Raw genomic sequence first — 72,089 nt, 5'->3', positions numbered from 1 at the left:
CTCTCTCTCTCTCTCTCTCTCTCTCTCTCTCTCTCTCTCTCTCTCTGGGTGCACCTGCATGTACAATAGGTACATTAAAGTTGCACTTTGCAAGCCCAGAAAGAGTTAAAGAAAGCTAGCTGCTCATCCAGATGGCTCCCTCAATGTTGACTATTGTCGCCAGCCTGCAAGAAAAACCACTTGGCTTATAAGTAAAAAAGAACATGTCCATTAGCCTTAAAAAAGTATAGGATAGGTTTGTATGAAGTATCATATGCAGATATGGCTTTACTTGCATTGCAAAGTGTGAGGTACAATGTGTACTTAAAAGGAACTCACACATGCACTTGACCAATTGTGGTAGATTTGGCTGCAAAGTTTATGAGCGAGTGGGTAGTAGGTCGCTTGGGAAAGAAGCTTATAACGTTGAACACTATTCTTTGCATGAGATGCGTATGCCAAGTCCAGAAATGAACAGAGAATCTATGAGGGAGAAAAGTGTTCAAAGATCTAGAATAATACTAGTGGAAACTGGGGAAATATTGGAGGAGGACAACCACATGCTTGAGTATACTACAATCCCAAGAGAGGTTGATGTATTTAGGAGTGGTTAGCATGAAGCTTGCACTTTGCATCATATGTGACTTGAGTTACTTGTGCCCCAAACAATGTGGGCAATTAGACATATAGAGCCTGGAAGGAAAATGACATGCTTTGGTGTTCTTGTAGAGGAAAATGTTTGTTGTGGTAGGTTCATAAATGAGATGGAAGCAACTGTGAGACATGGAATCCTTGCATCATGCTTTTGGGGTAGGCAAAACTATCCCGCTAAGAGATCCAATCCAAGAGGTTTGGTTGACGGTTTTGTATGGTTCTTCAATAGTAGTAATACTGATAGTCGGAATATGGATGCCAAGATTTCCTGGAACTTGGGTAGCGGTAGAGGGCACTAATGTGTAGCCATCCAAGGTTGAAATGTTAGAGCACAATGGGTTTGTTCTTAAATACATTGATGCAAGCATAAAGTGCAGCCGCAATGTCAGAGTCGGTGGATCTGTACCGAGGTGTGTTTCGCCCCAAGTTCAGGGACAATAAGATTGCTAGATGGAGATCAAAGCTAGCAAGAGATTTTCAAGGTAAAATTGCATAGCAAAAAAGCATGCATGCCACATTGATGTAGGAGGTAATATTGGTCCCCATCACATCACATGTGCTCCATGTGAGTACAATTGGGTCATTGGAGAAAGGAGTTACTTATGTTGTCACCCTTGCAAAATTCCCTCGTTGCACGTGTGAGGATTTACAAAGGTGGTACAACAAACATGCTACATTTGTTCCTTATAAAAACATCCTGCTTTGTATTGTTTTGCATCCTTGGTTTGAACTCTATTGCCCATGAGTTTGGGCATCATGTTACACTCACAAAGGTGGAGTTGTTTCAAGCCTTGGTAGGTATCCAAGTGGCCTCATAGACTTGTTGGTGGAATTTTGTTAGCTCTAACCTTTTTTGGTGTTTTGGATGCATCCACAATTAAGTGTGTGTTGGACGGGAGAGACTCACACACCCATGAAGTGCATGCAAACACTACCTAGATCAACATAATGTCAATCGAGGACACAGATGACACGATAGGCACACGGAGGAAATCTCTTAAGCTTGTCAGGCTGAGACCATCCTACACATACAACACTCTGGAAGGCCAACTAAACCACAATCAAGAACCTCACTGCTCTCAACTACACCACCTAGCCACATACACACATACTAAAGGTAACTTGCCTAATCATGCCAGATTCGTACGGAACTTAAGGAACACCATCCCCTCACTAGGATACACCTGTCCCTAAGCTTCTACACTCAAAACCCATCTGCGAAAAACGCGTAGGATGACAGAATAGAATTTTGAAAGTGCCCGAAACTGAAATTTATGAGTACCTATGCGTAGCTTATGTCGCCACAATTCTATAGACTACTAGCACGCAGAAAACAAACATCGTTTAGTACACTTACGGCCACAAATAGCTCGTAGATGCGTCGACGTGTGCGCTTCGTCTCGCGTGGAATGCTTGGCGTTGTCGCATAGCTCTCCTCAAGCCTACAGCAATGGTGCAGTCGGATCTCCAATGTGTTGAGCGAGTCGGGCGTAGCGAGAGGATGAAGCTCACGCTCACTCTCTTTATCTCTCACACACAGTAGACGGCAGCGCTAAGTTTGATTATGATAAAAAGTCTTCTTACAAAATGACCTAGGTACCTTATATACTAAGGCTACCTTAGGTTTAACCAAAAATGGGGTTGAAAGGGTCAAATAGCTTTGTATTTACAATCTGGAAGTGCCATTGCACCCCGGCTTCTGAAACTTGAATAACTACTCATTACAAATGATGTTTATAGCCATAATCCGTAGCATTTCATAACTCGCAAAAGATAAGACTTTGGTACGAAACTTGACTATGTCGTGTTGTTGACCCAACGGTCAACATTCCCCCCTTCCGCGTTCATGTCGTCCCCGACATGACCTGATTGTCGATGGCGAGGTGGTCTTTGTTGTCGTTTTGTTGTTGTAAAGAAAGTATAGACTATAGCCTTTGCAGTAGCTTGTCTTGTTCGTCCAATCTGATGTACATAGTCTTCACATGATTCAGGAAAATCATAATTGATGACGAACTTTATGTCTTTCACATCCACGCTCCGAGCTGCAGCATCTGTTTCTGTCATTATAGGTCTATTGCCAGATCTAAATTCAAAAAGAACCCAATGTCGTTGAACTTGTCTCTTATCATCATGGATAGAGAAAGCTCCATCCATCACTTGCTCCAGCAAATCTGTCAATTCGGAGTATTTGTGATTCTCAAAAACAACTTCTACAATCTATAGAATTGAGTGATTAGCTTTCTGATCTTGTGAGCCAATGACAACTTTGTAAGGATTTTGTAGAAATTGTATGGCTAAACCCTTAACTTCTTTAGGCCAAGTTGCACTCCAATGCAAAGTCTGTCTGTCAGGCCGAAGCCAGGACTTAAGTATGCTAATTTGAGGTTCAAAACCCTGCCAAGCATTCGATGCGCATTATCAAGGACAAGATTTTGAGATCCTATGATTACCCTTATGTCTGCTCTTTGTCATTGAGGACTTCTTTGTTCTTGAGTTATGTTGTGTTGTTGACCCAGCGGTCAACACTTTGCTATTGTTTTGGCTTCATCTGTTGCACTGCTTGTATCTTTGTCGAACCACAACATGAACTATGATCCATTAGAGCGGACATCTATCATCGTAACCATTCATCTTTTGAGATCCTCTGATTACTTTTATGTCTGCTCTTCTTCATTGGGGACTTCTTTGATCCTGTGCAATCATGTTGTTAGTGTTGTCTGCAGCTTTGTCATTGTAGGCCATTCTTCGACTCGCCATTGAGGAGAAGTATGCTACGATCTGAAATTGGTGCTCCAATTCATTTGTCAATTGATTTGAGTAGCATTTCCTTATTGTTGATGTAGAATGAATATGTACAAGTGGATGGTGATTGGTGTCTTTAGATTAGGGTCTAAAACCTGGATGACCAAAGGGAAAAAACCCGGTGGGAAAAAAAATGTCTTTGGTATACGCTCTTATTGGAGTTTAGCAGTTGAACGTGAAGTACATGTTCATGAAAGGTGAGTGCTTGGGTGAAACACGGAAAGAGTGCATGATGCAAGTGCCAATTATGAGACACTCTATATGCATATGAGAAATTTGTCAACAAAAGCATGCAATGTGAAAGAAGGAGATGATGGGTGTTTCGAGGAATAAATGTAGCACGTGTGACATCAAAAGATGTCTCAATAGCTTCCACCTTTCCAAGAAGGGTTTTCGATGTAGAAGTTTCTCCTCTCGTATCTCACTGTGCTCAGTACGTGAGTGTCTTTTGGACCTTCTCCTTCACTTCACCAGACTTAAGTACTTAGACTTCGACTCTTTTGCTCACCTATACTAGCATGAGCGACACAACGCAAATATGCTCAACTCTTCCAGCTTGAGCAGTACCTATAATAGCTAAGATGCTTAGACCACAGAGAATATTACTTGAAGCTTTGGGACTAACACCTCACTCATTTTGTGGCTTAGCTACTCGACTCTGACTTGTATGACTTGTCGGTTGCATGTTGACACTACTTTGTGACAAGTTCTTCGGCTGTTGTAGTGGCTGCTAAGACATACTTCGTGAAGTTTCATCGTTTTCCTGTACCTTCTTCTCTTTGTAGTGCTCAGGCCTCTCGTCAGTCTTTTCTTCTTGTGAATTATGGATTTTTTTTATTTTTTCTTAATAATAAACAAAGAAAATCTTAGAAAACTTAACAAAAGAAAAATCATTCAAATAGAAATCTAAATGCTATGTACACTATACACATGTCCCTAGGGGCTCATATATGGATTCCATCCCCATACTCCTCTGTAACACTACTATGAGGGCATATACTCTAAATTTCATCAAAAAATTATCACAATAAAACGCAAAAATTCAATGCATCTCACAAAACATTGCCCTCTAATAGTCATAATGTTAGGTCCGCATTCAGAAGCCTCCCCCCTTCCTATTTGGAGTCATCCTTTACGACAGGGTATCGCAAAGGGTATGTGTTGTGCTTGGGCAATTAAAAGTTGTGCCTATGCAGGCCTTGTAATGTAGCCCTATTATGCATACACAGTCAATGCATGGAAAAGATTTATGTTGTGCAAGATGTGGGTATAAGCAATTTGTTTATTGGCATTTGTTGGCGAGGCTTCCTATTCTAAGCAATGTAATGGTCTTTGAAGCTCCTGTATCGTTGCTTGATTGAAGCGACTTGCTCTCTTCTAACTGTACTGTAATCGTAGGAAGAATTGTAAGAATTCAAGCGTTGATGCACTGATAGCAGTTTTGTTGTTCTTCTTTGGGACCCATTTCTTTGCGATTATTGGCTGTTTTGTTGCTGACGCTCGTTTGGGAACCCATACTTGCCCGTGCTTCATTTGTGTTTGAAGAGACTTCTTTTGGATCCACCTTTTTGTTGTGTGAGTCGACAGTGGTCTTTGCTTCAGCCCTTGTACGCTTGGTTGGGGACGGGATTCAGGCTTTGAAAGTTGATACTGTGGTTGTTTTGGAATCCAAATGAATTCCTGACTTTTTTGTGCTTGAATCAACTTCTTTGGAACCCAAACCTGAGTTGTGAAAGCTTATGACTTTGTGATATTCTTACCCGTTCGTGCACGCTTTCCTTGTTTTTGTTTTGGTGTTGGATCTTGTGATTTGTCATTAGAGATCTTTGTCTTCTTGATCCATATGTGTTTTTGGCCGATCTGGCTTTTTGGTATCCAGATTTGTCGAGCTTTTTGGCTTTGACTTGTTGTCCTGTTCTTTTGACCTGTCATGGTTGTTGCTGAAGGGGTTGGTGATCATGATGGCCTGAGTTGATGATAGGGGATGTCGTAAGATTCATCACTATCGCTACTATCCTCAGCAAGGTTGACTTCTTGTACTTTCCCTTGATTTTTTGGCTGATAGTGGAAAGTTACTGTCTGTTTGCTTGTGGGTGGTAGTTTCTTGGAGGACTTTTCTAGCCCATTGATTAGAGCATTGTTAGCTCGTTGCTCTGGTCGTCTTCCTCCCAGCTGAGTCTTTGCCTCCTTATTAGGAGCCATGTATGAGGATGCTTGTGGTGGCTGTGTCTTCACCGAGGACTTTGGAATCCACTTTTGATGCACTTTATTCGTGTAGCGATGACATTGATTCCAGGGTCGTTGATCTTCTGGAAGCTCGAATTGTTCTACAGAGTCATAGAACTCGTCATCTTCTTCATCTTTTGATTCTCCACATTTCTTTGTTTCCTCCTTATTTCGAGAGCTTGTTGATGTCTGGTGCTCTTCGTTTTCCTGGATTACACTCACTGCAAAATAAGGAATGACATCATAGCCATTTTCATCACAAAACTTTGTTGTGGGAGCATCCTCCACGGCGCACACGTCCAGAGTAGACAAGATGTGTTCCCATCCAAAAGGCTCTAACTCTTCTTCAGGAAATGGTTCTGGGATATAGTCCATATCCTCTATAACCCATTCTAGGATACAGTCCTCATGTTTCAAGCTACCACATTGTGAAGCTCCACACATCCACAGGTCTTTAGGCTTACCTAACCAAGCTGGAAGTTCTGATCTTGCTACTGTGGCGGAATCAAACTCCTCAACCAGTGTTCTTGTCACATAGCTATGGTCCCTCAAGTTTACCTTTGTTATGGTTTCCCTATAGCTATGGTCTCTCAAGTTTATCTTTGTTATGGTTTCCATATGTCTCAGGTATATATGGTCATAACCCCAATCTTGGACCATTTTCAATTGTCGCATGAATGGTCTTCCCAGAATGATGTCATAGTTGTTCTTCTTGCCAAAGTCAACGACAACAAAAGTGTGTTTATATTCAATGCCACAACAAGTAATAAGTACTTTTTCTAGCAGTCCTAGGGGCTTTTCCTTGTGTCCGTCTGCAAGTTGCAGGGTCATTCGTGTGGATATCAAGGCAGGTTTTTCCCATTTCTTCCAAGCCTCTTTGGTTGCAATGGCCACACCAGCTCCACTGTCAAGGATTGCCATGGTTTTTACATTATTGAATTCCATAGGAAGGGTGGTGTTTCCATCTTCTCCCTCGTAATACTCGCCTACCTTGTTTAATGGCACTGGCTTAGTATTTAGTTGAGGCATTTCAAGCTCTTTGATGCCTTCCTCGATTTGAGTCATTGGGGTTTTTACACCAAATTTCTCTAGACATTTACCCACATTAGCCCACATGTTTGGTCTAATTCTGAGCAACTCGGCTAACATTATTGTACAGGTGAATGGGGTAGATAGAATATCTACTAGCCCCTTTGAATCGATGGCCTTGTTGGGGGATAGTCTCTGTGATGGGACTACAACCACATCTGACTTGGTCTCGTACTCTCCCATGTAGGATGGTAGTGTTCTTAGCGAATGGGGTTGACTATCCATAGATTGTACAGATCCTTTGTCGCCCCAATACGATTGCACGTCTAGATTCATTTGAGATCCAGTCTCAAATTCTTCTATTGGTGGTAGAAACACTCATCGTTCATCACCAGTCTTGTCTAATAGTCTTCTTAAGTCATCGGCTTCATTGGCCTCTCTGACTTGTTTCCACAATTCGTCAAGACCATCTATCTCTTTACAATCCTCAGGTATAGCTTGGTGAAATCCCTCGGAAGAGTTATCCATGGTATTCAGTACTATCCTTGGTTCTAATGCTGGGTCTTTGAGTTTTGGTATGTGCTCATGACTAGAATCTGGCTCTTTTAGTTCCTGGGTTGGTGGGATTACTTGTGTAGGCATGACACGGATCACATCCTCAGGTTTTGCAACTGGTGGTTCTAGTAAAGCTTGGGCTGTTTGAATCATTTTCTTGCACATTTCAAACCTTTGCTTTTCTAGTTCCACATAGGGATATGTCATCCACCTATGTTCTTGGGTTTGGTTGTTTTTGAGCCTCACATCATAGGCTTTCAAGAGGGCATCTAATGTCTCATTAACCTTCTCTACCAACACAGATCCTCCTGAACTAGCACTTCTCGGTTTCTCATATGTGGATGGTTCTTCTAGAGGTTTAACCATCTGTGTAAGAGAAGGTGCCTCCTTTTCCTCATGTTGTTTTATCTTCTCCTCAGCTTCGGTAAGCTTCTCAGCTAGGGATTTTTGCTCTCGTTCCCTGCGTGCTTTCATCCTAGTCTTTCTAGCTTTCCAACTATTTCGTTTGCTCTTGGTTTTCTGACTAGGTGCGTCTGTCTTTGGTCCATCATCTGTCTTTGGACTCATGTCCCTTTCCATGTTCTTTGTCTCTAGATTCTCATCAGCTTTCTTTTGAGCTTGTGCTCTCGTAACCACTTGCACTGGTACAACATTTTCATTTTCTGAGCTACTAGGGAGCTGAACAATCCCTGATACATTTGTCGTGATTTTCCTGATTTGGTTTGGTGTTTTCAGGCAATCGGGGATCAAGTGAGTGATGCCACACTCAAGACAATAGGCATTTACTTCAGTGATCTCCGTATGAGGACATTGTTTGACCAAGTGGTTGTCATGACTTTTGTGACAATCTGTCTCTGGTTGAGGAGATTCTTTTAGCATTTCCTCTTGGCTATAAGCAATCTTTGACCTAGATAAGCCGCTATTTGCAATGAATCACAAGTCCTTTCGTCCATTTCATACCTTCTTTCCTTCGACTGAAACCCAAGAGGTGGAGGTTGTACCGGCCTCACCACTTCATGTGTTTCTCTCACATTTTGTTGCTCCGAAGGGTAGTACTCACTTTGGTTGCTATACCACATTGTAGTTGGTACTGGCGTTGGTTTATTTGATGCTTCCATCATTGGCATGTATCTCATGTCTGCCGGCATTCTAGCACCTGGCAGCGGAGGTTGTTGTCCTAAGACAAGCTGTGGCCTTAAAACTCCTACTGGTCTTGGCGCATTCCCCGTAATGTATCTAGGTGGAGTAGGTGCTTCTAGAACAGGTTGTACATACCTTTCCCTAGCGTTGTCCATGCTATAATAGCACTCTTTCCCCGTATGGTTCGTCCATTTTCTCTCAATTTCACACCACTTCGGCTCTCCCGAATCAGACCTTACAAGAGGAATCAACCTCTTGACCAAGTCGTCGATAAGCTTTTCTTGATCAATAGGTGTCGTTGGCTTGGCAATGAACTCACTTATCTGTGAAACACTGTGCTGAGAGGATGTGTCATCTCCTTGACTCTTTAAGTCCGTTTCTTTGTATGCTTCACAGTTATCCACTAGATAAAGAGCTTCTTTGATCAACTCGTTTAGCGTCATCCTCCTTATCATATGTAGATCCTTCTGAAGGCCCGCATGTCTCATTCCCTGGATAAAGATCAGCATCAGTCGTGCTTGCGTAGGTAATTCTGCTCTCGAACAGAGCTTAACATATCTCTTGAGCCGTAATGATGCTTTGTGTACTGATTCATTCTCTTTCTGTTTGAATCTATGGATTTGCGAGGCTGTGTTGTGAGCAATGCCTTTTGGCGAGAATTCTTCAATAAACTCCTCAAACAGCTCATCTAGGGTCTCAAAATCCCATTTTTCCACCGAGTCGAACCATGTAGCTGCATCATCTTCTAGAGTCAATCCAAATCCCGCAAACTGTGTCGCAAAATCTGAAACTTCCTCTGCTCTAATCACTCTTCTAAAAGCCGCTACGTGATCTCTCGGATCTTTATCTCCGGAGTATTTTCTGTTTACCCATTTCTGGACTTGGGATGGTCTAACTCGTCGATTGTCTACAAGTCTAACCAAAGACTCTCCCGATCCTTCTCTCGTTATTATCTCTCTTGAAGGGAATCCTGGTGGCTCTCTTCTTGGAACTCCTATAGGAATTCTCGTGTTTGGTGGAGGCATTTGTGGTCCTTCATTGACCAAATATCCACCTCTTTCTAGAACAGTCTGTGGATTTGTGCTTTCTACAACTCTGTATTCTCGTCGATACTTGTCGACAACTATAGATCTCCATTGACAGTCGACTCTATATGTGTAGACATATAAGAGCTTGTAATCCGTTATCTCTTCTAGGTATGGATCTGAGCACCTATAAAGATTGACCTCATTGTCGTCAATGTATCTATATAGTCCTTCACTCTCATGACCAATCATCCAAACTCTCTCAACAAGATGGGTCTTTATCAATTGCAAGTTTGGAAGATCCATTGTGGGAGGATATTCCTCTATCGTCGGGATATCCAAGCTTGTGTAAGCTGCGTTTGAATCTAGGGTAGACATGATTTCTGGTCTTAAGAGATTTTTCTTGGTTCAAGTAGACTTAGTCCACTATGTTCAAGTTCTTTGGTTAGGGAAAAGTCGAAACTATGTCCAAAACCGCAACCGTTTCGTCACAATTCTCTCAAATTGTCGCTTTCAGACACCCCTAACTTGCGGATGAATTTTGAGGCCTCAAACGACGTTTTTTTTTTCAAAATTGAACTAAATGGTTACTGTAGGCATATATTTAGTTCAGGTTTTGCTCTAAGATTTGTAGAGCCGCTCTCAGGCTATGTTTTGATATAAAAACTTTTTCGATCCGATACCGTTTGTGAAAGTTATGGCCAAAACAGTTAAATGCAGTTTAGACTGGTCAAAATGAGTCCAAATTCAATTTTAAAAGAAGATTTGGGATCTCTGTGAGACTGTGAACACTCCTGTATGGTCAAAAGTATAGTTGGACCCTAAAACTGGCCTAGAAACATCCTACGCGTAGGATGTCTATATGCTCAGAATTTAACAAAATTTGGTCCAGAGACTCCCCTTAAGTCCAGCAACACAATGGTATGCTCAGAATTTCATTTGGACCTAGAAATGGCCTTGAGACATCCTACGCGTAGTATGTCTTTTTGCTCAGAATGACTTGAAATTTTCACCCCAGCTTCTCCTTGATGTGCTGATCACAGTGGTGTGCTCATAAATTGGTTTGAAGTCCTAAATCAAGCTAGAGACATCCTACGCGTAGGATGTCTAACTGCTCAGATTTTGTCCAAACTTGATCCCAAGATTCTCCTAGTCCTCAGCAACCCAATGGTATGCTCAAAATTGAATTTGGATGCCAATAGGTCAAGATTTAGGCTGCAAGAGCTTCTAGTGCACTCCAAGAGTAGGATGTCTGACAATTCTTGTCTTTGCTTGGTAAATAGGCCAAACAAGGTTCAAATTCACTTTTGAAAAAAGTTCTGGAATCCTTGAGACACTTAGAACCTCCCTATATGGCCAAAGTAGAATTTTGACCACTTTATGACCCTGGAGACATCCTACGCGTAGGATGTCTTTTTGCTCTGTTTCAGCTGAAACTTGCACTGTAGCTTCCCCTTGATGTGCTAAACTCACAGCTAGTTTTTACTTTTTGATTCTGACACCTATAGGTTGGTCAAATGATCAAGAATCTGTTCCAAAAGCCTGATGTCTGTTCTGATGAATTCCTAAGTCAAATCAACTCCAAATTGGACCAAATTTGCCTAGGAGGCTTATCTAAGGCTATATGGCAGCATGATATGGTCACAATAGAATTTTTGTTTCAGAATCATGCCTTAGACATCCTACGCGTAGTATGTCTAACTGCTCCGAATTGCCCCAAATTCGAACCACAGACTCTCCTTAGGGTGCTGATCACAGTGGTATGCTCAAAATTAAGTTTGGAGTGCAAAATCACACATATGACATCCTATGTGTAGGATGTCTTTTTGGCCTGTTTGACCCCAGACTTGACCCAAAGCTTCCCCTTGATGTCAGCAATCCAGTGGTATGCTCAGATTTTGGTTTGGATTTCAAAAGACCCCAATTTTAGTTGTTCTAGTCTTTTTTAGTCAAAAGTGCTAAAGTCTGCTTAGGACCCCCGTTTCTCCCCCAAATGACATGAAAACTCTCTCAGTCACTCAATATATCATGCAGATCATGCTCTTGCAGCCATCCTATGGTTTTGGTCTTGGAATAATGCCTTGGCACAATTTGGGTAGGATGTCTGGCAATTTCAGTCTATCTGGCCTTATCCTGTCAAGATATGGTCAAGTTCCCCCTTCCAGGTGAAAATAGGGTAAAACCTACCTTCTGAACACACTGGTCAACTCAGAATTTCAAAATTTCTACCAGATCACCCTGTAGACATCCTACGCGTAGGATGTCTACTGCTGATTTTTTGAGACTGAAGTGTCCCTGATGCTTCCTTATGCTCTCAGCAAGTGCAAGTATGCTTCACAATTGCAAAAACATGCAAAAATCGCTCAATTTAAGCCTTTTATGAAATTTTACGTTTTCTGACTCCGCCTTTTGGCTTTTGGTCAACAAAAATAGGGAAAAACACCCAAGTCAATATGTTACTAGGGTAAAACCTACCCTCTGAACCCACTGGTGCAGTCAGAATTTTCAAATTTGGTCTCCAGAACCCCCTTGAGACATCCTACGCGTAGGATGTCTATGTTTACAGAATTGCAGGTTTTCTTCACAGAACCCTTGCAAATGCTCTTTTATATGCACAACATCAGTCAGTCATACAAAATTATCCACAAAAGCTTGTTTAATGCATTTTTACCCTCAAAAGCACACTTTTCCGTGATTTCAAATGCAATCAAGCACTTTAGCAAATAATTCAGTGTTGAATAGCTCTAGATCAGAATCGGATCACTTACCTAAAGCTACTCCTACAAATCATATGGGGTTTTGTATATATGAGTAGAAAAACGCTTCACTGCCACACACGGACTAGTAAACTCTTTTATCACCTCACAAATCACTCGACCACCAACAACTACTCTAATCCACAGATCCTAACTAAACCTATCTAGTCGCAGACCCTCGGCAAGACACACGCTTCCTGGCTATCCACTTGATCGCGGAATATCCTCTTCCGGATCCACTTAAGAAAAACGCTTTCTTTAGCCAAAACTAAATCAAGCAACTATCGCATGAGTGTTAGTAGGAAACCTACTTAGGTCCTTGTGTCCCTGGCAATGTTGGACGGGAGCGACTCACACACCCATGAAGTGCATGCAAATACTACCTAGATCAACATAATGTCAATCGAGGACACAAATGACACGATAGGCACACGGAGGAAATCTCTTAAGCTTGTCAGGCTGAGACCATCCTACACATACAACACTCTGGAAGGCCAACTAAACCACAATCAAGAACCTCACTGCTCTCAACTACACCACCTAGCCACATACACACATACTAAAGGTAACTCGCCTAATCATGCCAGATTCGTACGAAACTTAAGGAACACCATCCCCTCACTAGGATACACCTGTCCCTAAGCTTCTACACTCAAAACCCATCTGCGGAAAATGCGTAGGATGACAGAACATAATTTTGAAAGTGCCCAAAACTGAAATTTATGAGTACCTATGCATAGCTTATGTCGGCACGATTCTATAGACTACTAGCACGCAGAAAACAGACATCGTTTAATACACTTACGACCACAAATAGCTCGTAGATGCGTCAGCGTGTGCGCTTCGTCTCGCGTGGAATACTTGGCGTTGTTGCGTAGCTCTCCTCAAGCCTACAGCAATGGTGCAATCGGATCTCCAATGTGTTGAGCGAGCCGGGCGTAGCGAGAGGATGAAGCTCACGCTCACGCTCACTCTCTTTCTCTCTCGCACACAGTAGACGGCAACGCTAAGTTTGATTATGATAAAAAGTCTTCTTACAAAATGACCTAGGTACCTTATATACTAAGGCTACCTTAGGTTTAACCAAAAATGGGGTTGAAAGGGTCAAATGGTTTTGTATTTACAATCTGGAAGTGCCATTGCACCCCGGCTTCTGAAACTTGAATAACTACTCATTACAAATGACGTTTATAGCCATAATCCGCAGCATTTCATAACTCATTTGTGTACAAAAATTTATCCCCATTGTAGTCATATAGCTATAAAATCTGCTCTGTTGCAGTTGTGCATGTGTTGCCACTGCTACTAGCTTGCTTTGTTGTACTTGAACTCTCGATTCAATTTGAGTTCGACTCGATTTGAGTCCATGTTAGCTTGTTTTGTAAAAACTGTCTCCTAGCAGATTTTGGTATTGATTAGCAGAATTTTTGCTACTCGTACTAGTTTAATCTGCAATCACATGTGAGTTGTGGCCCTGTTCGTCCAATTAGAAGCTCGATTTTTAATGCAATTGCTTGCACTAGCCAATTTATAGCGTGCACCTTCACTTCTAACTTCGTGACTGGATTGTGGCTTCACTTTCCAAACCCGAGCACGAAATTTGTTTATGCTACTCACAGCTTCGAGTTGGTCGGTTTCAGCTGTTCTTCTGTTGATTTGGGTCACTTTGTGCGGTGTGCTCGGTTTTTCTTGGCTGTTGTTCTCGATTTTTGCTCGCTTTGCGGTACACTTCCTGGCTTTGCTATTTTTGTCTTTTTTTGGGCTCTTTCAGGATTTTTCTTCTTAATTTTCTTAATTTTTTGTGAAATTTTGAATTTTCTTAAATTTTTTGGTCTTTTTATGATTTTTTTGGAAAAGTTTTTTTTTTCAATTAATTTTTTATTTTTTTGTGATTTCTTTGAAGGTTTTATGAAATTTTTGTGAGTTTTTAAACTATTTTTGTGATTTTTACTGAGTTTTTTCCATTTTTAAAAAAAATTATCTTTGGAGTTTTTGAATTTTTATGAATTTTTCTATTTCTTATGAATTTTCTAAGAAGTTTTTATTTTTTATGAAATTTTTATGAGGTTTTTTTTTTGGTGAATTTTTCTATGTTTTTTCTATTTTTCTAGAATTTTTAAACTCTTTTTGATTATTTATGAGTTTTTTTCCTTTTTTATAAATTTTTGGTGAATTTTATGATTTTTTATTGAAATTTTTTTATTTATTTGTTTTGTTGTTTTTTTGTGTGTTTTATTATGCAAAATAAATAAATACTGCCTTGCAGCCCCTGCTTACCAGGCACGCGTGCAGCGTTGTCTAGCGAGCTCAGCAGCGCGAAACGCGGGACTTGATGACGTCTAGAGCGCAAGCAGAGGGAAGAGAGAGAGAGAAGGTGCACTGGCAGGCGGCAATGCAGTGGAGGAAGAGAGAGTGCGAGAGTGGGAAGAGAGAGGGAGTTAGTGAGAGAAAAAGGGGGAGATAGAGAGGGAGTGTGAGGGGGAAGTGAGAGAGTCTAAATAATCATGATTTTTGGAAGGGGACGAGAGAGAGAGAGAGAGAGAGAGAGAGAGAGAGAGAGAGAGAGAGAGAGAGAGAGAGAGAGTGAGAGGGGGAGGTGAGAGAATGTTAATAATCGGACTGGGGAGGGGGTGGGGAAGAGAGAGAGAGAGAGAGAGAGAGAGTTAGAGTGGGTTCACTCGGAGAGGGAAGAAGAAGAAAAGAATTTTATTGTTGGCGAAAACTATCGCAAGAGACCGTAGAGATCTAGTCAAAGGAAATTTTATGTGCCGCAAAGCACAGGCGTTGCAGCTCGAACCTGACTTTTTATTAAGTTTTTATTCCCAAACGTCCAAAAATGCCCAAAATAGGCCGAAAATTAAGCGAAAACGCTAAAATTCACCCGAAAATCCCAAAAATTACCAAAAAAGTCCAAAAAATTCTCGAAAAATTCTAAAAACCTTAGAAAATCATCGTCATTCACAACCAAACATTTTTGATACGCATCATAAACGCCAGATTCGACGAAATCGTCAAAATGACCCCGAAAAATAGTAAAATGCTCAAAAATTGGCAAACGAAAGCCCAAATGCCCTCGAAAGCAAGCTGAAAACACTCATTCAAAACAACTCGTAAAGATCGCAAAATATCAAATTTTTATGGAATTAACAAAAAATTAATGCAAAAAGTAACAAAAAATTATAAAAATTATTCGAAAATTTTCTAAAAATTCTCCACACATAGGGGAATAGCGCAGCCAAATAAAATTGCAAAAATCACATCTAACCAATTTTCAAATAATTTGATCAATAAAATCAAGACTAGGCAATTAAACCGACAAAATTAGCAACAAAATTAGGTCAAAATTCCACACAATTGGAGTGTGTAAATCCCTGTTTTGAGCTAAAAAACACAACAATTAACCATTACACTCATCAAATATGCAATCAAAAATTGAATCAATCATGCAAATTAAACACTTTTTAGGCACACACAAACTAATAATTGGCAGTTTTTATCAAGCTTTAGGTGCACACACAAAAGGGTTAATCTTGTCGAAATTGCAATGTGATTTCACAAATCATTAGTTGGGCATGACCACAACACAAATCAATCATCACAATTGAAAAATCATTAAGCACACATTGATTTTTAGGTGCACAAACATGGGCAAAATAGTGCACAGACATTTGTAATTGACCATCCAAGCATGCAATTAACTCAATTAGACACCCAATTAGCAATGTACAATCACCAATCAACAATTAAACTTGTCAAATTCTTATTAAGTTCAAAAATTATCCTTTTGAAGATGCTAAATGGATGCAAGGAATCCAGCTTAAGGATAGTATGAACCTTGTCAATGCTTACAATGCTACATTAGAGTAAACAAATGTAGATGTTTCTTTTAAATGATCAATGTTTTTGTCTTATAAAACTAATTCTCTCTTTATTGTGCACAAATTTAAGTAGTATGCATACTAAGAATCGTGTTTGTGATGATGGCGTCTCTCAAACACCATGTAGAATTTGTCACTCTACTTGGGAGGTTGAAATGGACTAAAGAGCAGACATGCTTGCAACAGCTATATCTCCCAAGCACCAAATGGATTAGTCATCCATCTTGGAATGATGTCGTAGGGTAAAAAGGGATCCTCTACCCGCTAAGACAAATTGACTAATGACTATGGCTTTATCTCTTTTACCTCATAGTCGAGGACGACTATGATTTCAAGAGAGAGGTACTGTCATAAAATCTAATATCTAACCAACCCAAATGATTTTCTCATATTAAAGTGATCATTTAATGTGGGATAATAAACGGGAACAAGGGTTAGAAGATAAACATGTGCTTACGGATCTATCTCAACACGGGGCCACTTGTAAAGGGGTCCAAATGAGAGATGATCTGTCAAAGAGCAATGCTACCTAATGGAGCTTAAAGATCGTAGGGTTAGCTTCATTAAGGACCTCCAAAAGTAGTGTTCAAAAGTTCTTTGACCTTAGGCAAGCTAGGGCTGACCTGGAGGTAGGAATCCTACCCAAGTATGAGGTGCTTGTTGGCTTGTTAAGTTTTAGTGTGAGAACTTTATCCAAAAGCTTGAGTGTTTCTCACGTGCTTAAATGATTAAAGTTCTTTAAGTATTCAATTCAAAGATAACTCTCAAGAGACATGAACGTGCCATGCTTGATTGAATAAGTCCTTGAAGTATTCCATTTAACCAAATGACTTAATAAACATAAAAGACACATGTTCAAATGATCCTCCACATGTGGCCCTCATAATGTGTTTGAATGCTATTGGATAGGTTTCAAAGAGGTCCAATGAGAATTTAGATACATAAAAATAAACAATTAAGTTCTTTCTCTCAAAGAGGAAAAAGAGGACACATGTTCAAAGGAAATAATAAAATAATACGAGAGAGAGGTGTGGACCAAGCATAAGAGGGGGGGTATACTCTTCCACACACACACACACACATTCTCTCATTGTGTGGAGTGCAAAGTGCAAGAGCTCCATCTCCTTCTCCTTCTCCAAGCTTGTTGAGAAGTGGAGAGCCTACACCAACACTCTTGGCTAAGGAATGCAAATCCAATCAAGAGCCATGCTTCAATGCTTAAGCTTGCTATCTTCTTCATCTTCATTACTATGCTATTATGCTATGCTAAGCAAGAAGAGTGATGATAAGTGAGGAACTATTTTTTTCTCATATGGAATGTTTCTTCTTCCTCTTCCCTACCCTCATTCCCCGCTAGCTCTCTCCACCTTCGAAGATGTTTGAGGCCTTGGGACTGAGGCTTGGGATAGTTAACACTTTTTGCAAAGTTTATGTTAAGCTCATGATGCATGAAGCTTTCCATCTTCATAGCATCACCAAAATCACAAAGAACACAAAGATTGTATTGTAACAAAGTCTCTCTTGATGGGAGAATCTATAATACAAACGCCTTTTGGAGGGCGGATCCGCTCCAAGTAAATCCGGTCCTCATCTATTGTCATGTTCTCTAATACTCTCTCTCTTGCAAAAGTATTGTTCATGAGGGAGAATGAGCATATGAGTAGGGAATCTTGCTAATTAATAAATTTCTTTCCAAATTGTGAGTAGGGGTAGGGATTACCAGCTAAAATTAAATAAGAAAAATAAAGAATTAGTAGAATATATTTTTGTTTTATGTTGTGAGGGCAGAGAGAAGACGTGAGAGCAAGATCACGTAAGCAAGAGGGCCGGGTGGCCGGGGGGGGGGAGATGCGTGGTGGAGGAGGGGATAGAGGCACAAGCAAGAATCAAAGGAGGTGCTTTGTACATTTATTGTTCAGGACTATTAGCAGATCAATGTGGCTATTCTTGTGGTGTAGAGCAACACGGCTAAGGAGCAACTCTGCTCCACCTGGGTTCAAATATGACGAGTTGTTTTGTTGAAAGAGGAAGGAAGCTTCAGACGATTCCTCCTAATAAGTAGAAAGAGGAGCTACAATAGGAGCCACTAATAGCCAATTTTAAAAAATGTAACTTTCATGAGAATCTTGCGAGATCCAGGCTGAGTTTATGATGTGCCCATTCAAAAGGGGATACGAAGGACATGCAAAAGGGGGACACATGTGGGGGGAAGGTCATGTTTAATTGGGTGTGGGGTTTTAAGGTGTGCCTTGATGGGTGAGGCGCTACTTGATGGGCTTCATCTTCATCTTCCTCTAGAGATCTCTTACAAGGGCCGTGTTTGATGAAGAGGGGTGCTATGTGCTTTGCTGGAGTTATACGCAAGCATGACCACCATGACCACCACAAGGCCAATGCAGGCAACAAATGCAAGTAGTGCAAGCTTATACACCCACATATAGCCTTGAAAACCTCTTGCCATTGCTTTCTGCTATTCTTGCCCCTTCCATTGTTGTCCAACGCCATTGGGTGGGTTCCAACCCCTTGCCGGTAGTGGCCAACCCCCACTATGACACCTTTGAAATGCTTCCGGCAAACGGAACCTCTAAGTAAATTCAACGACTTTATTTAGGTTTTCACTTTTGCCATTATGTACAGTAGTAGTATATATATAAGCACCTACCATCAAATTAAAAAATGCGTGTCTTTGAGACTCCACTAGCCTAGGCCTAGGGAGGGACTCGGGAGTCAGGATTTCATTCACACGAACATATTCCATTTGTCCCTCAACCATTGGCCCTAACGAGTTGTCTTGGGCATTTGCCACCATGTTCAAATTTTCAGAGAAGGACGTAGAAAGGGTTTAAGCAAGAAGAATGGCCGATCCGTCATCTTCTTCGCGCAGTGATGGCAGAGACCTTGTTTTGCTTGCACGAGGCCCAGCCTGGGGCCTTCCCACAGCCTGCCCATTCTGCTTGCCCTCCTACATTTACTTGAAGCTTGCTCGGCTCGACTTCTCCATCACTTACAATAACGTCTCACCTGACGCAGGTAACGTCAACCCTTTGCCTATCTGTTAATCTTGAGGAGACCATGGTGTTTCTGGCTTTTCTGGAATCTGTGTTCTGTATGTGAAGCGGCTGGCTACCTTATGACAGTGTCGTCATCGACATAAAAAAACTTCTAGGGGTTTATGGTGTTGAACATTATATGGGCTATTACAAGTTTTGTTACTCAATCTATTTTCTTGCTTTGGCTACTTAAAATTCGAGCTTCAGGTTTAGCAGATATTGCTATGCGCTTGTGTTGCAGATTACTTGCCAGCTGTGGAGTATGGAGATTTGGTTGGATATTCAACTCAGAGTGGGGGCATCATAGGGTTTCTAGAAAGGCAAGGAATTGCAAATCTTGATGCAGGCCTTTTAGATAATGAAGTAGCTCTTATGCGGTCTCTCAGTGCAATGATCTGGATGCATCTTCACTCCATGCTGCTGTGTGAACTTTGGGACCTTGACAATGTGAAAGTTGCTCGACAAATTTACTTCGCGTCGTTGCCATGGCCTCTAAGCAAGATTTTGTACTGGAAGCAGCAAGTATGTATGTGGAATCATCTTGGCCTGAGGAAAGACAACATTGCGCTGATGAACCAAGAGGTAGAATTTCTTGTATTTTGGTACAAGTACCAGCCAGATCACTTGCTGATGAATTGTGTGAATACAGTTATTGCACATTAAATGCTGTTGGGGCGCAGCTCCTTAGTTGTCTACTGTATCGTTTGCGGGAGATTTTCATGATTGGTCTTTTCTTTCCCCAATTTGTAGATGGAGGTGAAGGCAACCCAAGCGTATGACACTCTTTCTACTTTGCTTGGTGACCAGAAGTTTTTCTTGAGTTCAGGGTAAGTAAATTTTAAACTATGTGTGTTTTACAAGTGCAAGGGAGGACTAGTTGGACTGCGTGCACATTGCGCCCAACAGCTTTCACTCCATAATCTAAGAGCAAGTTACGGCTTTGACTCCAACTTTTGTGTGTGCTTTTCTTTGTGCAAGGAATTTGCAGGCCATCAAGCTTGGACGCCTTGTTTCTTAGCCATGCTTTGTTCGTCATGAAGGCTCCTTTGGTAAGCAAGAGTAACGTCTCTTTATTTTGCATGTTCAATGTAGAAAAATCTGAAGGTTGAAACAACAGATTGTGGAAGCTGAAGAATTTATGCGCCTGCATCTTGTGTGACTTGGAGGCTTTAGCAAACCACTAATCTCCCCCTTAGTCTGTGTGTCTCGGAGGTTTGAACGATCATTAATGATGGTTATCAACCGATCAAATCATCACATTGGGATGCTGCTTTTGGTCAGTAATAAAATGCATGGGGTGTGGAGATTTGAGATGCACGTTCGTGGTTCAACTAAGGGTATTGAAAACCCAGCTAAGAGTTTGCTTTGCATCTCTATTGCTTTACAAAAGTCAGTGCACAGACCTTTACATGAACGTATGTGCTGATATGTGTGTCTGAGTGGTGTATATGTGTGAGCATATACCTACATTTACCTTTATTTGGCACTTTATGAGGTTACGGAGGAGGATGCTGTAGCATTTAGGAAATAGAGTATGCCATAGAGAAAGTCATATTGTCTTGTGGATGATGACCATGAGTCTAGAACTTGCACTTTCCTCTAAACTGAAATCTGGGCCTTTCATTTAGGTGTATGCTAGTTGTGTTTTGTGGACATGCAAAGTTCAAGTTGAAGTTTTGGGTCCAAGTGTCTATATTTTGTTAATTCTTATTAGGTTAAGTTGTGCGCATACCCTATCAGCTACTTTTGGTGTCATTAATTCTTTTTGTAAACGCTTAGTATAGTACAAAATTTTGTTTAAGTCTGAGCCTACTTTGCATCTTTAAAGTTTAGAGCCATGACACAAACTTAAAACATACAGCTTTGTATTTATGTATGCTCATGAGTGCCATGTGTGTGAGGATATATTGCTACCTAGTTCTGTACTCACCATGGGGAACTGATGATGTTAGTGGAAATGCTGTAGTATTTAATCAATAGGATGCATGGTTGAGGGGATGGTTTTATCATTGTTTGGATCACTGTTGAAGTCTTAGGTGAATCAGGGCTCTCTTTGTAACTGGCTTGGACACCCAAGCAAAAATCAATAGCAGCACATGGGAAACTTGAACAAACTGAACAGTGAACTGAAAAGAAAGAAGAGTCGTTATGAAGCGGCAGAGTTCCACTTCCAGATGCATTGGTCCTAGAGTTTGGGGCCCCTTTTGGTACATAGAGTGCTACCGTCGGAGGGAGAGACTTTGTAACCAGCAACTATGCAATGATCTGCAGGTCCCTCCCTCAAGGCACCCTTTTATAGATACATAGGGTCCCCTAAACTGGGCCCCCTCAAAAGCATGAGGTTGCTAAAACCAAAGGCCCCAAAAGTTGTCAAAGTGGGTCTAAATCATGTGTAGGGTGCCAGGTGCAGTGGAAGTGTTTAAGGATTTAGCTTGGAACTAGTACTCCACACAAACACAAGGTTACTTCACTTGAAAAGAGAAATTGAATTGAACACAATAAAGGAGAGAGAGACAGAGAGAGAGAGAAAAGAGAGATGACACTTTATGTTAGGTCCTAACCTCTCTCAAGGGCCTCCTTGCTCTGTTGCTAGAGCAAGAACTTGCTTTATTTACTTGCACAATGCTTTACAATGATCAAATGCTGAGATGTAGAGGGAATTGATGGTAGATGCTTGGTACTGTTGTGAGAGTGAGCAGCGGAGAGTGTGAGAGCCATGCGCGCCGAAAATGTTGGAGGGAGAGAGCGAAAACGCTAGATGCACAAATGCTCTCAATAACACAATGAACAATTACAAGACCCTAAGCATTGCTTTTATAGAACGTTGGGTTGAGGTAGGGCAAAAATGTGTAATTGGTGCAAAAAACATAAAAGCCCGAAAATGGCTAAAAATGTGTGTGCACCTTCCGGAATCTTCTCCATGCTTCTAGAAACTTCTAGAATCTCCTTGATACTTATAGAACTTCTAGAATCTTCTAGATCCTTATAGATTCTTCTAGAGCCTTCTAGCGATGATGTAGGCGATGATGCAGGCAACGACTGACTCTCAAGCATCCATGACAATACAATTGTATCAGATCATCATTTTGGTCAATTCTTCCAAATTTATTCATTGAGGATTCGTAAGGTGGATAGTTCTTGAATTTCCCCAGAAATCGCCGTGTGGTTCTTCCTTGAGTGATGCGGTCTTTATGAGCAAGTATTTGTTCTAGGATTAAAATCTCTTCTACTACCGGTTGAGTGTCATCCAAAGGTTCCGTAGGCAAATGTCACAAACTGTTGATGTGTCAAGTCACTGAAGAACAGAGCCAACCTTCAGATCACGGCCGAGGGGCCTAAACCCTAAGAAGAACAAGCAACATCAGAAGAAGAAGTCCTACCAACTTATGGGACCCTGTCCGATGGGACCCAAGTGACATAAAGGAATCAAAATAAAGCAAGACCCACAAAAAAAAAAAGACACTTGTGCATGAACTGATGACGTGGTAACAGTATGGACGCTCCGGAAATTGCGCTGACATGCTGACGTGGCAGCTTGTACGGAATTTCTTCGATTTATGCTGTTGACGTGACAGTTGTACGGATTTCCATAATTCACGCTGGCAGCTTTTGGGCATCTGCTTTTGGACTAGATGCTTTTGAGTTTGGAGGCTTTTCATGTAAACTGCTTCTCATAGGCCAAGGGCCTTTAAATATGTGCAGAGGGCTCAGTCTCTGGCACGCTTCAGGGAGAAGGTGCAGAACGTGAGTGTTGGCATTGTACTAAGTTCAAGTAATATAAAGAAATACTGAAAGGGCGTCAAGGTTTGGGGCCAATTCTCTCTGGGGTGGAATTCCGCCACTCCGTGTCGCGTGTGCTCTCTCTCTCTCTCTCTCTCTTTCAATTCAGTTGTTATTGAAGTGCTAAAAGTTTGTTCAGTCTGTTTCTTTTCTATAGGCACGTGGTGCCCATCTTGTGACAGCAAATCTCCCTTGAATGGCTTAAGGAGGCTTATATGGAAAGCATTATGGATCTTCAAGTGTGATGGTAACTTGAGTTGAAATGAAATGTCGTTTATGCGATGAATGACATTGAATGGTCTATATTACCTGCTAGGTAATATGGTCCATATTACCTGCCAACATTTCCACAAATTGTTACTTCTTTCCTTGCTTGAGTGTGTGCTACGTAGCACGAATGATGGTTCCAAAAAGAGAGAGAGAGAGAGAGAGAGAGAGAGAGAGAGAGAGAGAGAGAGAGAGAGAGAGAGAGAGAGAGAGAGAGAGAGAGAAATGAAATGAAATGAAATGTTATATTAACGTCTTCAAAAGGCCAAAATGACCTATGAGACCAATCAGTTACAAAATAGTGAATCTAATACCATGTCTGGGTACAAAAGAACTAGAAAAGAACTAGAAGTGGAACAAAATACTACTACTACTACTACAATCTAAAACTACGTGGGTGTAGCAGCTGATACAATAGGTACCCGGTAAACTGGATGTAACAGTGTGTGAAACAAAGATGGAAGAAATGGTGAGGATCCATCCTCATCTGCACTCTGGATGTCGAGAGAGTATGGCTCGAATCTTCTGTTGTAGTCTCCGTCGATGCTGTGTAGCTCCTCTCCTCAGTCGCGGTCGTCTGTATCTCTGTAGCTCCAATGCTCGGTCGATGAGAGTGCCAGTAGTGGTCGAATGAGTGTGGGACGAGCTCTGCAGTGGTGGCTGCTCCTCTGGCTGTCCCATATCTAGTGAAAAGAAATCTGTAACGTGTCTCTGGGACTGCCTCTCTCTAGCTCTCCCCAGTAAAGTGTCTCTATACCTGTGTAACTCAAGTAGATATAGTCCAAGACATCTCTGATCCTCATAACTCATGACCCTAGATAGAGGACCAAAACCCTCTCTGAATAAGCAGTGGAAACGCCCCCGTATCTCATAGAACACTGTGCAATGACATATGTAGTGCAACTCTGTCTCTGGCTCTCTCTGGCATAATCGGCATATCCTGCTGTCTGCTGGTATCCCTCTGAATCTACCAGTCTCAATCTCGAGCTGATGTGAGGATGTGCGTATCTGACCAATGGCACAACGCAAACCATGAGACATATGTGTGTCCATGTAGCTGGGTCGAATCACAAACCCATCTCCTGTGAGGTGGAGAAGATGCTCTCTATAGAAAGCCATCTTTGTGCTCAACTCCTGAGGCGGCTCTATCCATGTCCTCCTGGTGTCGAGCTGGGTCAGGTCCTGACGAATGAGTCTAGTGATCTCCACCCGTGTAAGAGACAACGAGGGTGCCTGAAGAGAATACTGGAAAGGGGGCAACCTGTCCATGGTGAAGCCATGCGTCTGAAACCATGAAGTCATCTGTGCATGCCAGCATGAAGTGTCCCCCTGTAGAGCTAACTGTTTGGAAGACTCAAGGGCCAGTCTAGCATATCTGTCTCTAGTAGTATCCCATAGGCTGTGCACAAAGGACACTGATCTGGTAAGCGCCTCAATCTCCATGGGGGGGGCAGCTAGCTCTGCTCGAATGATCGCGTGAGGTACGGAGGCCTTGGCTCTAATCAATCGGGAGATCATAGATACCAAGGGCCTCTCCATACGTCTCCAACCATCCTGGCCTACAGAAGGTCCCCATACCTGTACCCCATACATCATAGCTGAGGCTACTAAAGTATCAAAGAGCCATAACTTTGTCCGAGGTTCCTGGAACTGAACCTGCGAACACATCCTCTCCAAGCCTCCCAAGGCCGCATAAGCTCTGGTCAGTCTAGTCTCTGCTGCTCTCCCCAAAGAAAACCTCGGCCCAGTGAAGACTATCCCAAGGTAAGTGTATGCATCTGTATACTCCACAATCTCTTGACCATACGTGAAGGTCGGTGCCGATCTCCTGATCCACTGCGGTGTGGTGTTAAACACCATGACCTTGGTTTTACCAAGGTTTACAGACAATCCACTATCCTCTGCAAAACTGTGTAATGCATCCAACTGTCGCTGCATACCCTCTGGTGAGTCAGAGATCAAGACAATATCATCAGCATATAACAACAATGGGATCCACGTCCCTGCCAGCTGGGCACCTCTATCACCCTCTCTGTCAATGTAATCAGACACCTCATCAACATACATACCAAATAGAGTAGGAGACAATGGGCAACCCTGTTTCACCCCGATAGTGGAGTGAACTAAGTCAGATATCCCCTCTGGGGTGCGTACATGTCCCATCACTGATCTGTATAAAGCCATAATCCCCCAAATCAACACTGTGGGCACCCCCATCTCCTGCAGTCTGCGCATCAGTCGAGCTCTCGGTACCATGTCAAATGCTTTGCGGAAATCCACAAAGCTACAATAAATCCGTCTCCCATGTGACCTGCCCTCCTCAATGATAGCTCTGAGTGTCAGAATATGGTCAAGAGTGGAGAAACCCCTCCTGAAACCTGCCTGTCCCTTTGCCCGTACACCCTCACCCTCTGCCCAGTTACTCAACTGCTGCTCAATAATGGATGCATACAATCGTGCCAGTGTGTGTCCAACCATAATAGTGCGGTAATTTCCAGGCTCTGTAGGATCACCTGCCTTGAATATAGGCACAATAGTAGACAACCTCCAAGTCTCAGGTAATCCCTCACACATGGCACGATTGAACAACACTGCAAGAACCTCCATCAGCATATCCCTAGCATGTATAAAGTGCTCCGCTACTAGACCGTCATGATCGTAAGCCCTCCTGGTCCTCATCCTGTCAATGGCTCTCTTTACCATCTCAGTGGTAAAGAAGGTGCTCGTAGGTGGACATGGCTCTGTAGGATCTGGAAGGGGATCCTGCCCAGGAACCGTATATAACGATGTCGCATACTGGCCCCACACATCAGGAGAAGTAATCACTGGGGGAGGGGAGTGCTCATGGAAGAGTCGCCATGCCTCGCCTGAGTCTCTACTCAAGAACAACTGATACAAGTCTCGCTCCATCTGGGCCAGGTAAGCTCGTTTCTTCTTTCGCACAAGGCGCCGGAAAGCAATCCGCGATTGTCTGTAGGTGATGACTCCTAAATGAAGATCCCTCTGAAGCTGGACTCTCATCTCTCTGCACTCCTCATCATACCAACTATTCTGGGGCATGCTCCCAGAATGTCGCCTCCGATCCGGTTGAGTGTGTGGGTATGCCTCTGATGCTGCATCATGTAGTGTCTCAGTCAGTAAAGTAGTGCACTCCTCTACTGAGAGGCCTGGAGCAACTGTGCATAGACGATCCCAGATCGCCTCTGTATAAACTGAGTCAGTCTCTGGTGTAAATGTATAACGGGTGTGTGACCTGCCTCCTGATTTCTGGGCTGTACTAAACTGAAAAGATACGGACAGTGTCAAGAGAGCATGATCCACTGCTACGCCCACTGGTCTGGCTCCCACTGTGAAATCCTGAATACAAGGAATAAAGCTCGGCTGTGTCATAACATAGTCCACTGCACTGGCCCCATGTCTGTGTGGAAAGCATGTGAAGCCTGCTGCTCCAGGAAACCGCTGTAAGCCATTAAGTATGGCTAGCCCATGTGTAGTCGTCATCTCCGTGAGGTATCTCCCATACTCAGTCTGCTCTCTGTCATGTGAGCATCTGTCAAACCCCAGCTCACCCACATCCAACTCTCTAAGCATCTCATCTGAAGTGTCGTAGAAGACTGTCTGACAGTTGCCCGTTCGAGCATTGAAGTCTCCTAGGACTCTACTGACTCGAATGGGGAATTTCTCCGCGGTAACTCTTCAAAATGAAGCACAATTGGGGCTGATTTGATGCACCTTTGGATCCGTCTCAATGAGGGGTTGTTGATGGCCACCAAGGGGTAGATCCGGGGCTGATTCTCCCGATATGAGAAAAAACAAAGGCCGAAAGTTGGTTGCAAAAGCAGAGATTTGGCACGCAAAATGCGGCAAATCTGTCACAGGGAACATGGATCAGTTGATGGGCAGCGATTTGAGCACTCGATGCGGCGAGGGAATGGCCGGGAGAGAGGCTCATTGGTTGCCAAATGTCCAAGGGGCTGCAGATGGGGCAAGCGTTAGCAGATCCGGGACATCTCCGGCAAGGAAACTGGCTGAAAACTGAAAACGCTCGGTTGAACTGCTGGTCTGCGAGGATGCTCTCGTGCCGTAGGGGCCGATTTCCTAAACGCTGGGGCTGAAGTGTTTGCGTTGGCTCATTTGATGAAGAACGCTGGCTGATGGGTTCCTAATCAACATACAATGCATTGATCATGGGTTTGAATCCCATTTCCTCCCTTTTTTTTTTGAAGCCACTCCATAATAGAAAAGTCTTGTGTTGGCTGAATTGATTTGCCGATACCAGGGTCAAGCATACAATCACACAAGTTGTAAGTAACAGGTGCAACCAATGCCGAAGTAATCAAGAGGCTTTATTCAAAAAAAAGATGGAACGAGGTCTTAAAAGATGAGATACTGTTTATAGTGGATTTGTAGATGCCCAGTTGGGAAATTGTGTCAGGTCGGGAAAATGTGCAAATGTGCGCACATGGGAGTTTTCAGGCGACTCACTGTTTGGTGACCCATTTGATGAATCGACTGGATCGACACTTTCCTCTAACCTAGACCTACATGCTCGTCATGTCAGTAATAACATCTGTCAAAACACTCGTACAAACCATTTATGCAAGAGGGATTCAAAACTGGAAAACCTATCTATTGGACTTGTCTGGACATGGAGGTCGTGCAAACAGGCTCACAAAATTTATGGTACTAATCCTCCTAGGATTCTAGACACTCCTATCTAGAAATAGGTGCAAAATTTGCTCTGGAAGTCGAAGAAGCATGTCCACGTGGCACACAGAGCCATGTGTACGTGACAATACGGTTGAATGAGTTTAGGATACAACCGTTCTTTCCCTTTCTTTTTTCGTAGGCGTGTCTTCTTGAAAGGAAGTAATCCGTAACCAATTTTAATGTCTAGCTGTTTCCTATGTTTGCCAGTTGCTCACTTTTGCTTATCTTGGGACTTTTGTAAGGCTTCTTTGACATTTGAGTAGACAATGTCCAAGTCCAGCACAATTTTTTCAGTCTCAAAAATCTTATCTTTTGTGAGTAAAATTGGTGGGACTTTAGGAGTTCCTTCTAAGGGTGCTTTGCCAGTTGACGAATGTGTCGTGCTATTGTAGGCAAATTCAATGTGTGGCAAGTACTTCTCCCATAAGTGTTTTTGATCGGAAACATACTACTTGAGGAGGTCCAAGATTGTTGAATTAGCATTCTTGGATTGTCCATCTCGTGATGAGAATATCTTGTTAATGTTTTCGAAGAAAGCTCGCCAAAAGAGGCTTGTCATACACGGGTCTAGGTCGCTAACTATGGATTGCGGCATCCCATGAAGGCGAAAAATATGTTGCAAGAATAAGGTTGCCATCTGATCGGCTTTGATAGTTTTCTTGACGGGAATGAAGTGAGCTTGTTTGTTGAATCGGTCAATAATGCCATTACAACCAAACGATGTAGTGGGCAAGTCAAATATGAAATCCATTGCAATACTTTCCTGTGGCCGAGTAGGAAAGGGGAGAGGATGTAACAATCCACAGGCTTTCTGGCGGTAGCACTTGACTTTTGGTGCATATGAGGAATTCAGAAACATACTTCTTGACATCTTTGCGGAGAGTAGGCAAATAAAAGAAGATGTCAATGGCAAGATTTGTGGGGTGAATACCGCGATGCCTTGCATATGGTGGGGCATGGGATTCAAGCAAGATCTTGGGTTGAAGAGCACTGGCAATGGAAAGCTTTTGATGGTATAGAAGATATCCATCTTTCAACCTGTAGCATGGGACGGAGAATCTAGACATAAGTCTTTCGAAGGTATGGGCAAATTGGGGATTTGTGAAATACACAATTCTTTAGAGCATCAAGGTCTGGTGAGTTGCAATGCTAACGGAAGCGACATAAGGTCTTCATGAAAGTGCATCTGCTATTTTGTTATTTTTTCCTTTGACAGAGTTGATCTGAAAGTGGAATAGTGATAAGAAATGTGCCCATCTCATTTGCTTCTTGGAGATTTTGGTTTGATCCATAAAATAACGGAGGTTGTGATGGTGTGTTTCTACAACAAATTCTGCTCAAATGAGGTAATGTTTCCAAGATACTAGGGCATGGAGAACAACAAGTAATTCCTTCTCGTAGATGTTATCAAAGAGCTCTTCAGGTCCGAGGCGGTGACCCTCGTAGGCAACAACATGCCCATCTAGTTCAAGTGGTGCTCCCAAACTAGTGCCACATGCGGCGCACTTTATTACATTATATTTCTGTAAATCCGAAAGAACCAATGCGGGGTCGGTGGAGAGTTTGTCCTTTAATGTGTCGAAAGCCGTAGTTTCCATACTAGTCCATCTGAAGATAGCTCCTTTCTTGGTTAAGTCATGCAGTGGAGCAACAATAGATGCAAAGTGTGCAATTAATCGCCGATAATAAGAGGCAAGGACCAAGAAATTGCGAACCTCATGAACAGAGGTGAGGTGGGGCCATCCACGTATTGCCTTTACTTTCTCGTGATCCATTTGAACTCCTTCTGCTGATATGATGTGCCCGAGGTAGTGGATTTGTGTCATAAATTCACTTTTCTTCCCATTGATAACTAATTAGTGGTCGTGGAATTTTGCAAATACCATGGCGAGATGTTTGTGATGGTCGTCCTCAGTTTTGGAGAAGATAATCAAATTGTCGAGGAAAGTGCCCATGAATCCACAGTGCTTTTTGAAAATACGCTCTATCATGCAATTGAAGGTGGCGGGGACACGGGGACATTTGTCAATCCAAAAGGCATGACCAAAAATTCGTAGCACCTGAAAGTTCGGTCGGCTTAATGTGAATTTGATGGTAGCCACTCTTCATATCTATACGACTGAAGTAAGATGATCCCTAAAGTCAATCCAAAATATCATTGATACACGGAATAGCAAAACGATTGTTACTTGTGAGCTTGTTCAAGGCATGGTAATCAATACACATGCGCCACGAACCATCCTTTTTTTGTACTAACAGAATTGGGGAACAATAGGGTGAAGGGCTTGGTTGAATATATTCCTTGTTCAATAACTTGGTGGTCCGGCTGGAAATTTCATCTTGTTGTGCTTTATTGTGGCGGTAAGGTGCGCGAGGGGGAGGGGTAGGCCCAGGAATAAGTGGAATTTCATGATCTTCAAGGCGTTTTGGGGCAATACCCCAGGCGGGGGTTCTTCGAAAAAATTAGGGTTCTGCTATGAGAAGTGTAAACAACTTTGATCTTGAGAGGATAAAGGAAGAGATTCATGAGGAGAGTTGGAGTTTGCATAGATCATGTAAGCAAAAAGAGGTCTCTTGATTAATTTCTTGACATTAAGCAGATACAATGGGTACAAATTCGCCTCGAAATTTTACATCTAGTTTTATTTGTTACAACAAAGGTGGAGCCATACAAATAATACATCAACTTCTTCAAAGCATGGACTACGGTGTCAAGCTCTTTTCATACGTTGGATAACGCATTTCGGCGTGAGAAAGTTTCTAGCTTTCAACATGACATTCATCTTGATATAGTGTGTCACGAGGACCTGGCAGCTGTTAACTATGTCACGAGGACGTGGCAACTGCTAACTTTAGTTGTTGGTTTCTTTCCAATGGGTTTTGTTTTATTTTTGAGACCCTCTTTTTGAAGTAGCAAACGGTCGGACATTGTATGGCCAATGTGAACGGTAGTTTCACCCGCAGACGAGAAGTGGTCGGCACTGGGATTCGTATAGTAAGAGGATGTCTAGGCTCAGAGCAAGATCATATAGGTCCCCCCGTCGCACTTAGCAAGTTGGTGGATACTAGGAAATGAACTCAATAAAGGCATAAAGTCAAGGTGGGACTACCAGCAGAAAATATCCGAGAGCTGGGCCACATTGCATTTTTGGATGCGATCCCAATGAGGATAGATGGTCAGATGACCACAGGGAGCCCAACGGGATCATTTCCTAAAATTTAGGGAACTGCTATTTTGGGCTGTGAAATGTGTTCGCGTCATTACCTCCAGTATGGCTAGGGGAACACTTTACAACTTTGCCGCGAAGTCAACTGGGCGACCAGTTGGGAGATTTTTAGGCGGCAACCCCAAAACGGGCAAAAGCTTGTAAATGCGCCAAGTGTCACTTTTTCATGAATTTGCCTCATGCAGAAAAAAGGGCGCTGATTTTTAAGTTGGGAGAGGCTTCATTTGGGTTTTTGTCACAGGTTAAGAGCTATGGAGTGCTTTCTTTCCCTCCCATGTACAGCGTGGTGCTAGGAGTGATGCCTTACACACTACACACTGCTCTCTCTCTCTCTCCCCCCCTATGTGCAGTTATGTGATGCCCCACAAGAGGGCTCTTCATTTGACTGATGTACAACTGTGTGGGTTCATGCTTTTGTGCTGAGGCAAGAGCCTCCTTGAGCAGGAACATGGGTAGCTAGTTGCTATTCCAAAGCAGGCACCGGTGAGGGTCATAACCTCACCGTACAGGTGCAAATTCAGCGCTGTGTATGCGCAGAAAATTGACTGTTTTTCAGCCATACTGATGCCAGAACTCTTGGGAATCGTGCCCCACTGGCAGAGGACAGCTAGGGGACTGTTTGGGGCTGAAAACAGGGCAAAAACCAGTAAATACAGCGAGCTGAATTTATTGTTTTCGGGCAAGAATCAGAGGGTTTACGCCAGTGCAAGTGAGATCCAGCAGGGGAATTGATTCCGCGCAAGTTTTGGGGTTGTTATGTTGCCTAAATTTGGCCCAACGGTGTAGTATCTAGAGGGATACAGGTGAAGGATTCCTAGGACTCTACTTTGTAATTTGCCCTCTCTAAGAATAAAGAATTACCAAAAGGGGCGCCAATTTTGGGGCCTTCAGGTTGTCGGCGTCTGCTCGGGGCATTCTAGCTTTTGAGCCGTGTGTGTATTCAAGTGTTAATTCCCGTCATAGGTTTCCTTCGCACGTTCTCTCTGTGTGTGTTTAAAGTAAAGAATTTCGGGTGAAAGCCAACGTCTACCGCCCTATGGGCCGGTTTCATGGTTCCGTTGTCGGGACATCAATCACTTTTTCCTCAAAGAGTGAGCCTCGATTGTTTTGGGTAAAGACAAAGAGTGCAGGAACGCAGGATTACACTATGGCCGACAAAGGGAAGGGCATTATGAAGAGGGTTCCTCTTCGAAGGACAGGCGGGAGATTCCTATGGTCTTTGAGATTGGCGAGAGCTCACGGCCATGTCAATCTGTACCTCCTGTCAATGTGAATGTCCCTCCAATAGTACAGGGCTTTATGACTGGGCAACTTGAGGATGATGCGTTTAGGACTCAGTTAGTTGCCGCGGTGAATGTCTTTTCGCAGCTGGTGCAGAATCCAAGGTTTATGGAGTTCTTGCAAGCGCCACCAGTGCAATAGCAAAATAGGCAACCTACGCCGCGTATGGAGCTTGTTAAGGCTCAAGCCCAGGTACTTCATGCGGCTCAGGAGGATAGGGAACACTTGCATGTTGCGGAGTCGGGGGCTCCAAAACAGGTTCCTCCCGTCCTTGAACAGGTGGCTAGAACGCCTATTCCACAGGTTATGCCAGTTTAGCCCGCCACCTTTCAGAGCCAGCATGCTTTCTTGAATGGACAGGGAACTGGATACCAGGCTATGTACCTAGTTTTTCCACCACCCACGGTACATCCTTGGTATTTCGGGGGTGGATCAGTGTTCCAAAATATGGCTGGTTATGCGCTTGGAAGTCAGCCGTACATGCCAGGAACAATGTTTGGGGGTATGCAAGGCATGATGCCAAACCCCATGTATGGTAGTATCGGCATGCAACAGGCTTTTCAGAGCAACCACGGCAAGTTTGGGGTGCCACAGGGTCATTTTGGCATGGCTGTTTTTTTTGGACAGCAGCCAGATATTGCAAATGGCCAAGATGTGCCGATCATGCCTACTACAGTGCCCCATGTTGCAGACCATTCCTTATGACAACTTGGGGGCATTGGAGAAGCCAAAAGCTTACAAAGAAGGTGGTGCAGCTGTAAAGTTCAATACTTTAAGTGGTTTTGAGGATAAAGCAAAGGCTCTCACTTTCCTCCAGCAGTTTGATACAGCTTATGCAGGAGGGAATTTTACAGAGGCCTCGAAAGTCAGGAAAGCTGCCACTTTCTTAAAAGACAATGCGCTCACATGGTGGACGACATTGTTAATGCAAGGATAGGCACCCGCCACTTGGGTTTACTTCAAGTAAATGTTTGCATCTGCTTGGCTGTCAAATGAATTTGAAGCCGACGTAATAACAGATTGGCACCAGCTTACTTCAGCTTCATGCAAGAGCTTGTTGGAGTACAGTAGGAGGTTTTGTAAAGCGTTACTCTCAGTGATCTCCTACAGATTTGTGCCATTGACAAAGCAGATAGAGAAGTACTGTTGTGGGTTGCCTAAAGGGGTTCGTGATTATTGTACCAAGAACAGAGTGGCTACCCTCACTCAGCTTATGGAAGTTGCGAACACTGGTCTTGCAGCTCTTGCCTTGTTGAAAGGAGAGGACAGTGGGTTTCCGAGCAACGAGAAAGGAGGGCAGCAAAAGAAAAATTCAGCGAAGAAGCCCTTCGTAAAAACGGCTCCTGATGCGTCACAGGGGTCAGAAAAGGCCACCAAAGACAAGGATTCAGCCGGAACTTCTGGAGTGCAGGCAAAGAAACAGAAAAGGAAGCCTTTTGTGCGCAAGTCGCTCGAGGAAAAGAAGGTCCTAATGGCTGAAAACAAATGCTTTATATGCGAGCAGCTTGGTCACTTTGCTACCAATTGTCCACAAAGGAAAAGACCAGTTGACTCAGATAAAGAAGACCAGAAAGGCATGAAGCCTAAACCCACGGCAAGTTTGGTGCCAGACATGGTGGGTGACAGGCCTAGTACAGATGCCAGTGAGCTATGCAGGACATGGGGTAAAGTTATGGATCAGACGGCACTCATCTTCTTTGATCCAGGTGCCAAAGCCAATTTTCTCTCACCAGAATTAGTTATGAAGCTGGGCATCAGAGCTGAAGAGATGGGGTACACAGCGCAGGCAGGGTTTGCATGTCCTGGCCACTCAAAGTGTGTTACTTGCATTATTGGAAAGCTGCGTTTGCATATCCAGTCGTATGTGGACACAGAAGAGTTCTACATCATTCCGTTGGAAGGTTGTGACGCCTTGTTGGGGATCCCGTGGATGTTCCGAGTGCGTGGAGTCTTGGATGCCTACAACAAAAAGATCACTGTACAGCATAGGGGCAAAACTCACATCTTGGATGTAAAGCTTAAAGGAGTGTCAGTCACTATTGTATCTACTTCTGCTATCACTTCTGTAATAAAGAATCATCTTTCTGTGTACTTGATTTTTGCATGTGATGTCTCAAATAGTGATCAATCAAATTTATCTGTGTTAGATAAAGAAAGGTCAGCATTTTGGCAAAAGTTTAGTGACTGTGTTTCTGATTCATTACCGTCGCAATTGTTGCTAGAGAGACCTGAGGACCATCGTATAGATTTGGTGCCAGGGTGTAGCCCACCAAGTAGACCTCCCTATAGGGTTAGTGCGGCGCAGCAGAAAGAGATTATGGGCCAGGTTGAGGAGTTATTAGAGAAGGGGCTGATTCAGCCTAGTTCTTCACCCTTTTGCTCCCCAGTGCTCCTAGTGCAGAAGAAAGATGGCTCATGGCGCATGTGTATTGATTATCGTGCGTTGAATAAGAATACCATCAAGAATAGGTTTCCTATTCCTAGAATTGATGATATTCTCGATCGTTTAGAGGGTGCTGCAATTTTCAGTAAGATAGACCTTAAGAGTGGGTACCATCAGATTCGTATAAGGCCAGAGGATGTGCACAAGACTGCGTTTAGAACGACATTTGGTCTTTATGAGTTTCTAGTGATGCCGTTTGGGCTAACAAATGCTCCTGCCATGTTCAACAGAACGATGGACCGGATTTTCCGCTCACATCAACAGTTTGTTGGGACGTTCTTCGATGACATGATAGTGTATTCGAAGAATGAAGAGGAGCATAGGCGTCACTTGACCATTGTGTTCGAAGAGCTGCGCAGTCACAGGCTACTTGTCAATCCTAAGAAAAGTGAAGTCTTCTTGGAAGAGATCCACTTTCTTGGCCACATAGTCTCAAAGAATGGTGTCATGATGGATCAACGATTGAAGTTATTAAGACATGGCCAGACTTGAAGACTGTGCACGATGTCAGAAGCTTCTTGGGATTGTGTTCCTACTATAGAAGGTTTATCAGAAATTTTGCAGAGATAGCATCGCTTGTTCACGCATTGCAAAAGAAAGAGGTCACTTTCAGATGGACCCAAAAAGAGATTTCAGTTGTTAGTTTCTTAAAGGAAAAGTTGACTTCAGATCCAGTAATTGTTTTGCCAGATCTCAGGAAGTCATTTGTGGTCCAATGTGACGCGTGTGGCAGTAGCATCGGAGCAGTGCTAATGCAAGATGGACGGGTAGTAGCTTATGAAAGCCGAATTTTGCAAGGGCGAGAGAGGACTATGCAAGTCTATGAGAAAGAGCTCTTGGCCGTGATTCATGCGCTTTCTAGCTTGAAGCACTACCTCTCAGGTGCTGATTTTGTTGTTCAAACAGATCATCAGACCTTGCGATACTTCTTGACGTAGTCAAAGTTATCCGAAAAGCATATGCGATGGGCAAACATTCTTTCTATGTTCCACTTCCAGATTATGCATGTGGAAGGCAAGAAGAATGTTGTGGCGGATGCGTTATCAAGAAAGCCACAAATTTCAGCTGTGTCAATTCCTTATCATCATGAGTTAGATGACATGAAGGAACAATATGTTACTGATGAAGAGTTTGCAAGGATCTTTGAACAGTTGCAAGAGAGGCAACATCATGAGCACTACCTCCTTAGAGACGGTTTTATAATGATGCATGGCAGACTTTGTGTCACTAGGCCACTGCGACATAAGGTCATGGAAGAGAGTCATGTCCCATCGTATGCTGGGCATCGTGGCATTGATGCGATAGTTAAAGCGGTAGAGACATTCTTCTATTGGCCTACTTTGAGGAGAGATGTGGATGCCTTTGTGCGAGCATGCATAATTTGCGAGAAGGTCAAGTTTGACAGGCAAAAGGCACCAGGGTTGTTACAACCAGTGCCCAATTCCGGATAAGCCATGGGAAAGCATTGCTATGGACTTTATCTTTGATCTTCCAAGAACACCAACAGGGAATGATGGTATATGGACCATTGTTTGCAGGTTCAGCAAGCAGGCCCATTTTGTCACAAAACGGGAGCGTACATGAGCACTTAGAAAATCTGAAAATTATAATTCTTTGAAAACATGAGAGAAGGGAGAAGATCGACACAGTATTGGGGACCAGAAGATGGGCTGGTCCCTCCCCGTTAAGAGTATTCTTTTATTCAGGGAGAATTCTTATACAAGCACGAGAACCCGAGGAAACCCCTCCGTTCTGTAATCTTAGACCCGAAGGTCGTGCTTCCCCGTAAAGGACTTGGGCACAATGCCGTTCCTTCCCGTAAGGGACTTAGGCGCGAAGCTGTACTTTCCTGTAAGGGACTTAGGCGTGAAGCCGTACTTTCCCGTAAGGGACTTAGGCGTGAAGCCGTACTTTCCCGTAAGTGACTTAGGCGTGAAGCCGTACTTCCCGTGAAGGGCCTTTCAGTAAGACGGGAGATTCCTGCAAAACAAACCACACAAATACGCGACAACAATTCGTATGGCGAATCCACAATAGATACCTGTCGCTCTTGCGCGGGAAAAAGCGACTTCCGTGCTTCGTAGTCTTGCGATCTCTTGCGGCGGCAGAGTCTTCTCTTGCTGACGTTGGTACCCCCTTTGAGTGAGGGCATGTGGTGCTTTTATAGCTCCCTGGCCACGGCACGAATAGCTGCTCGCGTAGAGATCGCGGCCTTTTTTTTTTTTGCACTGCTCTACCCGAAATAGGGAGAGAGAATTCGCTGGCTGGTTTTGTTGCTTTATCTTCTAAGTGGCTGCCCACTTATTAGGTGGGCGGCCGACATATTTTAAAATTGGTCTGAACTTGCCCAAAAACTCAATAAAACCTTATAAGTTAAAACCAATGCATTTCACAACACTTCCCAGGCGTCCCTGGATGCAACCGCATGCACGAATGCAATGCAAACATAGATTCCTCGCGGGAAAGCGTCTGCCTTCCCGCGATTGTTCCTGCTTTTCGTAAAAAGCTTCATTGAACCCATCTTTATTCTTGTGCTTGCGTTCTTACGCGTATTTTCTTACTCAGTTCGGATTTCCTCCTTAGCCTACGGGATGCCCCCTTATTGATGCACCCGTCACCCATCATGTGACGCATCAGGGGCACTCGTAACCCGGCCCTTTCCATCGAATGTACGGAAACTCCTTCGCGATGTTTACCGTCACCCATCAAATGACACATCAGAGTTGTCCGTTCCTGATGGCAGTTCCTGTAGCTACAATCTTTTAACAGTTCTTAGTGCACATAATAAAATATCCTAAAAAAGAAATTAATCATTAAAAATAAGAAAATAGTCCAATTAGCAACATCCCTCTGGCTTCTAAACAGTTGACCTCAACTGTAGTGCTTGGACATATACCCCTAGTATCTCGGGATAAGCTGCTAATTCCTTCTGCGTCATCCACTGAGCATCTAGATTCGAGTAGTTCTTAAACTTAACCAAATACTTCCGTGTTATCTTTCCGGATTTGAGAGACCGCTCCTGATGACTTACTATTTGCTCCGGTTGGAGTATTTCTTCTGTTTCCTCAACCTCAGGAGGTTCCTCAGCGCTAGGCTGGCTTGGAGGCGGTCCCACATACGGCCGGAGTAAACTGACATGGAAAGCATCATGGATCTTCCAATTAAGCGGTAGCTCTATTGGGAAGGTGACATCATTCACTCGCTCAGTGATCTTAAACGGCCCATAGTAACGGGTAGAAAGTTTTACCACCGTCTGGCATCACACCTAACGTCGTTGTACAGACACTATGATAGAGATCTTGTTGGCCCCATTCACACTTGCAGAGCTTCATGCTGCTATCGAGAGTCTAGATCCATCTTCCTGTCCAGGCGAGAATGGCCTCACTAGAGCTTTCTTTTTGACCTACTGGGATGTATTGCGTACGCCACTGCTTCGTGGTTGTCAGGATATCTTTGCATCAGGCTATATGCATCCGGATCTTTGTTCAGGTCTCATATCTCTTATTCCGAAAGGGGGTGACACCACTCAGCTTCGCTAGTGGAGACCTATTACCCTACTCCCTTCAGTCTATAAGATATTCGCGTTACTGATCAGCCATTGCTTGCGACCGTTCTTACCAGATATTATTCACACTTCTCAGACAGGCTTTGTCATGGATAGATGCATACTGGATAATATCTTCACTTTTTATGAGGCAGTAGAGTGGGCCAGAACATCTTCGGAACCTCTCGCTTTTTTGATCCTTGACTTCGAGAAAGCATACGATCGTGTTGAGTGGGAGTTTCTAGAAGGATCATTAGCCAGGATGGGTTTCCCTTCGAGATGGATCTCAGGCATATCCGCTCTCTTCAGGACTGCCAGCAGTGCTATTACTATTGGTGGTCGTGTCAGTCGCAGTTTTCAGCTCTCTCGATCTGTCCGTCAGGGATGCCCTTTAGCAGCATATCTGTATCTGTTTGTGGGAGAGACTATGTCCGACTTTCTTCGTGCTCAGACTCATGCATTTCGTGGCTTGACCATGCCAGTACCTTCAGCTCCGGACCTTATCGATCAGGAGTTTGCTGATGACACTATGCTGATGTTGCGCTATTTGCTAGCAGCTCTTGATGCCATGTGGGGAGCCCTGGAGGTTTTTTACATTGCCAGTGGTGCACGCATTAACTGGCATAAATCCTATGGGTTATTGGTTGGCAGTGATGACGTACCTACTTGGGGGGTAACTGATGGTTTCACATGGCCACAGCCAAGTCAGACATGCAGATATCTGGGCTTCCAGGTTGGATTTGACGTTTCCTCACAGCAGCAGTTTGCACCCATACTACAGTCTTTTCGCAGGAAGCTTTGTCATTGGTCTTAACGTCATCTGTCGTTTGCTGGCCATGCATTGGTTGCCAACCAGGTCATTCTGGCTACAGTATGGTATACGGCCTCCTGTTGGATGCTATATTCTGGAGTGATAGCTCAGCTCTGTAGACTCGTGCGGAACTTTTTATGGAGTGGCACAGATGGGAGTACTGATACTCGTGCCCGAGTTCGTTGGTCCACGATTATTCACCCTCGACCAGAGGGTGGCCTTGGCATTATTGATCCAGAATTACAGAGCCGCACCCTTCTTACCAAGCTTATTGTTCGGGGTCTTTTTCCCGGCCAAGAACCTTGGAAGATGCTTCTTCAGGCCGCTCTTTCCACAGCGACTCCGCACCGTGGCACTAGAGATGGCCATACTTGGCATACAGGGTATCGTTTTCTCTTTACGGATGCCCCTTTATTCACCAGCACTCTCTCACCCTTCATCCGATCACTCCTTCAGATTTGGGTCTCCATGCGAAGGGCTATCATACGCTCACCTCCCTCATGTCGTGAGGAGATTGAGCGCCAACCTCTCATTTGGAATGATGCAGTTCTTAATTCTTCGGTTAATCCACCCCGTCAGCTTGGAGAGAGGACTCACATTGATTGGGCTGCTTGGGACACTAGCCCTGCTGCCTCTATGCGGTTGTTTCATGAGACACGTATGCTGGATGCAGATTTTGTGGCAGAACATTATGACATTGGTCGTGGGGTGACAGACAGACTGCTTGAGATTGACTCCGCCGTTCCTTCACAGTGGGATGTAGTCATGTCAGGCACGGTTCAGATGCCTCCCCATAGTGGCTAGGAAGGTCTCTTTGCTCAGAGCACTCTCTTATTAGTTCGTTTAGACACCATGCTGTTCACAGTTGATACAGACTGCTCTCAGGGGATTCATGTTAGATTGACATATGCTACCACCTCTTCACACCTTGTCTACCCCAACGCTCGATGGGAGGCCATACGAGTAGTAGGCTCCCGTGGGAAGCGTCGTTGTGTTGACCCCCGTTTTGCTTCCGTTGATGCCGCCCTTTGGAGGCTTTGGGTGTGGGAGGGTCGTGCACTATCTCAGCTTTATTGGGACCCAGGAGAGTGGCATTGGCCTCACTCTAACCCCACCGGTGCACCTGTATCATTCTTTGAGTACACTGTCAGAATTGGAAGATTAGCATTGATGAGACAGCACCCAGAGCAGCCCACTCGTATGCGTTTCTGGTTACATTCAGGTCTCTCCCACGCCTATCTACAACAGTTTTGGTCAGCCATCTGGGATTTACATGCGGCTCGTCGTATTTCTTTTTTCATGTGGATGATTGCACATGCAGGACTTCCAGTTGGGACTTGGCTAGCTACAATGGGTCATGATCCGTTATGTACTCTCTGTCCTCTGCGACTACCCGAGTCCCCTGCACACTGTCTTTGGTCATGTTCCTCTTCCCATATCGTGTGGCTAGCAGTTTGCTTTTTACTTAGGAGAGCCGGTGTTCAGCATGGATTTCTCACTTGGGGATCTGTCTCATGGTTGATGCCGATGCCCGGGCTGCATCTTTTCTACGAGGGCTCAGACACAGATCCAGCTCTTATGCTTGCCTAACTTGAGTAAGACTAACTGTCCGACTGTTAAGTCTAGATTCCTTCTGTGCTTGTCTGCAGCTTTCTTATGCTTTTCCTGAGAGCGTAGAATAGCTCTCCTAACTTGCCCGTAGGCGGTGTCCAAATCACGGACAAATTCATCTACTGCAAAGATCTTATCCTTAGTTAAAAGGATGGGCGGAAGCAAAGGCTTACCATAGAGAATCTCAAAAGGTGCTTTCCCCGTCGATGAGTGTATGGTATTGTTATACGCATACTCGACAAGAGGCAAATATTTCTCCCAATCAGATTGCTGGTCTGACACATAAGCTTTTAACATATCCAATACTGTGGAATTGGCTATCTCACTTTACCCGTCCGTTTGAGGATGGTAGGCAGATGAAAAATTCAGCTTTGTACCAAGATTATCCATCAAGGCACGCCAAAAATTTCTTGTCATGCGAGGATCTCGATCACTCACAATTGACTTAGGCATTCCATGATGCTTAAAGATCTGTGCCAGGAAGACCCTAGCCATATGATCTGCTTTGATCGTTTTCTTGACTGGTATAAAGTGTGCTTGCTTGCTAAACCTGTCCACAATGGTCCAGATCGCGTCATTTCCAGTCCGAGTTCTAGGGAGGTCCATGATGAAGTCCATGGCAATACTCTCCCAAGGTTCATTAGGCACAGGCAAAGGTTGCAGCAACCCAGGCGTCTTATGCCGATCATACTTCACTTTTTGGCAAACCAAACATTCCTTGACATACTTATCAATGTCTACTTTAAGGCTAGGCCAAAAGAAATATCTTTCCATTGCTAAGGTCGTAGGGATAATACCCCGATGACCCGCATAAGGCGAAGCGTGTGCTTCATCCATGATCTTCTTTCTTAATGGTTCCGCCACACATATGGCTTGATGGTGGTAGAGATAACCGTCCCGAATGGAATAGGGAAACTCATTCTCTCCACGATGTAGCTTTTCCCAAATGGTGGAGAAGTCTGGATCATTCGGATACAAATCCGGTAGTGCTTCTAATTCTTGGTGATACACCGAAGTGATAGCGTTCACCCTTGGCTGCCTAGACAATGCGTCTGTGACCACATTCTTACTCCCAACCGTGTGAAGGATCTGGAAGTGAAACATAGACAAAAAGTTTGCCCATCTCATCTGCTTCTCAGATAGTTTCCTTTGCGTAAGAAAATACCGCAAACTCTGGTGATCAGTCTTGATCACAAAATCCGCTCCTAGAAGATAGTGCTTCCAGTTGGATAAGGCGTGAATCACAGCCGTGAGTTCTTTTTCTTAGATTGATGCATGCAACTCTGCATCCTTAAGTCGTCTGCTTTCGTAGGCCACTGCATGGCCTTCTTGGTTTAACACTGCTTCGATGCAATCGCTTGAAGCATCGCAGTGAACCTCAAATGGTTTCCTTAAGTCAGGCACTATCAAAATAGGTCCATGGCTCAGCAAGTACTTGAGCCGATCAAAAGCTCCTTGTTGTTTCGATCCCCATCTGAAAGGAATCTTCTTCTTTGTCAAGTCATGAAGTGGTCCTGCTACATGAGCAAATCCTCGGATAAACCTTCGATAATATGAACATAATCCCAGAAAGCTACGTACATCATGTACCGTAGTGGGAATAGGCCAATCTTCTACCACTCGGATCTTGGCAGGATCCATACTCACTTGATTGTGAGAGACTATATGGCCGAGATAGTGTATCTCCAGACTCTGAGAGAAAGAACTCGCTCTTCTTTGCATTCACATGCAACTCATGCTTTCGCAATTCTTGAAACACTAAGTCCAAGTGCTTCTGATGTTCCTCTTCTGACTTAGAGAAGATGAGTATGTCGTCAAAGAATACTCCCGTAAAAGCTCGATACGGGCTGAAAATGTGGTCCATCATGCAATTGAATGTCGCAGGAGCATTGGTCAAGCCGAAAGGCATTACCAAAAATTCATATAGTCCAAAGGTTGTGCGGAAAGCAGTCTTATGGACATCCTCAGGGGCGATCCGTATCTGATGATACCCACTCTTTAAGTCTATGCGACTAAAGACACTTGCACCTTGCAACTTATCAAGTATATCATCAATCCGAGGGATCGGAAAGCGATTCTTGATTGTGATCTTGTTTAAAGACCGATAGTCTATGCACATTCGAAACGTGCCATCTTTCTTCTGCACCAGTAGAACTGGAGAGCAGTAGGGTGAAGCACTTGGCCGTACTAACCCTTTCTCTAGAAGCTCGTTGACTTGCTTCAAAATTTCCTCTTGCTGAACAAGACTTACCCGATAAGGGGGTTGATTGGGAGGCGAGCTACCCGGTATGAGATCTATGCGGTGATCTTCCGGGCGTACCGGAGGGAGTTCATCAAGAAGTGTTTCCGTGAAACAATCCTTGTACTTTTCAATAAATTGAAGACGCTTGATTTCCAGACTAGAGAGAGAGTCTCTACTAGTTTTATCCTTTGCAAAAATCAAGTAAGCAGAAACACACTTCTTCATTTCTTTCTTAATGGAGATATGGCTTACAATTGGGAACTGCCAATTTCCTGCTTCAGCTTGAATCTTTATTTTCTTACCCCCATGATCAAAAGTGAGGGTCTTTTCCACATAATCGGGAATAGGTGTCATGTGAAAGTGCCATGGCTTACCCAAGATGATATCACATCCCTCGATGGGTGCCATCAAAAATGATTCGCGGTCCTTGTACTCGCCAATCCGAAGATTGAGCTGTCCTTGCACGGGAGTTGCATTGGTTGTCAACCCCTCGAATGCCGATCCGAATGTAACCGGTGTGCCAAGCTGAGCCGGTGTAAGGCACAAACGTTCTGCAGTATCCAGGGAGATGAAGTTATCCGTGGATCCTAGATCATAAAGTCAGTACTCACTGGTTGTTCAAAGACCCCCAACCCTTCAGAAGTTGATGCTTTCCTTTCTCCGTTTCTATGTTTCCTTGAACATCTGGAATTGAGTTCGAGCTTGGCGGTGCGGGTTCCTTCCTTGCTTTTTCTTGCCTCGCAGAAGTTTGTTCTTGCAGTTGCTGCTTTAGAGGGCAGTCCGGTTTCATATGTCCTTTCTCACCACAGTAGAAGCATCTTCCTTCCTCTCTGAAAGTTTGGAGTTGAGTAGGAGAAAGATACTTAGTTCGCTTGCCAGTGCCCTCTGGCTTCTTAGAATGATCATCGTCTCTAGATGGAGGACGCTTTCTTCCTTGGCCCCCTTGGTCATCGTAGACCCCTCTTTGTCTTGCACGGTAAGTGCTATGCTCCATCTTTCTGGGCGTCCCAGTTGAGTGCAAATCCTCAGCAATGATTGTTGACTCCATCATCCTTTGAAGAGTATCATGCGGATACACCTTCATACTCTTTCGAAGCTGCGGTTGGAGACCTGCTTCGAACTTTCTTTTCTTTTCCTCGTCGGCAATCTTCATGAAGGGAGTGACCTTCAGAAGAACCGACCAATACTTGTCCATAGGTCGTTACTTTTTCATGTTCCTTCTGGGCAAGCCAGTCCCATTCCTTCCGTATGTCCTGCTCGAAGTCAGGTGGAAGAAATTGTTCATAAAATTCAGATTTGAAGCTCTCCCAAGTTCTGGCCTGAGAACCTTCCAGAATCTTGGCTAGCCACCAATTACTTGCCGTTTCCTTGAGGTGCATCCCCACATGGCGTAATTTGGATCTTTTTGTGAAGTGCCCATTGGTAAAGGCGACTTCAAACTGTCTGATGAAGGACAGTACTTTGGAGATGTCTCTCCGTCCATTGTAGGTTTCGAACTTGATGTCCTTGTTGCCCGATTTGAAGACTCTCATGCGATGTTGAGACTTGCGACCATGCTTCTTGAATCGAGGCTTATCTTTAGGTTGATGAAGAGTAGTAGTAGTAGCGGCTTCCTTCTTCTGACGAGATGATCGAGAAGTAGAAGTATAATAAGGAGAGTAAGATGGAGATGAGATAGAGATGTCCTTGCTCTCGTCTAGCAAAGAGAGCGCTTTTTCCTGGCCTTTCCTTGGAGTAGGCCGTTCATTACGATCCGAAGATACTTTGTGCACCTCGGCACGTTCTTCTTCTCTTGCCTCCTGTGGTCTCAAGCCAACAGTGTTGTCTGGATGCTTGACTGCATCAGTTCCATTCGTTTTCTTCATTCCGCCAAAAAGCTTTTGGATGTCTGGCTACAGTAAAATTTGTTGCAACTCCGCAAGCTGAGCTTGCACTTGTTGAAGCTCCTCTTCAATGCTTCTCCCTTGGCTCGACATGGTTCTTCCCGTTCTTCCCGGAATCGTCCTTCTTTGCAGAGAAAGAGAGGAGTCCGAGCTCTGATACCACTGTCACAAAACGAGAGCGTACACGAGCACTTAGAAAATCTGAAAATTATAATTCTTTGAAAACATGAGAGAAGGGAGAAGATCGACACAGTATTGGGGACCAGAAGATGGGCTGGTCCCCCCCTTGTTAAGAGTATTCTTTTATTCAGGGAGAATTCTTATACAAGCATGAGAACCCGAGGAAACCCCTCCGTTCTGTAATCTTAGACCCGAAGGTCGTGCTTCCCCGTAAAGGGCTTGGGCACAAGGCCGTTCCTTCCCGTAAGGGACTTAGGCGCGAAGCCGTACTTTCCCGTAAGGGACTTAGGCGTGAAGCCGTACTTTCCTGTAAGTGACTTAAGCGTGAAGCCGTACTTCCCGTGAAGGACCTTCCCGTAAGACGGGAGATTCCTGCAAAACAGACCACACAAACACGCGGCAACAATTCGTATGGCGAATCCACAATAGATACCTGTCGCTCTTGCGCGGGGAAAAGCGACTTCCGTGCTTCGTAGTCTCGCGATCTCTTGCGGCGGCAGAGTCTTCTCTTGCTGACGTTGGTACCCCCTTTGAGTGAGGGCATGTGGTGCTTTTATAGCTCCTTGGCCACGGTACGAATAGCTGCTCGCGTAGAGATCGTGGCCTTTTTTTTTTTGCACTGCTCTACCCGAAATAGGGAGAGAGAATTCGCTGGCTGGTTTTGTTGCTTTATCTTCTAAGTGGCTGCCCACTTATTAGGTGGGTGGCCGACATATTTTAAAATTGGTCTGAACCTGCCCAAAAACTCAATAAAACCTTATAAGTTAAAACCAATGCATTTCACAACATTTCCCAGGCGTCCCTGGATGCAACCGCATGCACGAATGCAATGCAAACATAGATTCCTCGCGGGAAAGCGTCTGTCTTCCCGCGATTGTTCATGCTTTTCGTAAAAAGCTTCATTGAACCCATCTTTATTCTTGTGCTTGTGTTCTTACGCGTATTTTCTTACTCAGTTCGGATTTCCTCCTTAGCCTACGGGATGCCCCCTTACTGATGCACCTGTCACACATCATGTGACGCATCAGGGGCACTCGTAACCCGGCCCTTTCCACCGAACGTACGGAAACTCCTTCGCGATGTTTACCGTCACCCATCAAATGACACATCAGAGTTGTCCGTTCCTGATGACAGTTCCTGTAGCTACAATCTTTTAACAGTTCTTAGTGCACATAATAAAATATCATAAAAAAGAAATTAATCATTAAAAATAAGAAAATAGTCCAATTAGCAACACATTTATCTCTGTCAGGAAGAAGATAAAATCCGATCAGATGGCACGCTTGTTCATGTACAATGTGTTTAAGTACCATGGTATGCCACAATCGATTATCAGTGATCGTGATCCTCGCATGACCAATTTGTTCTGGAGAGGATTGTTTGAGAACATGGGCACTATGCTCATGTTCTCGTGTTGCTTCATCCACAAACTGATGGACAGTCAGAAGAGACTAATTCTACTGTCTTGGTTTTGCTGAAATGCTATGTGTCAGATAATAAAGGCTAGTGGGAACAGTATTTGCCTATGCTTGAGTATGCGTACAACAATACGGTGCATTCGTCCACAGGCAAAGCACCTTTTGAGATTGTTGAAGGCGGCAAAAAGGTTCCTCCCATTTTGCATACAAACGACAAGATCTTTGAGGCAGATCGATATGTTGAGAACATGGATGAAATGTACAAGAAAATTAAAGTTGCCTTAGAGAAGACTCATGCAAAACAGAAGAAGTCTGCTGATCCTCACCGTCGTGAATTGCTGTTATCACCTTGTGATTGGGTTCTGTTAAGGTTCGAAAAGCCAAGGTTAAAGAAGATGAAGGGCAAGGAACGGCTGTTTCCTAAGCTCAGTATGTGTTACTATGGGCCTTTTCAAGTGCTTGACAAGATTAGCGATGTGGCTTATAGGTTGAAATTGCTTGATGCATGGAAGATTCATAATGTGTTTCACGTGAGTCTTCTAAGACCCTTCGTGGGTGATGTGCCAGAAGATATGCCAGATGAGGATCAGCCAGAAGTTGAGGAACTTGATGAGATCCTGGTACCTGAGCAAGTTTTGACACATAAGGACATAAAAGTTAAAGGACAGGTTGCGAGACGTTATTTGGTGAAGTTCAAGAACTATCCGCCTATGGATGCAAAGTGGATGGAAGGGCATGAACTGTCAGAGTCACCAAATGTATTCCAACTTTACCTTGAAGCCTTTGGGTTACAACCCACCTATGCCCCAACCCAACGTGTGCAAAGGAGGGGTAATGATGGAGCTAGTACATCAAATGTACATGCGGATTCAGTGTAATAGATAAAAATGACAAAAGTATGAAGGTCTCATTAAGTCATTTGTATCTATGTATTACGACCTTTCTTGCGGATACGTGCGATGATAAAAGAGTGTTAATAGCACAAGATCATCAGTGGCGTGTATTTATACTATGCAATCGAGGACGTTTGCGATTTCAAGAGGGGGGTTATGTCACGAGGACGTGGCAGTTGTTAACTATGTCACGAGGACGTGGCAACTGCTAACTTTAGTTGTTGGTTTCTTTCCAATGGGTTTTGTTTTATTTTTGAGACCCTCTTTTTGAAGTAGCAAATGGTCGGACATTGTATGGCCAATGTGAACGGTAGTTTCACCCGCAGACGGGAAGTGGTCGGCATTGGGATTATAAAGTCATAAAGTCAAGATGGGACTACCAGCAGAAAATATCCGACAGTTGGGCCACATTGCATTTTTGGACGCGGTCCCAATGAGGATAGATGGTCAGATGACCACAGGGAGCCCAACGGAATCATTTCCTAAAATTTAGGAAACTACTATTTTGGGCCGTGAAATGTGTTGGCGTCATTACCTTCGGTATGACTAGGGGAACACTTTACAACTCTGTCGCGAAGTCAACTGGGCGACCAGTCGGGAGATTTTTAGGCTGCAACCCCGAAACGGGCAAAAGCTTGTAAATGCGCCAAGTGTCACTTTTTCATGAACTTGCCTCATGCAGAAAAAAGGGCGCTGATTTTTAAGCTGGGAGAGGCTTCATTTGGGTTTTTGTCACATGTTAAGAGCTATGGAGTGCTTTCTTTCCCTCCCATGTACAGTGTGGTGCTAGGAGTGATGCCCTGCACACTACACACTGCTCTCTCTCTCTCCCCCCCCCTATGTGTAGTTATGTGATGCCCCACAAGAGGGCTCTTCATTTGACTGATGTACAGCTGTGTGGGTTCATGCTTTTGGTTGAGACAAGAGCCTCCTTGAGAAGGAACAGGGGTAGCTAGCTGCTAGCTGCTACTCCAAAGCAGGCACCGGTGAGGGTCATAACCTCATCGTATAGGTGCAAATTCAGCGCTGTGTATGCGCAGAAAATTGACTGTTTTCAGCCATACGGACGCCAGAACTCTTGGGAATTGTGCCCCACTGGCAGAGGACAGCTAGGGGACTGTTTGGGGCTGAAAACAGGGCAAAAACCAGTAAATACAGCGAGCTGAATTTACTGTTTTTGGGTAGGAATCAAAGGGTTTACGCCAGTGCAAGTGAGATCCAACAGGGGAATTGATTTTGCGCAAGTTTTGGGTTATTCTGCCGAAATTTGGCCAAACCGTGTAGTATCTAGAGGGATACAGGTAAAGGATTCCCATGACTCTACTTTGTAATTTGCCCTCTCTAAGAATAAAGAAATATCGAAAGGGGCGCCAATTTTGGGGCCTACAAGTTGTCGGCGTCTGCTCGGGGCATTCTAGCTTCCGAGCCGTGTGTGTATTCAAGTGTTAATTCCCGTCACAGGTTTCCTTCGCACGTTCTCTCTGTGTGTGTTTAAAGTAAAGAATTTCGGGTGAAAGCAAACGCCTACCTCCCTACGGGCCGGTTTCATAGTGCAACATCAAGCGCATAATCAGTAGCATCCGTTTCGCATGTGGTGCCCTCCCGTTACAGTGATATTAGAGCTTCACGCGTGTGCTCTTTTGACGAGCACGGCGATTGTTCCCGGAACAAATAGGACAAGATGGCACTTCTCGACTCCACAAAGTATTTGCATGTCCTCGACAAACTGCGGGACGTACTCTGGACTCAACAGAACCTACCTATTTTGCAGAACTTCTAACAGTTTTTGAACTACATTTTGCCACCTTTGTTGTCTCAGGTTTTTCCTCCTCCGGCACAGAAAGTGTAAGGGCTACATGTGTTTTTTGTTAGGGTATGTATTCGAAAGATATTTGGATGTGATGGCTAAATGAATTTGATTCTAGTGCATTGAGATTTCTATATGGATGAGATGACTGGATACTGTTATTAGCGCATCAAGAGTTTTGGTGTGAGATGGCTACACAAAGGTCTAGGTACATCAAAAGTTTTGGACTAGATGAGATGACTAGATTTAATGTTTGCACCTTGATATTCAGTGTGGAACTAAGTGTTTGATGTGAATTGCATGCTCTGTGAATGTATTGTCTTGTGTGGGATGGTCATTGCCATGTTTGAAATGTGAGAAAAGATATGAATCTGGTAGTGACGAGATTTAGTGGATCAAGACATCCAAGAAAAGATCGGCATGGTGTGGATGTGATTGGTAAATATGTTCATGATTTGTATCTAGGACCCTCTACGGAAATGTGTTTCTGATGTCTTTGTGCAAGTGCTGAATGTGTGCATGCAATGTCTATTGAGATAGTTTTTGGCCTTTGTCTGTTTTGTAGGCGTAATCGAGGGCGATTACAATTCTTTCAAGAGGGGTAAGTCACGTGTCTGTGATGTGGTAGACAAGGGGGAATTAGGATTTTAAAACCAAACCCCTACTAACCTACAAAAGGTAGCTGAGGGGCCTAAACCGGTTGGATCTTTCAGCACAATTGGCATTTCAGCCCGCAAAACATGGAAATGCGGTGACGTGGCAAAGGGCAGCTTTTGGGATGTCTATTTATAGAGACGAGAGCTTTTGGGACATGATGCTTTTGGGGGCTTTGCTTTTAGCATGCCATGTATAGTTTATAAGGACCCTTGGAGGCACGCTTTGAGAGCATCTGGACGCAGAGTCGTGGAGAGTTGGACCCTCGAGAGCTGTACCTTTGTGATCGGCAATCAATAAAGAAATACCGGAAGGGGCACCAGGTACCAATCATTGGGGCCAATGGATCTGGAAGCGGAACTCCGCCGCTTCGTGCCAACTCTCCTTTTCTCTTTATTTAAGTTCAGTTATTTGCACTTTCTGTGCATGTGTTGCTATTGATTTCTTGCTTGGAGTGTCCAAGCATTTAATAGAAGGCGCCATTTAAAATTGTCCACTGATTATGTGCACCAAGGACAAATTTTTTGAAGCAGATCAAAACACACAAGATCTGGAGATTGCTTTTGAAGGAGGCTTTGGAGAAGTCTCAAGCATGGCATAAGAAGGTTGTAGACAAGCATTAACGCAACTTGTAGTTGAAGGAGAATAATTGGGTGCTACTTTGGTTTGAGAAAGCACGACTACAAAAGAGGAAGGGTAAGGAGAGGCTTTTTTCAAAGCTTAGTATGGGATACTATGGAGCCTTTTAGATTAAGGAAAAGATCAACGATGTATCCTTTCGGTTGAAGTTGCCAGATACTTGGAGGATTCACTATACTTTTCATGTGAGTCTTTTGAGACCCTTCAAGGGTGCCAAAGGACAGGGAGCTAGAGCAGCAACCAGAGGTGGAAGAGACAAAAGATATTCTCGTTCAGATTAGGTCCTAGTGTACAAGGAAAGGAAAGTGAATGGTAAGCTGGTATGCTGATATTTGGTGAAGTTCAGGGATTATCCGGCTGTTGATGTAAAGTGGATAGAGCAGGAGGACTTGGCAAATACTCCTCGGTTACTAGAGCTGTACCTTGAGGCTTTTGGTTAGCTCCGATTATTCCCGAAGTGCACGTCAAATGAGCACGTTGAATCTGGTATGGTGCGTGGTATTGACACGCTTATAGTATTCTTTGGAATGAGTTTACGACGAAAGTACGTTGACAAAGGAAATCCCTAAAAAGAACTTGTTGCGTGTACTCTTACGGGCAGCCAGCAGAGCTTTTGAGAGGAGCTTTTCGGCGAGTTGTTTTTAGCAGTTTCATGCTTTTGGTGGCGCCCAGTTTAGGGGCCTCTTGTATCTATAAATGAGTGCCTAGAGGGAGAGTAGATAATTGCATGGCTGCAGATTGCAGAGTTCATCCCTCCAGCTGTGAGTATCAATAGAAACAGGGCGCCAGACTTTTTCCGTGTGCATCTAGAAGCGGAACTCCGCCACTTCGTGTCGGCTCTTCTCTCTTTCGGTCTGTCTTTGTTCAATTCCAGTGTTCAGTTTTTGTTCCTCTGTTGCTATTGATTTCTCGATTGGGTGGCCAAGCCGGTTACTGGAGAGAGATTGCTCCAACCAACACTCTTGGCGATGAATTTGATGATAATTACAATGGGGGCGGGGGGTTACCTGATACTTGCGAACAAGATTTCACACTCGTCATTTTGTGGTGGTCATGCAATCGGACTTTCAAATTTTTTATTTATCGAGTCCAAGTTGTTGGAATCTGTTTGGAAGACGTCTTTGGGTATTTTGCTGAGCGGTGCTGCTCTTAAGTAGGTATCTTACTAATCGGTTCTGATTTCAGGAAAACTCACATTTGAAGGAGGAGTTATACAGGCATCCAAATCTTGTCAGGTTTGCAGAGAGCTTGCAAAGGGGTTTTTTGGAGGCCAAGGGGCCTGACCCTATTGCCAGAAGTGTCCATGTTAATCCACCAAGGCATCCATCCGGTAAGTTTCCTGGCAAACATGCCTTATGCAAAGAATTCTGTAAAATCCTATTTGTTCATTTTGGCTGTTTAAAATGCTTCACTTGGAGAGTGCATTTTACGGTCAACATGATAAAATGCAGCCCCTCTCAGAAGACAAGAAAAAGTGCAGAGGACTGAAAAGATGACGAATTTCAAGTGGCGGGCTAAGTGGTTTTTTACTGCTCAAGCTGTCGCAGTTCTTGCCTTTCTTTATATTTGGGGAGTATCTGAAATCCAGGAGGCTGCCTTGGATGATGCTACCTTGGATGATGTCAGCGGTGAAAACTCAAATAATCTTGAATCCTGATCCAGTCTTAGCCTGCTGGGGGCTGTCTCTAGGCGGGAAGGCATGAAATGAGGTCGGCCTCTGTTGAGAGTTTTTTTTAATTTTTTTGTGAGTCGAACAATTCAATTAGTAGCTCCTTTTGCTGAGTAGAAGACTTCAGTTTCAAGCCCTTCTGGTCGGGTTTTTAGACTTGATTGAGGGCTAGTTTTACAGGTGAGAGTCCAGTAAAATTACACTCAGCGACAAAAAAGTCATACTATACGACACTGACCTGATTCTGACGCTGTTAATACTATCATGGAATTGCTTGCATAGTCGCTGGTTAAGCTACTCCATGTTCGACCAAATTATGTCATTATGTTTTTTTTTTTTTGTACGTTTAGTACATAGAGATGTGGCTTTAAGTACGCCCTGAGGCGTCCAGACATACACATAGCAATGTGCGACTTCTCTCCTTAATGCAACTACAAAATTGGCACACCTGTAATAGTAGTCAATTATCAGACAAAAAGGAACTTAGAGATGTGGGACATGTTGGATTCAAAGTATTCCTGTAGAGGCTGCAAGAGATATATATTGCAGTATGTCTCATGCGGAATTGAGGCCCTTAGCGTTTTTATTTGGGATATCATCCTGATCTGTGGTCTCTTCATATAGTAAAATACAACTTTCTGGGTGTGTTTGTGACACATCCATAAGTGTAAGATTCAAAGTCACTTTTGGATGCATACTGTGGACAAAAGAGGGGAGGAAGATCGCCTGTGTAAGCTCTTGAGAGATGAACATTGCTTAATGCAAGCTACATGGGAACCTCTACTTTCCAAAGGCAGCCAAATGATGACTATTGTAGCTAAGCTTGGTATGGTTCCAACTAAGCTTTACATGACTCCTACCTCATAAAAGCCTCCATGGTCAATCCCAGCTTGCCAGGTTTCTTGGCATGTCTCTATGTCCATCTAAGAAATAAGCATTCGGTGTTTTTTGTTCTGTAGGCCTCTACCACCCAAAATCTATATGTGCTTTTCTGGCTAATAAGTGTAATTGATTTGCCACAACAATGAAGCCACAAAAACAAAGCACCCTACGGGTTTTTGAAGAAAAAGTACTCCATGGAACCTAGAGCTCCACATAATCTCTCTAGAGCGCATACTTTATCTCACAAAAGTCCTCACGATTTTACATCACATTTTTCATTTCCTTTTGTGTATAAAGGCCCTTTTGCCCTTAGCCTTCTGCCCTTAGTATGCATGTTTTTGGTAGGAGGCGTAAGGGAAATGTTACGAGGCATGCTACATAGGAGGCCTAAGGGGAACATTGATGGAGGATGTAGCATCTTTCACATGGGGCATCTTGAATCTTTGATATACTAAGTTGCTTTATTAAGTTTCACATGGGGCATCTTGAATCTTTGATATACTAAGTTTCACATGGGGCATCTTGAATCTTTGATATACTAAGTTGCTTTATTTTTTGCTATTCCAAGGTGTTGTCTTGTACTTTGAGCCACGATTTTAGTAACTCATTAGTATTTTCTATTCATTATGCATACCATTACTCATTCCCTCCTGCAATTATAGAAATATTTTGCATTGGTTGGGCTTAGAGGGCCATGAAGATTGCGACAACATGGAGAGGGAAACAATTAATGGCTATAATGAGTAGCATGTAACTCCTTTTTTGGCAATGTAACTAAGCGTTTTGTCCTTGAATTTCTCTCTATTGTAAAGTATGGAACTATTTAAAGTTCAATATTAACTTTGAGATATTTTGTGCATTCAAATTAGACTTTTCTTGATATATACCATGCCCAAAATGAAGACGAAAGTTAAAATGACCATAATTTTTTTCTTTTATGTTTTGGAGAAAATTTTGTAAAAAGGAGTTTTAGTAGTAATTGTAGAATGCTTCTTTTACCCAACCTTACTAGTGTCAGATGCAAACATCTAGTTCATTTTGGAAGCTTTTGGAAGGTTCTAAAAACACATAGAAGAATCTAGAAGGTTCTAAAAGCAAGAAAAATCCGGAAGGTTTTGGAAGGTAGAAGACTCTACAAGGTTTTAGAAGCATCGACAAGATGCCTAGAAACATCTAGAAGAATCCAAAAGGTTCTAGAAGACGCTAGGGTAGAAGATTCTAAAATATTTAAGAATGTTCTTGAAGTATGTGGAAGGTTCTAGAGTTAGCTAAAAGAATCTAGAAAATTCTAGAAGCTTGAGGAAGAACCTAGAAGTTTCCTAACCTCCTTAGGCCTTAGTATAAATAGACGTCTTGGGATACAAGCCCCTCAGTCTTGCGAAACTGTTATGAGCGTGTCTTGAGCTAGAAGAGAGTGAGAGTAGGTGCTCACAACACACAAGATCTTGGAACTTGATTACGATACTTTATCTTGATTATTACTTGATTACAAGAACTTGATTATAAAACTTGGATTACAATGCTGGACTTACAAGACAAGGCTTCATTGCAAGAACATGGCTAGATAACAAGACTAAGAACCTCTAAAAACACCTAGAAGAATCTAGAAGGTTATAGAAGCAAGAAGAATCTAGAAAGTTCTAAGAGCTTCTAAAATGAATTATATGTGATACTTGGAACATGTATAGTGCATGGACACAATGTAGCATTAATGCAAAGAAAATATTCTCTTGAGAAGCTAAGAAAGAGTCTCATTGTGTCCAAGACAAAAGCTCAAAAATAATTTTGCAAGGTAGAGAGAGAGAGAGAGAGAGAGAGAGAGAGAGAGAGAGAGAGAGAGAGAGAGAGAGAGAGAGTCTCATCTGTGATACCTTGAACATGTATAGTGCATGGACACAATGTGGCATTAATGCAAAGAACATATTCTCTTGAGAAGCTAAGAAAGAGTCTCATTGTGTCCAAGGTAAAAGCTGAAAAATAATTTTGCAAGGTAGATACGGAATACATTTAATTATCTTCAAGACAAAAAGTTCCAAGATAGCGTATAGGAGAGAGAAATCTGTTGTGTTGACAAGGTTATTCAATTTCTTCTATAACAGTGAGAAGAATTTAGAGGTTATCTGTGGGATTCAACATGCCCAATAAAAACACTCAAAAATAATTTTACGAGGTAGAGAAAGAATAAGTTTAATTATTTTTGGGACAAAAAACTCCAAGATAGTGTGCAGGAGAGGAATCGGTTGTGTTGACTAATATGTTGAAAGCTCTTCTCACATCCAATTTGGCAAAAATAATTTCAAATTGAGTGCTAACTAGTATTTAAAGCAATTTATGGACTTCAACATTGGTCAATTCTATTGATTATTGACTACAAGATCCAAAAATTTGTTACTCAAAAACATTTTTCAGTTGCGGAATCTCCCTATTCTTTCGAGTTTAACATTTGTATGCTGAAACTCTTGGTGGGTGCCCTTTGCCATCTGGCACTTCCTTGTGGCCACCCTCGTTTTGTTCACCAATTATCCCTATTGGTAATAATTTTGTACACTTTGTACTACCTGTATCTCATCCTAGTCTTTCTTTTCTTGACCCAGAATAGAGAAAGTATAGACTATCAGTACCCTTTTCCATAAATATGAAAAAAGCCTATGAAAATCGAAGAGTAGTGAGCCCAATAATTGACTCTCCCCCTTAAGCATCGATTCCACCTTGTACCAAGACTTTGATGAAAAAACTTGCAAAGATGTATATGAAATAAACATATAAAAGGTTTAATCTATATGTTGTGCTAAATTGCAAGTATCTTTATCAAGTTTGATAATGAGGATGTGGAAATATATACATATTTGTCTCCAATATCATGGATCTGAGGCATAAAATTGCCAGATAGAGAGGAGAAGGTTGTTTTGGAGGCAACATAGCAATGTATAAATTCTACTATGTCAAAGGTAAAATGGAGATCTTGCTTTGTATCAAAGATTGCAAATGGGACCCTTTTAAATGTAGAGATCAAAATGTACTTAAAATATGGTCTCCATGCGGTTAGGCATGCTCTAACAGTTAAGGAGAAAGAGTTGACTATGTGCCTGTGACACACACACACACACACACACACACACACACACACACACACACACACACACACACACACACACTCACACTCGGGGGGTCAAAAATATAAAGATCTTGTCTACACGTACATTCAAGAGGTATTTATAAAAATCCCCTATTATATATATTTTAATGTTTATCGAGACCACTTATGTATCACTTTTCTTGATAAAAAGGCCTCTTAATGTACCAAAGTTTTCACTTTTTCAATTTAAAGCACTCTTATGGATGTTTGTTTTGTGTAAGTTCATAAGAGAAACTAACCCCTTTTGTTGAGCTCACCTGCTATTGTACACATTTTTTAGTGAACCCCCGACACACACACACACACACACACACACACACACACACACACACACACACACACACACACACACACGAGAGAGAGAGAGAGAGAGAGAGAGAGAGAGAGAGAGAGAGAGAGAGAGAGAGGGTATTTTAGGGAGAAATAAGACAAAATTTGAATAGGAAATTTTAAGAGGGAGAAAGAGAACCTAACATGAATTAGAGTGAGTAGATGTAGGAAAAATTAGCCAAGAAATACACACACACACACACACACACGAGAGAGAGAGAGAGAGAGAGAGAGAGAGAGAGAGAGAGAGAGAGAGAGAGAGGGTATTTTAGGGAGAAATAAGACAAAATTTGAATAGGAAATTTTAAGAGGGAGAAAGAGAACCTAACATGAATTAGAGTGAGTAGATGTAGGAAAAATTAGCCAAGAAATACACACACACACACACACACACACACACACACACACACACACACACACACATAGTGTCTGTGCCTGTATGCTTGAGTTGGAGAGAAATTTCAGGTTGAAACTAGGTCCAAACAAGAGTTTTTAAACAATCACTTTTTGGCCCTTGGTTATGCACAATTTTAATGGTGTGGCATCGGAAAAGAACATGGCAAGATGCCAAATATGGGGAGTTAATGTCAACCCATTACTCTTGTCTGCCAAACAAATAGAGAAAGTATAGACTATCAATATCCTTTCTTATCAGTCACTAGAGAGGGGGGTTATACAATGAATGTGGAAATTTTAAATTATATAATAAATAGGTAGGTGAAAGATAATAACTACAAGATGGTTGAGACTAGGTTAGGGATATTGGTTGACATTAAGACTATACTATATAAGTCTTATTTATAGTGGTTGAAAATCCAAGCCCATATATATTTACAAGAGAGTTATCTTTAGCTAAGATGACATCTTTTGAAACCGGTAGCCAGTTGTTAGTGGCCAGTTGATCAATAGTGAGACTTCATGGACATTCTTGTGAGACCTTGATCTAGATTTAGGGGCTGATCTCCTTTAATGAAATGGTGGTCTAGGGGCACCCCATTTAGAAACCCTAAGTTATTTTTTGGTTGATGAAAGATACTTGCTTGATGTAAAAGCATCGCATATTTGAAACTTACTTTATGTTGTCTCGAAAAAAAATATCATTTTATAAATTCAAGCCTAGTTTTTGAAATGAGGATTCTGTAACAGAAGCCCTCCCTTCATTGGCAGAGAGGACTCTCTCTCTACACACTTAAAGGCAAGAATGACCTCAAAGAACCCCTACTAATGTCATGCTTCTATGGAACTCATTAAAATGTATATAGGGGCAAGGGGGATATCACGCAGTTGAATAAAGCAACAAAAATCTTATAATGTGAAACCATTATCTCTTTATATCAGTTTCCCATTCACTCCACCAATGTTGTTAGACCCTTGGAATATAGACAACATCTAATTGGACTAAAAACAAGTTTTGAAAACTCAGGATTTTGATCTGCAGACTCCTTATATCTAAAACTGTGCAATGTCAAAACACAACATGCATTCAAAAGGGACCAATAAAGTAAGTATTTTATGAATTTCCATGACTATACCACATCCTTTGTCCACTCAATATGTAATATTTTGTTTGAAATCCCTTGAATAATTTTTTGAAGTGAAAGTTTCCTTGAATTGAACTCATATGATACTCAAATATACTATAGGGTGAATTCCTTATTAATGCAAGCCTTTGTTTGAACATTTATTAATTTGCTCTACTAAGATGTCACCCAAGGAACATGTATTTAGCACATCGACTGCTCTCCCAGAGTCTAAATTACATCTAGGCAATTGATGTGGATACTAGCCTTCTATATGTCATTGTGCACATCAAGGTGTAGACCAAAGTTTTTGATTGTGGTACATAGAATGGTCGATACATCTCACTCCTAAGTTATTCCCTTTATATTTAGTACTTACTTTTAGCTATATTACCTAAGTAGCCTTTTGGATTAGAAATACTCATGTATAGATATTTCTTGATCTTTTTACATCTTTATGCCCATTTCTCTATTTCATAGAAGCTTCTCAAGCTGTAAAATGCCATCTCAAGGTCCTGTTATGTAATTTCTTTCCTCAAAAAGTCTGTGAAAACCGCTTGTGAATGAGACACCACTCATGAGTGTGTAAGACCTCCCAAAAAATGGCCAAAGAGACAATAGGAATCAAGAAGTTTAGGGGCAAGGCTTACATACATGGCATACACAAGTAAAGTACAAGCTGTTTAATGGCGATGAATGCAACAACAAAAGAAATGTGGGACAAGCTCTCCAAGCTTTATGGAACCACCAATAAGCATTCAAAAATGACACTCAAAAGCAAGCTCTTTTGGCTTGAAATGAAGGTTGACTATGGGAGGTTGAGTTCACTACCACATATATTTACCATGAAAAGAAAAGAGAGAGAAGAGAAGGTTGTGGAAAGCAAAGCCAAAAAGAGGCAAACTTTTTTGATCCAAGGTATGCCATTGCAGGTATATTTGCTATAATATCCAGAGGTATATCCAAGGTAATATGGGATGTCATATCCACAATAATAGTTTTTGAAATAAAAGAAAGAATTTTGGGACGTGTGTGTCCTGCCTAATGTTTATATCTTGCTACCTTGTTTTTTTAAAAAAATTGATATTCATCTCCAAAAGCTCTTCATCTTTATCTCCATTTTTGTGAAGCTTCATCTCATTCACAACCTGCCATCACGTATATTGGACAGTGGCAACATCCAAAAGAATGCATCCTGTACATGCATACTCAAACAAATATGAACAAAAACACTAAATATTACAAACAAATATACATTGATCGTACTCTTATCCAATAAGAAACCCATACATGCACAAATGCATACAAATATTTTTATTAATTCAAAAAGTACACACACACACACACACACACACACACACACACACACACACACACACACACACACACACACACACACACACACACACACACACACACACACACACACACACACACACACACAGTGCGTACAAACATGCACTCACATAAAGAGGGACGAGGGATTTTCAAGGGAGTGAGGGACAAATGGCACTCATGTAACTCTCACATATACCATCCGTACATGCATGAAAGAGGTGTTAAAAAAAGATAAGAGAGAGGCAAAACCAGATTAAAAGAGAAAAAAGAGGGATTGAAATTAGACATAAAAAGAGGTAAAGGGGTAAAAAAGGAAATTAAGAAGTAGTTAGAGAGGTAGAAAAGTGGAGAGGGACTGACAGATAGAGACAAAGCTAGAGGTAGAGATAGAGAGAGAGAGAGTAAGAGATAGAAATAGAAAGATGGGTGAGCTGGCAAGCTAAATGGCCATCACTTTGGGTAGGTACACCACGTAGGGGAAGTCCATTTGTATAACCAAAACGAAAATGATCCTTGCGTTTTCTTCCTTCTATTAATGATAACTGTAGGTGAGAATTCATCCAAGTGTACCATGTGTTGACGTTGCTCATCTACCTTAGGTCAATGTTGTAAGCAAAGACCGTGTCTCTAATATAGTAGTAGTACACTTAAATGTGCTTTTCCCCTGAGTGGATTTCACGCAAACTATATGTGGCTAAGGTTGTCATGGTAGATGACAACCGGCATTCAAACCTGTATGTCTAAGTCTCCAAGTAGCATCTCTAGCCATGCTACCTTACATGCCACCATTGCAACACCATGTAATCAACCTCAATACTCAAGAAAGCAACTGTAGCCTTGCTTATTTCTACTCCATGTGATAGAAACACTCACAAGTGTGAACATAAACCTGGTCCTAGATCACACTCACGTGTGAATAAACCCATTCGTAGATTAGATATATTGCCACCTCAATTCACATATGCACTAGCTTTCTTCTATTTGTTGCATTGCTTCCTCGAGATAGCTGCCCACCTCAGTGGATCTATTTCTCTGTAGTCCACACCACTCTAGTCGCCAATTGGTGGCCACCACTCAAGCAGCTTTTTGCGAACACACTACAGCCTGTAGTGTGCCACCCACTAATTAAGGCTAAGGGATATGGTGGGAAAGGTAACATTGGCAGCTCACAGCTATTTTGGGGGGGGGGGGGGTGGTGGTGGTGGTGGTGGAGGAGAGAGAGAGAGAGAGAGAGAGAGAGAGAGAGAGAGAGAGAGAGAGAGAGAGAGAGAGAGAGAGAGAGAGAGAGAGAGAGAGAGAGAGAGAGGCTCTATTAGCAGAGGTGGTGGAAGCTGAATTGATTGTTGTTGTTATGTAAATTAAGCTACCCAAAATCTTCTTGTACATGGTAATATTCTCAAGCACATCACCCATGTCAGCTCACACCTTTAAATTTTGATTTAAGGTCATAGGAATAGGCTTATAGTCAGGTTTTCCATACTTTTGTTGGCATATCCAATGCATATTGTCTCTGTGATAGTCATATGCCTTCTTTGGTGTGTATAATCTCAATGCTCAGAAAATAATGTAGCTCTCCCAAATTCTCTCTGTCAAATTCTTGCTTTAAGAGATTCTTTGCATGCTCAAATTCAGCCTCATGATTGCCGCCAGTAATCAAATCATCCACATAGATGCATATGATTATAGTACCTGCCTTCAATTGTCGCTTACATCCAAGGAGTGATTCACATTAGACATACGAAAACCAATAGTAATCAAATAGGTCGTAATCCTCTCATGCCAATCTCTAGGTGCTTGCTTCAACCCAAAAAATTCTTTTCTCTCCTTACATATATACTCCAGATGTCTCGCATCTTCATATTGCTATGGATACTCCATATACACCTCTTCTTGCAAGTCACCATGCAAGAACACACTCTTCATATACATCTTTTACAAAACCCAACCTTTTTCTGTAGCCACTGCAATAATGGTATAGATAGTAGCCATCTTGGCCATGAGCCTAAAAGTCTCTTCATATTTAGTGCCGTAAGTCTATGCATAGCCCTTGGTCACCAATCTGCTTTGTACATGCCCATTGTGAAATTTGTACTGTATTTCACCATATAAAACCATGCACAACCAATCACATTAATTCCTTTTGACAATGATGTCAAGTCCCATGTGCCAGCTTTAGTTTTTCCATGGAACCTGTGGCCTCCACTATTAGAAAACCTTCTATATCACGTGCGTTCATGCAAAATTTGAATAAATCCTCTTCGCATACATATTTTCATGAATTAAATGGACCCTCTTCTTTAAAACTTAGATGTTTTTTTCAAAAGTTATTTTTAAACCCCTTCTATTGATGTAAACTTGTAACTTTCTTGAAATTAAAAAACCCTCTTGATGAACTCGCATGCTATAGTTATATATTTTAAGGTGGACCCCCCGGTCTATAGAAGCTCCATTCATACACAAGGCCACGAACAACTCAAAAACACATGTGTGCTTAGTAATTTCATGTACCCTCAATCCCAATTGCAAAGATACATTGTTTACTTCCTTGTAGGAAACCCTACCTTCACCCGTCAATTCCTTGTTGAGACAATGTTATGGAAGCATAGAATCCTCCATAGAAAAGATCAAACTATTATTTAAAGAGAGAAAACCCAAGTTGGCCTCCTCACATACTCAAAAACAATGTAAAATAGGGCTAATACTACAGTATCACTAGCACCATATTGAAGCACCCTATGTAGATCTTCCAAAAGAGAGGTGAAATTGCTGAATATTCCGCAATAAGCAAGCATCCCCCCCCCCCCGCTTTTATCCTGCCCCGCCCTGTCCGTCTCGCTTACAATCAACCCCACCCTCTGCTTACAATCAAGATACAATGAGTGAAGTGGCATTTTGAGCCATTTTTGATACGATATGGGTAATTTTTGACTATTTTATGACCCTTTTTTGCCATTTTCACTTAAAATGACTCATTTTGAGCATAAAAAGCATAACTGACTTGGTAAAATTCCTAATTTGTGGAAGAACTACTTAAGGTTCAATTTTAATTCTAAACATCTGTTTTTCACTTGTTATGATCTCTTGATGATCGCACATGCCAACGACTATTTTTAGATAGTGATTATTTGCATCAAACTTTCTAGGAAAGTCGTACTCACTTGCACAAGATCTAAGTGAGTCAAGAAATGTAATAAAAAAAATTGAGGAAGATCAGGCATGTGAATTTAGATTCTTGTAGAGGCAAGAAAAAATTGAAAGACTGCGATGATGCATGGAGTGTATTCTCAAAGATTAAAGTCCAAATGTAGGAGGGAAGAAATGACGTGTATTGAGTTAAAAAAGGGTACTATGATTAAATATCCTTAGGAGCAAGTCAAAATTACTTTGAAATGTCTTAGCTAAATAGATAAGTGCAAGGGCTAAGGCTCGCAATACCTTGCTTGATAGTGTGGAAACCCGTGTAGAAGAACCAATTGAAAAGAGAATTGAAGCACTATTTGATGATCAAGAGATTCTTTATGCCATCAAAAATCTGAAACTAAAATACCCCAAGGCTATATGGTAAAGAATTTGTGCTACACTGGTCACCTAAAGGAAATTATTTCCCCTCTCCTTGTATCAAGCAAAGGTTATGAAGCTCATACCCAAGTCATTGGTTCCTAACACCTTGGATGAATGGAGATCTACATCATAAGATCATGGGAAAGGCCACATAAATCAAGATCAACAAGAAACACATTCATCAGATGTCAATCTTGCTTTAATTGTGGAAGATCTATATACAATAATATTTTGACTATAAAGCTGGTAATAGAGTATGTGCTAATGTTCGAGCAAGATATCATACTCGTCTAGTTAGATTTTTCCAAAGCTTGTGACACATTGAAATTGAATTTTATTGCTTTAGTGATGGTTAAAATGGGGTTTACATGCAAAATGTGTAATTGTATTTAACTATCGTGAGAATGTTCAAGCAACACGGTCCTCACTTTTGTGAAGCTACCCTTACTCCCTTCTTCGTAATTACAAAATAAACTTGAAGTAGACAAACTTGAAATGAACAATGCATATGCTTTCTACATTGACCTTTGCTTGGTGTGAACCATGAGTTGTAAACATAAAACTTTAGAATGTACCAATTTGTAATTGTAAAACTTTCTTTGATTGATTATGCAAGAATAGATGATGGTTTATGCAAGAGTAGAAGTCTTCAATGATGTTAATGGAAGAGTAAAATGCTGAATTCATAAGAGTAGACCTACTAGTGCAGTGAAAAAAACTCATATAATGGAGTATGAAATATTAACAAATTATTCTTTAAGATCGGATTTAGGCTTACCTTTGCTACCATGGAGATGATTAATTATGTAACTAGGAGAGGATTAAAGATTTGTGATTTTCCAATTGACAAGAGGGGGGGAAGGATAACCTTACTTAGAATGGTAATCCTCTTTCAAAAGAAACTCCTTCTATTACGATAAAATTATACTTCAAAACTCAACTTTTCTTGAGACAATTAGATATTAATTTACTTATATCACTAAAAATATTACATACATACTTCATAGAGAGGAAATAAATAATTCTATTTCTTCATTTAACTTGAGTGCATAATCAAAGAAAAATTTGTGAGCCTTTCATGAGAGAGTTTTTCTTTTGGAGAAATTATAAAGCCTCTTTTGGAAAATAAGGTTAATTTCAAAACAAATTCCAATACTTAATTGCCTTTGATCTATGTCATTTATCTCTATTAAGTAATTTACATAAGAGAAACTAGGAACTCAAAAATTGATAAGAAATCATTGTGGAGGTTTAGGGATAAGTATAGATATTAGTTACCATTCATAATGTGTACTATTTAGATAAGTATGATCTCTAGGCACCTATGGATAAAGAGAGAGCTTTCTACTCTCTCTAAGCCATATTAGCATGGTATTCTAAAGAACTTGAAATAATGGAACTTGACTTAACATCATAGTTAGTGGTTAGCAATGCTGTTAGTTAACAAGACAAATTAATAATTTTTTCTTTTAAACTAGAAGAAAAATTCATTAATAACAGTTAGCAACGTTCTTAGTTCGCAAGAAAAATGAATAAATTGTTCTTCTAAAGGAGAAGAACAACTTGAAATAACGGAACTTGAGATGACAACGTAGTAAGTGGTTAACAATATTGTTAGTTTACAAGAAAAATTAATAAATTGTTCTTCTAGATGGAGGAGAGAAGTGTTAAACGAGAAGAGAACCCCTCTTTTTATGCTCATTTTTAATAAGTAACTTCACTTATCTGTCAGCCCATAATAATTTCTCAAGGTTAGCTTCGCATTATGTCGTCTACTCATACACATCCTTTGTAAGAATTTTAATGATCTACCCAATGAAATTCTCTACTACCATTGCACTGGGGTGACAAGGTGATGAAAATCTGTGCTGAATACCCAACTTCTCGAGTAATGCACGTACTTGTTTTCCTTGAAACCCTTGACATCTATTATAAGTTAGCACCCAAGGCATTCCAAAACAACAATGGATACAATAAAAAAAAATTTGAGCCACTATATGAGCATTCGTCTCTTTAACGGCCTTGGCCTTGAACCACTTGGTAAGAGAGTCAATGACTGCTAGGATGTACTTCTTACTACTTGTTGACTTAAATAGTGGATTGATGTCATCCAAACCCCATTTCTCAAATGCATTTTGGGCCATGATAACCCCCTATGATGCTTCTACCAACCTTCCCTCTCCCATGGTTTGGCACTCATGGCATGTCTTGCCACAATAGTGCACATCTTGTACTATAGAAGGCCACCAAAAACTAGCTCTAAGAACCCAAACATGTACCTGATCTTGGCTCTAGTGTCCTCTCTCTTCATACCATTACTTCAGAACCATATGATATAGAGGACCTTGGTCAGCACTCCATCTCGACCATATGTGAGCATGTGAGCTTTTTGAACAATCCCTCTTCTGTACAGCTTGCATAAGCCCTTGAAACATTGACATGTGCTCACAAAGTGGTCCATCTCCTTGAGTCTTACCATAGACCGAGTAAACTTAACCGAGCGAATGGAAAAAACGAGCGAGACCCACGTGAGAGAGAGAGAGAGAGAGAGAGAGAGAGAGAGAGAGAGAGAGAGAGAGAGAGAGAGAGAGAGAGAGACCCACACAGTGGGGGTGCAAGGTAGATGTGGGGGTGCACGGCATACCATAAATGTACCATCTACCTACATATAACTAAGAAAAATATAAAATGTACCAACTATCTACATATAACTAAGAAAAACATAAAATGCTTCTTTATTATCAAAATTCACTTACATCAAGTGAGATATCCCCTAGTAAGAGAATGCCATGACACTTCTCCTTTTGTGCCTCTTTTTTGAAACTTTCAATGATTTTGTGATCTACCTTTGGGTACTGCACAAAGGTAATCTTCATGATCAGTTGCATATATCTTTGTGCAATTCACAAGGTCATATCTCAAGCTGTAAGATCGTAACCAAAGCATGTACTACACAAAGCCACAATCAAAGTTGAGTTTGTGCTAAACAAAAATTCACCAAAATATAAATATTTACTTTGATTATCTTTGCACTCACAAGATCGTTCGCTTTGCAGACTTGTCAATAAAGCAATCTCTAACACCTTTGTAGCATCAATCACAATACACAAAACTCGGCAATGTTTATTTTTTTAATGTTATACATTTCTTTGATGGCCACTGCCAAGCCATAGTTCTATGATTCCCCCCTAGACGAAGAACATCCTCTAAGAAAGGAACTTAAATTCAAGGTGTGCAACAAGCTCTTTTTCATTCTCTTGGTGATTTTTCTCCACGTATGATCCCACTCCTCCATAATGGAATCTTAGTTAAAAAACCAAACTAGGTACTATCTTATTGAGAAAAAAGAGAAATGATAATGTAAGATTATTTAAGGTACCTATCACTTTTGTTTCCTCCTTTTGACAAGTGGGCCAGGACACAATGAACGATCCCTTCTCTTTGAGATATTCTTCTCTAGGAAATGTAGAATTTAGACCACTAACAAGCCTTGAACTCTTGAACCATGTGGAATGAGCTTGCATAGTGAAACAAGAGGACACTTGAAGCGGCTCAAAACTCTAGCTTTGGACAAGATATCCTCCTTGTGTCCAAATGTAATATGCTATCATCCTCATGAATATCACCTGGCTGGAGTTTTGGTCTTGTTTCAAAGGTCACCATCTACAATATTGAGCCTTTGACTATTACTTCCTCTTGGTCAAACTCATTCAGAGACCATAAACTTATAGATTTACTATCACTGTCGTCATGAAGGTATGTCTCTATGACTAAACTAAGCTGGTTACTTCACATAAAAAAAGGAGTTGATGCACTCCGACCATGTCTTATGAACCACCTATAAATGAAGATGGACTACATCTTCTAGAACCACCATGTCTTTTAGAACAACCTCTAAATGAATATGGACTATGTATTTCAGGTATTTTTGTTATTTTTTCTTTAGATACACAGACATCAATGTTATTAATCAAGTGCTTGAAATGAAATTGCAAAGAAGACATATAAGCATGATATCTAAACGCACCAACCCGGCATGGATTCCAACTCAGTATAGAGAAAGAGTAAAGAGTAGTCTTATGGAGAACAACGGCGTGAGAAGTGGAACGAACCCTCCTTGTTTGGTTGTCTATATGTTATTGCACTAATGTGGTATTTATGTTTTAGAGAGTTACCTACAATTTTTAAATTACAACACGAACTCGGCACTAACGTGGCACTAATGCATGGGAAGAGGGCGAACCGAGTAAACAAGAGAAGTGAACTCCCCTCGTTTCGTGCTCCAAACTCTTCCACACCGGTGCAGCATGCTTAAGGATATGCAACAAGGCGACATAAAGGCACAATGATGGGCACAATTAGCATAAGGCAAATTTCATTTCATTACGGCCTTCCTTCTACTCAGGCTTGGGACAGTCCGCGTTGACCCAGGACAATTTCCACTAGTAGCAAACTAGCGTGGTCAGCCCAACCTTAAGCGCATGACAACTAGTTTGACCTCATGCCAGTGCTTTGACAACCAATCCTTCTCGCTGGACACGGCCTCTGTGATGGGTGTATGCAATATTGCCAACACTAGTGACTAATTGGTGATGCTGAGTGCCATCTCTACTGTGACGGACAAGGTGACGTTGACTACCAACATTAAGAAAACCTGAAATGCACAAATATTTATACTTTCCAAGAAGAGGATCTGGCCACTATCAGGGTCAGAAGCAATCCAATCAGATTGGCCGTTAGTGGTCATGATGAAAGTCCTCGCTCGTCACCTTTTCCATAAGAGCAACGATGGTGCTCAAGAAGGTTCTACGGGACTGGGCCTATGTTCCTGCGTCCTATGTATGGATCAACAATTTGCATCCTATGCATGGATCAACAATGTGCATTGTATCATCAACATATAGTATATAGATATTGACGATCTAGGATGTATCAATTATCGTAGTTGCAGTAGTGCACACCAGTGGGGAGCCAATCTCCGTGTAGGCCCCCAATAGCCTGCAATCAAGCAGATTACAGCATGCATGGGGCTACACTCCATCCTCTACTTCCCCATGCCCATCGTCTACCCTGTACCCCCACATCTCTTTGCTGCTTATCTCCCACTTTGGTTCCCTCCCACTTGTCCGTCATGCTATGCAAACTTGTCCCCTTATCATGGCACGTTTGTCCACCACCACCCTAGTGCTTCTTCTCCCTTCCCTATTGCATTCACTAACTCCCTCACTTGTCAACTCCTATCAGACCCACACCTCAAAAATACTAGGCCCCTACCATCCATGTTCTTGCATACAACCATTCCTCTCCATAGATGCTTTATTACCCAATGTACTATCCTCCTCAAAACCTCCAAGGAAATCTCTGTCAGCAAAGCCCATAGCTCTCGCCCCCACCTCGCTACATAACCATACTCAACCCTCACTTAAATGCAGGAACTATAGCTTGTGATGAACAAAAGCATTCTATGTTGTAGAGAAACTATAATGGTGCAACAGATTCACTTATCTTCATGGTACTTCAAGCCACAAAAACCTCTCTTTCCGAGAATTATAGTATGAAGGTCTTGCTAGCCTATGCAATCTAACCATTCATTCTTATGAAAGTTCTGCACTCCTGCAAGACACAACAAAATATTGTCGCTTCATGGAAGCTTACAACAAGTGGTCTCTTCTGCTTGCACATCAATAGGTTCTACAACTCCAATTTAAACTAGCAATGTAAGTCAAGAGAATTTGGGTCTTTTTAGTAGTCATTAGATCAGGAGTTGTTTCCATTCGACAAGGTTGAAGTCACCGAGCATTCTACACCTTTTGTTGGTTCCAAGGTATCTCCAATCATTATTGAGCATGAAAGTATACACTCAAGCCCTTCAAGGACCAAAAGTGTGCTTGAAATCATTAGTGCTCTTCCATAAAAATCTAGATGTTAGTCTATCATCTATCCAAAATCTTGTAAAAGCGTTTGGAAATGCCAACTTCATATGACAGCTACATTGGTTACAATGTCCCTCCACAAAATTTGAGAATGCCTCTAATAAAAAAACTAGTGGCTAGGGCAGAAGCTACCTAGAAGAGTTTGGGCAATTCGACAAACAAAAGCCGATAGGAGAATGACATGTTTCAGTGTTCTCCCTGGTGAGAAAGTACGCTACGATAGATTGATAAATAAAAATACATGTAATCTTATAGTACTTTTTGTATTTTGTTAGCCTAGACAACATAAGCAAGTATACATTTTGTACCAAGTTTTAGATTTGCTCGAGAAAATGTGTTGCTCGGTTTTGCTTGCTTGGAATGTGGATCCCCCCCATCTCCTTTAAGGTCTCTCTACTTGATTAGGTGGCGAATGCCACATAAAAACCTACTACATGGGCTTGCACTCAACTACTTGCTAATTAACTAGCTTCTTAATTCTACTCCATCTTGATGTGCTTGAATTGTATTGATTCAAAGACAGATGGAAAAAGCCAATGCTTACTTATGGGAATCCCTCTTTAATTATCATTGGTCCAAAATTTACTCGATAACCAACAATGCATCACTTTTCACTACTAGCTTGAAAATGCAAAATTCCAGACATTGCTTCACAGCCAAATGAAGAGCCAAGTACTCTGCTTCATTTTTGGTATTGACATCTATGAGATCATAGGCCTTGGAAAAGATAATCTTACCTTTTGGCTCTTGAATTACCACACCAGCTCTTGATTTTTGCACCACTCTTCTATATGTCCCAAAACACATCACAAAATCCCCTTCCAAATCAAGGTCTTGTTCATCTTCTTCTCATTCTACCCTAGAATATATTGGTGATTTGGCTTATTGACCAAAATGTCTACTAAATGAGACATGCTGGTCTGATCAATCTTGAAGTGAAATTCAAACTCTTACAGCGTCAACACCCACTTCATGATACACTTCCATGGCTTCAAATGCAGTACCACCTTAGGCAATAGATTAAAAGATGTGAGAACGTAAAGATTTCATACAATTGAGCACTTTAAAATTTTTGCATGCAAAACTCAAGGCCATCACCCATTGCTCTGCTTTAGTGTATGCCATCTCCCTAGGACTTACCACTCTGCTCTCAAAGTAGATGGGCTTATAACTCCTACCCACCTTCTGTAGCAACACGGATATAATAGCAACAATATTCTACTATCATGGCAATGTGGAAATCATCCTCACAACTTGGATGGCACATTGTTGGTAGCTGACAAAGAATATCCTTCACCCTATCAAAATACTGATGTGCATCTTCTATCCAACTAAAACCATGAATCTTCTCGGCCATCTTTTGAAGAGGATACACTTATTGCAAAAGCATCCAAAAAAGTTCGTGACAAGTATTTCAGCTTATGCACAAATAAAGCCAAACCTTAGGCACTTGATGGGGGTTCCATCAACATTAGAGCCTTAACCTTCTCTAGATTGGCCTCTATCCCATTTTGTGGCACCACTGACCCAACAACTGAGTAGGAGGTTGCATCAACTTACACTTCTTGGGATTCAATTGACCACCCTCCTCATCAAGCCTTTGAAAACACAGCTTTATCTTTGACAAATGCTTTGACCTAGAACTGTAGCATTCAATATCATCCATAAACACCCTTATGAACTTACTAGGTATGGCATGAATACCTTGTTCATCCAATCGTAAAAGGTTGCATAAAAATTGGCCAAACCAAAAGGGAATTCTGCAGTAGGCAAAACATCTCCATGGAGAAATGAACATAGTCCTCAAATGGTGGTCAAAAGCAATACCTACCATCCATAATTGAGTGCCTTTCATGACTCACTACCTGGTTCACAATTTCATCCTAGAATAGGAAAGGGTAGTGATTTCACTTTGTAACAACATTCAATGGATTGTAATTGATGCACACTCTCCACTTTTCATTCTTTGTTGGCATGATGACAATGGGAAAACCCTACTCTAAGTCTTGCACATGATAGAAAATATCTGCTTCTAAAATCTTGTTAATCTCTTGCATATGGCCTCCTATTGAATCTCTCCCAATCTTCTCAATTTTTGCGCCTTTGACTTTTACCCCTCTTTGAGTATAATCTTATGATCCACACATTTTGCCCCTCATAAATCCTTGTACTTTGTTGCAAAAAAATTTGGATAAGAAGCATACAACTGGACATAACTTTTTTTTTTCTTAGTTATATTTTCACTTAACATATCAACCACCTCCCCTACTCCTATACCATGAACATGAGACTACATACCTTCTTTTACAAGAGGATCTTTTATGTAACACCAAATAGATCAACATCAATTTTCAACATGTCATCATTGGTCTCCTCCTCCTGTGTATTAGTGTGGCCCTCATCATAATCCGTATTGATTTTGTACTCATAGCTTGTCATCGATTCATCTTCACCTCCTGCTGTCATAGGTGTGGAAATGGATCTCTTTCATCTTTAGGTCTAACACTATCTGCCTCACCTTGTCTTTGTCTGGCAAGGTGAACACCCTGCTCTCTCAATCCTGCTTGGCCCCTATTGCAAGAAGCCATGGCCTCCCAAAGATTATAGAGTAAGCATTGTCCCCTATTTTCATCACAAAAAAGTCAATGATGCCTTAAATTCCCATCACCTTTACCTTCACATCTTAAGCCATGCCCAAACACCTCGCTTTAGCATGATTGGCCATTCTCATATGCAGATTCAACTTGGCCACCACCTTGTCACTTGCATCCCTGTAGAGGCTTTTGTCATGTGCACAAACTTGGGCTCCACCATCTATGCATGATTGTACTTTCATAATAATCTCAATGATTGCACCAACAAGAGCAAGTACATCTGTTGGATTTTTCACCCTTAAGGCCATATTCTGCATAGCATGCATATCACCCCTGACCTTAGGATTTCTAGTACTAACACTAGTAGACCTATGTCTTCTCAACTTGGGATAATGCCAACAATTGTCCAAATGTAGTATTAGATTTTTGATTTTGGACATCAATCACTAGATCATACTCCGGATGTCCAAAATCAAGTTTGATTGCTTGATTTTGCAACGTCTTCTTTTTTGCTAGATTCTGGTTGCTCCCCCGCCTTAATGCACCTTCTCCTTGCCTTTGGGAGCTTTGGTTTCCCATTCAATCTTTGTTTCCCTTTCATCTTGGCTCTTTTGTTATCCAAGACATCCACATCTAGCTTGT

The 72,089-nt window shown here is 42.2% G+C and overlaps 1 protein-coding gene across 1 annotated transcript; it reads left to right on the top strand.

Moving 5' to 3' along the window:
• The first annotated feature begins 18,810 nt into the window (after positions 1-18,810).
• LOC147427831 (metaxin-like protein) lies at positions 18,811-52,450 on the top strand. The gene is made up of 6 exons (XM_086497541.1): positions 18,811-19,074; positions 19,336-19,676; positions 19,845-19,921; positions 20,083-20,143; positions 51,670-51,814; positions 51,936-52,450. Exons 1-6 carry the CDS (start codon positions 18,900-18,902, stop codon positions 52,139-52,141), a joined length of 1,005 nt encoding a protein of 334 aa, XP_086353667.1. The 5' UTR covers positions 18,811-18,899; the 3' UTR covers positions 52,142-52,450.
• Positions 52,451-72,089: the final 19,639 nt, after the last annotated feature.

Source organism: Adiantum capillus-veneris, chromosome 23, assembly GCF_014529385.1.
Source record: "Adiantum capillus-veneris isolate H3 chromosome 23, ASM1452938v2, whole genome shotgun sequence".
Lineage (NCBI taxonomy): Eukaryota > Viridiplantae > Streptophyta > Polypodiopsida > Polypodiales > Pteridaceae > Adiantum > Adiantum capillus-veneris.
Note: the sequence above shows the minus strand (reverse complement) of the source record. Positions and strands in the feature narration are given on the sequence as shown.

Bases quoted from the DNA above. Each gene is read 5' to 3' on its own strand.
- LOC147427831 (XM_086497541.1), top strand. From the start codon at position 18,900: ATGGCCGATCCGTCATCTTCTTCGCGCAGTGATGGCAGAGACCTTGTT. The intron at 20,144-51,669 runs GTAAGCAAGAGT...TTCTGATTTCAG, and splicing joins TCGTCATGAAGGCTCCTTTG to GAAAACTCACATTTGAAGGA. The intron at 51,815-51,935 runs GTAAGTTTCCTG...GATAAAATGCAG, and splicing joins TCCACCAAGGCATCCATCCG to CCCCTCTCAGAAGACAAGAA.